The 72,089-nt window shown below is 39.3% G+C and overlaps 3 protein-coding genes across 4 annotated transcripts; all 3 read right to left on the reverse strand.

Annotated features, from left to right (window-relative positions):
• Positions 1 to 29,699: 29,699 nt before the first annotated feature.
• LOC122322507 (kinase and exchange factor for Rac A-like) lies at positions 29,700 to 30,338 on the reverse strand. The gene has a single exon (XM_043215006.1). The coding sequence runs from the start codon at positions 30,336 to 30,338 to the stop codon at positions 29,700 to 29,702; it is 639 nt and encodes a 212-aa protein (XP_043070941.1).
• A 195-nt stretch (positions 30,339 to 30,533) lies between these two features.
• On the reverse strand, positions 30,534 to 57,833 carry LOC6568460 (steroid receptor seven-up, isoforms B/C). Of its 2 annotated transcripts, XM_001994538.3 has the most exons (5): positions 56,600 to 57,833; positions 45,215 to 45,364; positions 38,997 to 39,548; positions 30,871 to 31,028; positions 30,534 to 30,650 (listed from the first exon to the last, which is right to left on the reverse strand). In XM_001994538.3, exons 1-5 carry the CDS (start codon positions 57,249 to 57,251, stop codon positions 30,534 to 30,536), a joined length of 1,629 nt encoding a protein of 542 aa, XP_001994574.1. In that variant the 5' UTR covers positions 57,252 to 57,833. The 2 variants fall into 2 exon arrangements, with proteins under 2 accessions (XP_001994574.1, XP_032596463.1); XM_032740572.2 differs by lacking the exons at positions 30,534 to 30,650; positions 30,871 to 31,028 and having other exon boundaries at positions 38,073 to 39,548; positions 56,600 to 57,418.
• Positions 57,834 to 70,271: 12,438 nt separating this feature from the next.
• Positions 70,272 to 70,577, reverse strand: LOC122322478 (keratin-associated protein 19-2). Its single transcript, XM_043214774.1, has one exon. It carries the CDS (start codon positions 70,575 to 70,577, stop codon positions 70,272 to 70,274), a length of 306 nt encoding a protein of 101 aa, XP_043070709.1.
• Positions 70,578 to 72,089: the final 1,512 nt, after the last annotated feature.

Below are 72,089 nucleotides of genomic sequence, written 5' to 3' on the forward strand. Positions count from 1 at the left end.
GATTTTTGTCTCAATCGGTTGTTTTCTAACAATTTTATTAAGTGATTCTTTTTAGCTTTCATTACAAATTTAAGCACAGTTAAAGTATTAAACATGTTATTTATTTAATCTTCTTTTCTCCTTTTACTTTTAATGTATTCCCCCAATTTTTAGATAGTTACTTTAGAAAATTTCTAGTATTCTACATAAATATTACTAATTTAATATTATAGTTATTTTTTTGTGTATTTTGCAATTTAATATAAATGTAGTATTTTGTAGAATTACATGGTGAAAGTACGCGAACCTCTGCTTATCAGATGACATCAAAAGTCAGCGAGCGAAATTTATCTCCCAGATCACAACCCATACCCGATGTCAAACCGCGTTCAAGTCCCAAGAGTCAATGGACAAACAGAGAGAAAAATCAAAATCAAATGCCATGGCAAAGTGGATTTTCCACCCTTTTTATTAGCAATTGCTCAACGCCCCTGTCCCAGCCAGCCACAGTCAACGTCAATGTTAACGCCAACGTCGCAGTGACAGTGCCCACAACCACAGTTGGTGGTTGATCAGTGGTTGTGGGACGGTAATCCCACAATGAGCTGCCATAATAGATGGCAAGCAAATTGAAGAGCTTTGTCGACGGAATCGAGTGGGTCGACAGCGAAGTAGAGCATTTGTGGTTGCCGGTGGGTTTGTTTTGGATGGTTGTGGTGGTGGTGGCATTGACTTCTGTGTTGCGCTTAACATTTGCGGTTTCGCACTTTTGCAACAATTCGACGACGGCTGTCGTGTGCCAGCGGGTGTCCTCCGTCCAACACTCTTTCCACCTCTCAATTGTACGCAACAGGGTGGAAAGTTGAAGTGCATCCGGATGGTCAGTGAAATGTGGTCGGGTGGTTGTTGGATGGCGCTCCGTTTACTGTTTTGTTGATGCCCACTGCATAAATTACCAAATGAGACTTTTTGTCATTATGCGAATTATGAGGCTGGATAAAAGGTATTAAATATTTTGGTCACCAGCTTTCAGCCTTTTTAGCTGGTTTTAGGCTAATTGAAAATCCCGCCCACCTTTTGCCATGTGCCGGCCCCAGCTGGCCAACAATTTTCGGCAATTTGCAAATGGTCCACTCTCTGCGTCACCAGGAGGTCCATTAGTACTCATTAGCCAGTGCTATAAAGCTACTACTCAAAAGGATGCTCAATTTTTAATAACAACCGTTTATTATTTTTGAGCACTAGTAGATTTTAGTGGCTTATTAGGAATGCTGTGGTTTTGTTGAGTAAAATTTAGTAATATATTTCATCATCACTTCTATCATCACTTTATCAAATTGTTAATGTATGAATTGAAATATTCAATAATTAAAGACTAGTTCTCCAGCAAAAAGAAAAATGTTCAGCTGGAATATATTTGGTGTTATTTCAATATATATTAAATATAACTTTAAGGGATTATTTGTTTGTTGCGTTCCCACAATATATTTTTGCGTTTACAGTGAACTCTTTGTCAATATTTTGTTATCAGTTATTCATGCATGACATCATTCACATATAAATCGCATCTGGATTGTAAATGTGGGTACGTGTCAACTTTTTTGACATTTTTAAATTTAAACTTTGACAGTTTGTTGATGAGTATGTGCTCAAAATGGGTCGGTGAGTGCATTTGAATGAGGCTATGTGAATTGGCTTGTCATACAAAAATATTTTAATACGCACTCAGGTTAGAGAGCTAATTAAAGTTCAGGCAAACAAATTGGGAGCTGTTAGATTTTCTGATCCTTAATAATATATATACTTAATAAAAACTTCGCATAGCGACAGCAAAGCTATTGAAATATTGGAATTAATCAGATGAAGCCGAGTCCTGTCTTCATTTGCATGTGCCTGTTTTCCGTAATTAAATTTAAGAACTGTGACAATTCATTTTACCCTTGTTGATGGATTTTGCACGCATGTGCAACCCTTTAACTGTATGCAACCCAGCCCTCCTAGAGTCAGTGTTGTCTACCCGCACCCTTGGTTATGGCTGGGGAGGAGGTTGAGTGTTGTTACATTATCATCGACATCAAGGAGCATGGCGTGGTCGGACGGTCACAGGCTAGCGTGCTCCTGCCCTCCTCTGCCAGGACATTCACAGACTACTCAGCACATCATCGCAGCGACAACTGTTTGTAGTCATATTATGTGTCATTGAAGTGAAGTGAAGTGCTCTCAAATTCTCAAATGTGTTCACTCGCTTTTTAGCATTTTAATGCAGTCACAGCCGAGATTTGTGCATTTTAAGTGATTTAATGGATTTTGCATGCATTAAAATTGAACGAGAAGCCAAGTTGTTAATTGCAATGCGAATTTATTATTATTGTTATTATTCAAATCGCACCGCAACATACAATGATAAGGGAAACGCGACAAATTTGAAGAGTGCCGCCGGACGATAAGCAACTCATATATGGATAACAACTGTTCAATTACTCATTGAAATGGCATAAAGTTAATGTAAGGATCAGACATGTCTCATTTGGAAGCTTCTAAGCATCCAATTTTTAAATTATTTCTTTATTCATTCCTGTAGAGCTTATGATTTATTTTGTTTTCAGTTTAAACTTCAACTCAGACAATTGCTCAATATTCTTGTTTCTCTTTTCACTTTTGCTTTCTTTGTGGCTCAACGAATAATTAAAGAATAACAAAAGGCAAACCGTATCGGGATAACAACAACAACGAGAACAAAATCAGCAACTGTCAACGAGCCAACATTCTATCAAACTGTCAATAAGCAATTCATTTGCAAATGCAATTCTCAATGGGAGCAATAAAAAAAAACTCCCAAAAAAAGAAGAAGAAAACCCGAAACAAATGCGATCCAAATGGTAGGTGAGTTCGTGTCATTGTTTGTCAAAAAGCCATTTCGGTTCGTATCGAATTTCAAGTGGCAAAAAGCATGGCCAAAAAAAAATGGTTTACTACATATATCCCATATCTATTTTATGAGAAAGTTGTGCTGGTCAAACTCGGCTTGAGCTCTTTGGCTCTTTGGCTCAGAGGTGTGGGTGGTAGGGTGTTTAAGCAGTCGGAATTGTCATGCTGAAAAGTGCGATGGAAAATACTCCCCTGGGTGGCTTTTGCCACTCGCATGTGACAGAGTCGACGCGCTTTGGCACTCAGACTCCCCACATGGATAAGCATAGCTGGAGGAGGCGTGGTGGGGGGTAAGGCGGGCAACCTATCAGGCTGCTGCCATCTAACCGAACGTTGACATTTGTGCATGTGCGCTTCATGCACAATCAACGGTTCGATTTAATGGAAAAAATGAATTTCACTCCACGCTGCTGCGGCTTCGGAGCCGCCTTTTATGTGGCCAACGAATTTCCATGAATGCGAAAATTGGTTGGCAGCTTCGAAAAGCGTTAAATGAACCTTTTTTTCTCTTCTCTCCCCATTGGCTGTGTCGCACAACAAATCGAAACTCGAAATTGTAATTGAAGCTACTCGAACTCACTGTAGAACTTATACAACAAAAAATTGTATGGGAACAAAAAAAAAAAAAAAATTATATTTGGAAACTGTCTATGAATTTTTGCATTTGGTTTTCGACATTGTTGTCAAGAGCTTGGGCTTAATTAATTGTGGTGTGAGGTTCTCTGTGTACAATTACAGCATATCGCAAAAAAAAAAAAGTTTTAGATATCCGTTAAATGCTTTCCATTCAACGCTATTTTACGCCACACTTGATTTAAATTTAAAAAAAAAAAATCGTTAGCAAAAAAATTGACAATTTTTGACACAATGCTGCTGCGATAAGCACACTCTGAAGCGTATAGGAAATTACATTTTTCCAATCAAAAACATTTCAATAGCTGTTCATGCACACAAGAGGGATAGAGAGAGAGAGAGAGATAGATAGAGATATAGTGAGAGAGATACAACATCAGCATGTACAGTACTAGAACGATTCAGCGGTATCGGATATATTCCATTTCATGTCAATAAAGTTGCACAAAATATTACATTTGATGCATTAGTCAGATAAAGAAGACTACATTTTTAATTTAATGTTGCATATTCTTTACATATAATTTATATTAATACATACGTAGTTAGATAACGAATTTGTGATACATATAGAATTTTAAGATTACTTTCTTTTTTCATGGTTGATTGTCTTGAATTATTAAAGAATACACTACTGAAGTTATTAAGCATGGCAAATGCATTTACTTTCGCTTCTGCATTTAAAAATTGTGACTTTTTGTAAAAATATATTTTTTACTTATTCGATTATTTTTTTTAATACATTTTATAAGAGATGTAATATTTCATTTTGCTAAAAAATCTGTTTAAAAGTAATGTTAAGCTTGAAAATATGGCAAATTGTGCGCTTTAAGAGCGAAACATTTCAATTAAACATTACGCATTAATATTCATTAAATTATTTGCACTTGTGGTGGATCTGGTGTACATTGTAGAGAGTATGTGGTACTTATATAGTCGTATAGCCGTAGATCTGTTCGAAAACAATAACATTAAATCACTTAAAGTGTCAACGCTGTTTGCTGCCGAAGCGCCCTTGGCTGCCTGCTCAGTGTCCAGTGCAGTCCAGATGGCATTCATTATCATAATCTGCAACATCATAAAGCAATTTGGTGTTCAGAGGCTGGGGCGGACGCAGGGCGTTACATGTTGAGTTGTTTGCGTTGCATAGAGCGTCTTTATGGATATGTGACTGGTGTCGCGGGTGCTTGTTGCTCATTTGTGTTTTTGTTGCTGTTGCAATTGTTTTTGTTGCCGCTGCTGCTGCTGCTGGTGGTTTCGCTGTTGGTGTTGTGTTGTGTGGGGCAGCAAGCAGAAATCTTAATTACTTGCCCAAGCGAGCGCTTGACCTCGAGCAGCGCCTGAACTCACACGCCCAGGACGAGTGTTTGGAGTTGGAGTTGGAGTTGCCTGTTGAAATGTTGTTCGAGTCGTCACCCACAAACTCAGTCGCCCATAATGGGGGTTAATTGGGCTGTGTGCGCGACACGCATACATCTTGGTAATTAACCAAAGAAGCGATTCCAAGCCTCCACAGCCTCATAGGCTTGCTAGCCTCTGTCATGTCCAGCAGCAAGCAAATGTCCATTTGCTTTCTACATCTGTGGGGTGGGGCAGTAATTAAGCCTGTATCCAGTATTTCACTATCATGTGAACTGTTCACTTTCACCGAGAGCCGCTCTCTGGTTGCAATTGTTAGAGATAAGCATCGGGGCGAACTTGGACACCATATGCACATTTCATATTAATTTATGGGGCGTTACATTTTACGCTTTCTCTAGAATTTATTGTGCTGCCCAATGATAATATTTTTTCTGCTTTCCTTTCCTTTCGCATTGTTTGTGTCATTGGACTTTCTTCTGGGGTGGACGTTTTGCAATTTATGGTTCCATTATGTTAATTATTGACAATTGTTGGATGGTCAAGCGCTAATTATTTCTATTTGCAGGAATGTGCAACAATGGTTCAAGTAAATAACCCCAATGCACTGTGCAATTTATAGAAAGTTAAAGTGACATGTTCTGGTCGAGTTCTTCAAACTAACAACTGATTATTGCGTACCAAGAATGAGCCATATAAATGTATCCCTTATGCAAATAAATAAATAAATAAATATTATACAATAAGTTAAGAGTTCGTTAAAAAGAAAATAAATCTATTTTGAAAATATTTTACCATAAATATTTATAAAGCTAATTATAGTTAGAGAAATAATTCTGTCTTCAATTTTTTTGTGACAAATATTAAGAGACATAATTAAGCTTATTAGGTTTAAGATATTCGATCCATTCCATCTTATATATTTAAGGTAAAAACATTATTTAAATATAATAGAAACACTTTATTAGTTTTTTTTTTATTAATATGTTGACGTTCATTTTAAATACCTGTATAAGCCAACACAATAGCTCCATTAGGAGCTGCAAATGCACAATATCAACCAACAAGCCATCTCTTCTATTTCTAAAAGTCATTGTTGTCCAAAATTGTGATGTACAATGCAATGCTGTACAGAGAAATGCATGAAATAATGGACTTTAATGGATGCAGCCAGGACAAAGAGCGACAGCTACACACAATGCATATTAAAAGAGCAGTGAAATTAAATAGAAATTTAAAAAAAAAGCAGGAATACCAAAATAAAAAATAAAACTACACAAATCAAAGATAAATATTTGTTAAGGCCATTAATCAAAGGGAAATTTATCTACAATTGCGTTACTTTCACTTCACTGTGGAAAGAACAGATTTCATTAGCCAACTGTCAGAGGCTGTGTGGGGGGGCTGTGTGTGAGTTTCAATGTGGTGGGTGTGTGTGAGGGTGCGAGCTTGTGGTTGGTAGCCTTAATTGTTATTTGGACAAATTGTTTTTGGTTAACAGGCGCAGGATTAATGATCTGGCCAGTCAATAACTGGCCCCGCAGAGGTGGTTGAAATCCCTTTGGTCCCAACCATTTCAGCTCTGACTCAAGCACCATAAAGCGCAACCGCTGCCACAGTTTGTGGCATATAAATTTTTAACGGTATGGCAATTAAAGCAACACTAATTGCCAACAATAAGACACTTAAGAAAACATGACTTCTGTATGGCAAATTATGCTATAAGAAAAATCTGAAAGAAAAAAAAAATCAACAAAAGGGTTAAGAAACCCTCTTAAAGACAGAATTTATTTCCAGACAAATGAAAACGGAATTCCCCCAAAAATTCAATTTGCAATATATTTAACTGCTGACAATGATGTCATAGTCATGACAGGATATCATTACGACATCGTTATCCCATCCGAAATTAGTCATTACGCCAGAATTACGCCTGATTTTCTTGGCGTCCACAAACAAATTAGCCGTATACGCAAAAAATTGTAGATTTTTTTGTTCTTTTGATGTCTGTGAAAATCGGCTTATAGCCAAAATTTTATTGCAACGCCCGCAAAGCGTTAAGAACGGTACACCTTTTAAAGCTTTAGAGGGGCTTAACTAACGAAAATTGTATTTTTTTGAATCTACCCCCGAGGCTGTGTGTGTTTTTGTATGTGTGTGTGTGTGTGTGTGTGTTTGGACCCCAGTGGAGGCCTTTGGCTCTTTTGCTATAGATAACGGACGCAGTCGTGTTCGAAAAATGTCGCGGCCGGAAAAAAAAAGTTTTGCGTCATAATAAATAATTTCAACGCATTCGTCTGGAAGGATTAAACAGCCAACATGTTCGCACTGCGTTCCTTTTACTGGCTATTCTAGCTTGGAACAGGTAAGTTGATTATTTACTCCTTTTTTGGTGCAAAATAAAAACGCTTCACTGAATCGGAAAGACCATTTAAAAAAGGTTATCATTATGAAAATGCTTTTAATGGTAATCTGACTTTATATTATATTGACTAAGAATTTGTGGACTATTTGTATCTGAATTATTTTTGTTCTTATATATATTTTTATTTAGTCTTATTAGTTTATATACCTCTTATAAACTTATAACAATTGATATTTAATCATTTTTCAATACTTTTCTACAATTTATTTCTTAAAATGTGTGCCAAGCTGATTTTTGTCTTAATCTAACATTTCCAAGCTACAAATTGCACTAAGGTAATTAAAAACAACAAATGGTTGTGTGCGAACTATATCATATCCTTTTGAGCTGTAGATACTCTCGTAGTGTACTTGTTGATAATACTGGTCTTAAATCTAGACGTTGCTTCTTGGAATTATTTCATAATTTCACCTTGGTATCTAGCATATATTCTTTGATTACTTCGAAGCTTATATGGAATTGAAGATTGATTAACATTTGTCCAGTTAAAATAGTCATGAATGCTTGTGTGTCCTTGAGCATCCTTGCCCGAGTTCAAATGCAAACTGAAAAGGAAAATGTCAAGACTGAGTAAAGAATATCCAATTTAGATATTGTAGTCCTTTGACAAGCGCAAATGTTTTACATTTTTAATTAGAAAGTCACACAAGGACACGAGAGGGCAGCCATGTGTGACATTATCGCTGACAGGATATCAACGGCACGAGCCATGCGACGCCAGAGGGCGCCCCTTGACACCCCATCCAAGAGCAGCGGCAACGTTTGCGGTTTGCATTAAAAGGCTTGGCTGGATAGAATTAGAGAAAGAGGGGCGTGGGGCGGATGGGTGGTGTGTCGTATTCAAGGACATGTTAAGGATACTTGGGCTATTAGTTGATGGCGTCGTCGTCGTCATCGCCATCACATTTGTTATTTGTCAAATATTTGCACAAATGTTTGTACCAACTGCGACCCGCACCGTGAGTTCAAAACGTTGACAACTTTTTTGTGCTTTATATTTTGTATTTGACTTGTTGTTCGCTTTTAATTATGTTGTTTATTTTATCTATGGCCTAATATCTGCTTCTATTTGTTTATAATTAAAGTCACGCTTCAGCATTTCTTTTTCCAAGGTTTATCATCGGCATAAATCCCATTTAATTTGTTGCCCATTCAGTGCCTTAATTAAAAACCAACAATTCAGCCGCAAGCACTTTGTTATTAATTAATTTGGCCTTGCCCCGAGCATGAAATGCGCATTAGCCAATAAATCAGTGTGACTCGCATGCGCCAGCAACGACATTATTCTTATTATAGCTTCAATGTTCCAACAACTCCATTGTTGCGCCACTATGCACAAATTCATTGTATTGAAATTGGCTTAAAAATTGCATTTATGTAATCTGAACGTGCTTCAAACCGTTTTAAGTGAACTACTAAAGCTGTGTTTTTAAGCTGTAAGGAAATATATATATATATTTTTTATAAATTATAAGATAACTTGATTCCTATATGATTCTATAGTCCGACAAAGCTTGATGTATTTAATTTTTCCCATGATAATTATCATGGAATGGAATTTGCTTACAATTGTTGCCGATTAGCTGATAATTGTTATCAAACAATTTCCTTGTAAATTCTTAGAAAAGTCAGCCAGCTAATAAGCGTTTAATTACCAATAATGTAAACAATTGTATTACATTTACAAAACTGTGCCCCCTGCAACACAACCAACAAAAAGTTCAATCACATCACAATCAAATTGACTGCTCGCTGCCAATTGGATTGTAAAATCGTCGCCCCAAAGTATGCAACGCTTTTTTGCTTTTGCTGACTAGCAGAAAAACCAGAGAGGCTAAGGCGAAAAATTGGGTAGTGGGGTGCGACAATTTATCATTTTGTAAAGTTTGTCGAGTTTGTTGCAACTTGTTAAGCGGCTGGCAGCGTTGACGGATGGGGACATGGCTCTGGGAGGTGGGCGCTGGGCTGGTGTTTACCATGAGGTCCGTTAGAGGGCGCCACTTGGCTGGCTTATTGCCCTGGCGCCGGGCCCCCTTTTAACTTTTGAGCTTGCCAACTTCCGCCATGCCACCGAAAACTGTGGCCTGCACTGTGTGCGTCTTTTGTAATTAATTTTGATGGACGACACGTTGCGCTTAGTTGGCTAACAGCTGCGTACCCAGGTAACATCACAACTTTTCACCGATCCAACGGAAACTTTTACCAACAACCGCTTAATCTGGGCTTGTGGTTGGTGTGGGTGGTGTGGGTGGCGCACTGGCAGCTGTGACTACCAAAAAATGTTTGGTGTTTTAATTTTTGGTTTTGTTTGGCGTTTTTGTGGCTGGTCCATCAATGTCGGGGCACAGAGACAAAAAGCTATTAAGGGAATTAAAAATGCATGAAGCCAAAAATGGGATCTGCGACCGCTCCGCAACGAACCCTGATTGCTGATTGCCACTCGCTGCTTGCTCGCCTCGCACTTAGTTAATTAGAGCAGAGACTTGGCATTTTGCTTGATACACACAACATTTTCATAATTCATAGCGCAAATTGTTAACGTCTTCAGATCTGCTTGTCAGCAGCTGTCTCAAAATTGCATGTTGCCCGCAATTACAAGTGGCTGGCAGTAGCAACTGTTGCAACTGCAACTGCAACTGTAACTGCATCTACAAATGCTGTTGCCGTTTAACTATTTGTGCACTTTGCAACTCGGGTAACGCCTTCGCTGGCAACGCTATAAGCTTGCCTCATTTATGTAGAAATTCTATTTCATCCCAAAGCGCCCATTTGTCCAATTTGTGTGTGCGCTTCTTGGGAATTAGAGTTAAGAAATTATATGCCCTCTCACTCCCACACACTCATTCATTCATTCATTCATTCATGCGTTTATTTATTCATCTTGTTTAATTGCCAAAGTCGGCGACTACAAAATTCTCATCACTCATCACAGTTCCGCATGCGGCGCACATGTTTTGTTTCTATCTACATTCATTTGGCATCGCACTCTCTCTCTTTAGCCGTCTCTCGCTGGGTGCATTTCTTTAATTGTTCTATTAGTTTTAATTGATGTACTTTCATCTATTCACACATATGTACTTAAACGAACTGCCCCTCCACTTGCAAATGCACAATGTTTGATTAAGCAATTCACAATAATAACTTTACTTACATATTGTAATTGACTGCAAGACAAAGAAATTTCTCAATTCATCTATATACCGGGGAATGAGAGTCGTATTCTTTGATGACTTCAAATATATTTCATTTTTATGACTATCTATTTATTCCTTTCCTTTTCATTGCTTCCTTGTTGTAATAAATGTATTATATTTTGATATCCATTTGGAAAAGGTATCTTGAACCACTCTCAAATATTTGATTTGTTTCTTCTCTTTGAAATTATATATGTTGATCACATTCATAGGTATCAATTTCTCTCTTATCTTTCATCAATTAGTTCAATTCGTATTCCTTTGCTGTTTGTAGCATAAAATATATATGTATATTCATTTGATAAAATCAACTTTCAACATTGTCATATATTGTTTCTCATTTTTGCATCTCATGCGATAATAAAACGCCAAAAAATCTGAATTCCACACATTCTACATGCAATGTCTCAGCAGTTATTTTGGCAGATTTCTTGAAAACATCTTGAAGATATTCTTGGTTTTGTCTTTTTGGGTAAGCAACTGAACGTTGTTTGCCTTATCGATATTGTTGTTGGGCTACCACAGCTTATTGGTCAGCCATAGGCCAAACTTATTGATGCCTGCGATCAGATAAAGCCTCATACAGAGACCGAATGCCGGCTGGTCCAGAACACAACAACAAATATCGTGTTGTGGTTGCTGAGATGCATCTTGTTTTCTTTTCTTTTCTTTTTTTTTTGTTTTTTTTTTTTTTTGACTGTGGCTCGCGACAACGATGACGTTGCATGTGTGACACTTTTGGCACTGTGAATGCTTCCTCATCCTTGGCATAACTCAACGGCTGCCGCCAAAAAATTGTGCCATATTGTGCTTGTTGTTGCTGTGGTTCTTGAATGTGGTGAGTGGAATTATGGCGATAAGCGATCAGCTGCTGCCTCTGCCTCTTCTTCGTACCCCCCGCTTGCTATCTATTTACGAGGTTGGTGAGGTGCTAAACTTTGACTCCACATCTTGTGGCATCATTTTCGAGGCATTTTTGCATAAGTTGGCGGCATCTTCTGCTTCTGTAATCAGCAGCTGGCTAAAAATCCAGCAATTATCTTGGCTAAACAATCCGATTACCTGCACAGCTAGCAGCCTTTTGTCCATTTATTTTGGGCACCCGCACCGCTGCAACTGAAACTGACAGCAGACCAGAAAGCAAACCACCCTCGAAACTGGTATCTTAAGTAGCCCACAATGTGTGTAAACGTCACACGCCTCTCCAGTCGCCTTGTTTCGCCTTTGTTTTCCCGCTAAACATTTCTGGCTACTCTCCTAACAAATTGATTCAGCATCAACTGGACAAGGGCCAGCCACGATCCTTCCGGGAAGCATATGGCGCATCTTTTACTGTGATTTGCCTCATAGATTAGCCCGTAGGCAGCAGCCTCCGATTCTGCCTTCAGTTTCTTTGCCTTTGTCATTGCGGCATTGTCATGGAAATGCGTATTGGCTGCAACTGCAACTGCAATTGGGTTGCATGCGTCTGGTCTTCGGATCTGATGTTGGTCATTGTCTGAAATGGTATTCTTGGGTGAAATTTGTATCGCCTTTTCCAAATCTACTTAGCACACAATGGCGTTGAAATAGTCTTATTGCTTTTTGAGTGCTATTTGCTCAAAGATTTATGGTTTTATTTGTCTCTCTTGCTGACCATAAAAAAAATCTTACAGCATAAAGAACCTACAACATTTTTAAATCAAATATTCTATTGACTAACTGTATTTTGAAAACACTTGCCATTTTAAATTTGTTGATAAAGTGGTACAATATTGAATTGATAGATTCCCAATTCAACAACCCAGTTATTGTTTATGGTGACAGAGCAAAACTTTCTCGTCTGATTGTCGACAAGCCTTTCATGATCCTCGTAGAGGGAACATGAAAAAGACACCTTAACATCCCACTTAAAGGCATTTCGTATAACTCGGGTCAATTACAAACGGCAGACAGATGGGTTCAACTTCGTGATTGTGCAGATTTATTCTTTCACCAACTCAATTTTCGCGTGGTACTGCAAGCAAACTCCGCAACGCAAGTGACTACCAAACGATATTCAAATGTTGTCAAAGTCGTCGATTATTCAAAGCGAGCCACTAACTACCGTTCCAAGAATACACAATAGCTTCCCTATCCACCATCCACCATCCGCCATACCCAAGACCCACACCCACACCTAACCAATCACTTGGCCGATAAATTTCACAAATCTTGGCATCGCAACGTATCAAAGCGGCTTCCACACCAGCAACAGCAACAGCAACAACACCAGCACCAGTAATGGCAACAACTACAATGTACGATTCTGGTGAAAAACAGTTTTTCCTTTGCTGCGTCACTTTGTGTCTTTTGGACTAGAGTTTTCGGTTCGGGTCTGGTTCGGTCTTACTCGTATTTATGGCATTTGCATATATTTTGCATAACGCAATCGATGGCATCGACATGGAAAATATGTTTACCTAGCGAGTAGCTCCAAACTACAGCTACCGCTTGCCAGCTATGTATCTCTATACTTCTCTCTCACTCTCTCTCTCTCTCTCTCACTCTCTCTCTTGTTTTGTGCATTCTTGTGCTGCTTTGCGCTTAATTCGGTGGATACAAAATACATTTGCATAGCATCGAGTGGGAGATGCGCATAGATTTGCTGGGAAATGATTATGCAGTGGCTCTGGCGAAATTTCGCCATAGAAAGTTGGCCAAAATGAAACAGTCGACAACTGAGAGCCGCCCTCAAAGTTATCCCAATGCATTATGTATGTATAAATGTATGTATGTATGTGTATGCCGACATTGGCAGACAAAAATAAAAAATGATAATTAAGTCTACTTCTCGTCTATCTACAAATTAAAATCTAAACAAGATATTTTTCATGTTCAAGTCAAATTTTTCCAGCTACAACTAAAACGTGCGCCCCAACAAACTTAATAAAAGCCACAGCCAAAACAAAAATATCAACAACAACAGCAGCTGGCGCTGAAGGGGTTGCTGAGGAGCGGACGGTGTGGAGTGGGGGATGGGTTGCTAATGGGGCTGGTGGGGCGGGCAATGACAAACTCGAGATTATAAATATTTAAAATGCAGTAGCAAACTTTTGGCACGTTATTGTTTGAATAAAAAATGTTGCTGCTGTTGCTGCTGCTGCTGTTGCTGCTTAGCGATTTTTATCAAAATCAATTTTGAATGCTCAACTTGAGATACCAAAAACTAGGAGGGGAAAAAAAAATGTGATTTTTGTAGCGCCCTCGCCGAAATTCAGTAGCCGGCAGTTGCTTGACCCGCAGCTGAACTCAAATTTTAAGCAAATTGCAATGCTTTTGCCTCAACGGAGCCACTGAGTGGTTGTTCAGCGGTTCAGCAGCTCAGCACTCGATGATTGTCTTTCAAATGCGAGCAACAACCGCAACAATCAACAACAACAACAACAACAACAGCAGCAGCAACAGCAGCAAAAATAGCAGCAACAAGCAGCATCAGCCGCAACTGCAACTACAAAATGAAGTCATGTTGCTGCAATTGAACTGCAATTGCAAAGTTTTGTTCAATTTGTTAGTTAAACAAAATAAAGCAGACATTAATTGAACCCGGAATTTATGGCAATGATAAATAAATGAATTAAGAGTTCAAACTATTTACAACTAATTAATAAAACGTGATTTGTAAGGAATTTTTTTAAATATTATATAAATATTCCAAATATATGAACACTCATGAAGTTTAGTTGTATTTTGTATTTGAATGTTGGCTTGTTAATGTAATGCTTATAATTGAAAAACAAATATTTTTATTAATCATATCATATTACTAGGGAGGAAAATTATGTTCTGCTTCTGATTTGTTTGATTTTACTATTTACTGAAGTCTGGTTTTCATTTCCGAGAACAATTTGAATATAGAAGAATATTTATTCAATTTATTTATTTTATTCAATTTATTTCTTACCTATCATACAAATGTGCATTACATTTCCTTATGTTTTCGGAAAATGCAATATGTATTTCTTGTTGCATTTGATCAATCTGCTCACCCAACTCAATTCGACTTGAATTTGCGTGTGGCTGTTGTCGTCGCTTGAGTCACGTACAAGTGGCAATAATTTGCAACACGTTCGCCCGGCAAGTGTATGCACATCGGCAACAACAATAGCAATAAAAACAACAGCAACAACAAGCAGCAGCAGCCGCAGCGGCAGCGGCAAGAACATCGTGTTGCAGCAAGTTCGAGGCTGCAAGCGTATTCTAATCGAATCGACAGTTGCGGCTGCGGGCAATAAATTGGCAACCAGAGCCTGACCAGAGCAATCAACACCTGTCCAATGAGCCACAACAAAAGCAACAGCAACAACAACGGCAACAACATGAAATGCAAGCGGAGCCCTTTCAACGCATAATTTAACGCTTCGATATGGAGAGCAGTGGGTCTATTACAAGTTGATAATCCGTGACGATCGATTTCGTAGTGATATCCTTGGTAATGCAATTAAGTAATGTTGCCGGCAACAGCATGCACAGCAGCAACAGTTGCAGTTGTGTACCGGTTTGTGTGTGTGTGTGTGTGTGTGAAAATCAAATTACATTTATTACCAGCAATTTAAGCAGCTGATTTAGTGCACTTATTGATATCTGATTATTCTTAGTCCCAAACAGATTCTGGCCTTAATGTTGTTATTAGGTATATTAATGCTTGCGGTTCTTATCGTTTGATGCGCCAGCAATGACAACCTAGTCACAGAGATTCTGGTTTAGTTTCACGCCCAAACTGGTGTCCAAGTCTTAGCCATATCTGTGCGCATTTCCAAAGAAAAACGCGGTCAGATTTCAGAGCAGTGTGCGATCAAAGTTTTTTTTTGCCGTTTGCCTCTTGCAGTTTCCACAAATTTTTTCTTTAGCTTTACCAATTTTTTTCTTCTTCCTTTTTTTGCTCGCCTGGTCTCACACAGCGCGCAATTGACGCGTGTTGGTGATTGCCTTAGCTATAGCCTTTCCCATTTAATGGTGTCCATATGATTCACGGCACAGCGCACCTTTTGGCCAGTTACCAGCTAAGAGCAACTAGGCAAGCAGGCAACCAGCCACCAGGCACCGCTGCGCATCGCCATCGTCATCGTCATCACCATCGTATCCACAGATGCTTTTCGGGTTACTCAAAATTCGTTAAATACAATTGGATTTCTTTCGGGGCTGCGCTCGCTGTCGAAGTTGATGATGTGCCGAGTGTGCCAGTGCCAGTGCCAGTGCCAGTGCCAGTGCCAGTTGCCCAGACCTCGTTGTGGAGTCGTGCCTGGGACTAAGACTGCGACTGCGACTGCGACTGGGCCTGGATCTGGGCTTGGGTCTAGGTACTCCCCCGCGGTGCGCACTGCACTTATCCACAGTTAGCTAGCTAAAAAAACAAAAAAAAGGGTGCCTTAGTCGCCAATGACCAACCAGGAGTTACTCTGTAACTAAAACTTTCATACATTAAAAAACCAACTTTGTAAAGCAGAAATATCCCTGAATATAGAAGCCATATATTAATCTTCATTTGAATATTCAGCTTATATTCTATTCTATCTGGATAGGCATCGCCTCGTCTGTTAATTTTGATCAAGAATAAAAGTTGTATGCCACTCAGCTTGCCTGTTAAATACTCTGGCACAACTTCAGAATGCCCAGCTTATCAATTTTGAATAGGTACAGGGTACGAAAAAAGAAAAACAATTGCAATTTTCAACTAATGCTTATTGCTGGAAATCAGTTTAGAAAAGCCAAAGGAGCGAGCACTATGCTGTCTGGTGTATAAGTGTATGTGGAGTTCGAACCACAGCCAGAGCCCGAGTCACAGTCAGAGTCGCCACAGAGTCAACGTCACAGTCACCCGGACTGAACTCTGCGCTGTTGTTGCACTGCTAAAGGTGAGTCCAGTCCACTAAAAGTCGCCTCTTTGATGAAAACTGTAAATTTACGAACTTTACTTTAATCACCAAACATGAATCGCGCACAGCATGTAGCAGCAGCAGCAGCAGCAGCATCATTGGGCCATGCAGCATGTTGCCTGCCCCATCCATATAGACAGAGTGAGCGAGAGAGAGAGAGAGAGAGTGAAAGAGTGTGTATGTGTGAGTGAGATAGTCTTTAATAGGCTCCTATCACTTGTTGTTGTTGTTATTATTTTCAGCTTGAATCAAATTTAGTTGGAATTATAAAGGTGCTAAAATCTTTACTTATTTACTACCTATCCACGTTGCCTATTATTTCACTAGTGTAATCTCATCTTTTCTTGACAATTAATTGCAGCTTGTTAAAAACACTTGTATTATTGAATACATTCGTATAATTAAACATATATATTATTTATTTGAAAGCACTTTTTCATTTTTCAACTAAGCAGCATAAAAACTTTTATCATTTTTATTCAGTTGCGAGAATGATCGGAAATGCCTCAGGCAGCACTTTATACCTATATTGATTATTGTATATATTCATTAACATTAGATTTCCATATATTGTCGGCATTCCATTAATTGAAATGTTGAAACAGCATATTTATATTTTTACAGTGAATTGTTAAATATATACAAATAATTGGCTTAGACAATTATGTTTGCAAACTGATTGAGGCATAAATTAGTTTCAACGTTTGCAGCATACTACCAATTATAAAATTTGTTGTCATTATTTATTTATTAATGATTTATTTTATTTATTTTGTTAACATACGTACAATGTAATATTTTATAATAAATGATTGTATAATTAAGAGTTAGATGCATTTTGAGTGATTGTTGGCAATATATTTAACTCCATCGCAACTTTGATGATAATCTTTTAATCTGAACATAACTGAATTTTGTATACCCTAACGGTTGATATATGTCAACATGTATATATCTGTATCATCATATAACTTAAGCGATTCAAGCAATTTCTTTGTACTAAGTGTAAGTATTAATTTATTTTATAAGAACATTTAAGTACTATAAGTATTAATTAATCATAGACTGAACTTTCACTAAATTGCCTTAAATGGGTAATTGGTAAGGGTATTCAATCTTTTGTTATATAATATTATCTGCTCTTTCTTGGGTATTTTATTTTATTTCATTGCTGTGCTGCATTTTGAGTCTTTGCATGTTTCGAGCAGTATTTCTTAGCATTTCAACATATCAACGCATGTTGAGAGTTTTGTTAGCTGTCGTTGTATTCATGTTTTGATATGGAACGCGCCGGGATCCTTTTGTCTCTCTGGCATTGGTAGCATCAGCAGCAGCAGCAGCAGCAGCAGACGGAGTAGGAGACGACAACTGGGAGCAGGAAGGCGCTCATTGACTTTGCCCTCAAAGTTGTCATTTGGACTGCTGTGCGACTGCTTCCGACTGACTTCTGGCCCGATAAGCGAACAGCGGAGAGCAGAGAGCTGGACTGAGATTTGGGTTCAGGCTACAGGCTACATACAGGCTTCGGGGTCGCAGCATGCTGTCCAGTGTTTATGTGGCTGCATTTTGTCTTGTTTGTCGTATACGCTTTTCGGCCATACTTCTGGTCATTCTGGTCATTCTGTGCTCGAGACTGAGTTTTGTGTTTTGGCCTCTTTGTTTTGGTCTTTTATGTTGTCAATTGGTTGTGTGCGTGGTCTCTCCCCATCTCTCTCTCTCGTTCGCTATCTCTCTCCCACTCACTCTCTTTATCTTAGTAGCTCCTTGACTCCTTGTGCATCTGATAATTTATTGCATCGCTTGTGCCAAAAACGGTCGTGTGCCTGAAAAACTCTCGAATCCGTAAAACAACAACTGGATAGCCCTGTCGATATATGTTTGTATGCTGGGCTCGATGGCATTGGCAACACCTTCGCATAGCATCTGTTTGGCCAACAAAAAGAACAACAACAATAACAACAACTATTATTGCTGCTGCTGCTGCTGCTGCTGTTGCTGTTGCTGCTGCTGCTTTGGTAGCCGGAGCATTGCCCAGTGATTTAGTCACTTTGTTGATACAACTTTGTTCGGGTCGCTCTCCCCCAACCCCTCGCCCGCTCTTTATAAATGGCCAACAATGAAAACAAATGAAAAATTCGATTTGTTTTGCTTTTTGTCCTTTTGTATTTGTAGTATGTCGCCTGTCGCTTGGAATTAGTAACTACAAGTATGTTAAAAGGTTCATTCATGTTGTGCTTGTTCCTTCGACTTTTGTCTACTTGCCACCTACCATATATAGTTCCCCCTTCGTCTTACAATCTACAGTTCGACTCAATACTATTCGCCTGGTATCAGTTTCATTTGGCTGTTTCACGCTTTGCTCTTGTCTGTAAATTGATAGCCACCAAATAGTTGGCATATTTGACTTTAACTTCAACTTGGACTTGAACTCAGACTCGGACCCGGACTCGGACAATTTGTAGTCCATTGGACTTATATTTATTTCGACTGTATGTTGCTGAAATCTTTTCTGGTTTAGTACTTCTTAAATTAAAAACTTGCCTGGGATTGCATTTAAAATTATGTTCAAGTTGAGAAACTCGAATATTATTGGATAAGAAAAGTAGCTCTAGGATATTATATTATATATCGTTTCTATATATTATATTCTGTACGAATTGATTGATAAAAACAGCTACTTAGTTTTCTCAGCTGCACCATTAAGAAGTATATCATTATTTTTTTTATTAATAAATATATATATGAACAAAATGCCTATTACTTTAATCTGCAGGTTGAATGACCACTCTTGCCCCAGATTGAATGAGACTTAATTGAATGGATACATATCAAAATTATTCGAAAGCTATTCAAAATACAATTCTTGTCCAGAAAATTTAGCATCCTCCCCAACTGCTGCAAAGCTAAGAGAGCTTTACTTCTTTAAGTATTCCCATCGAATTTATTATTATTATTTATTTTTCCGTTTTCAAAGAAAATAATGTTTTCTTGTTCTACCATCAGTGAGACGAACGTTCAAGAGATATTTACTCACATTAGCCACATAGAAGTCAACAGCAACAACATGAGGGTCACACTCAAAGTCAAATTTTAATGAAAAAGTGATTCATCATTTAAGCATCGAGCGACATTGTTAGAGCAATTAAAAACGGGGTAAACGGGGTAAACGGGCGGCGGCCCCTCATATCTTCCAAGCACATATTCCAATTCGGAACGAGAAGCGACCCCAATGTGAGAATGCTAGTCGAGTGGCAAATAAGCGGGTCAAATTAGAATAAATAGTTACACAAACAACACGAGACCCCTTTAATATAACCCCCTTTATAAGAGACCAAGGCACAGATACAAAGCGAGAGAGAAAGAGAGAGATACAGAGAGAGAGAGAGAAAAGGAGAGAGAGAGAGATCGAAATATTGCAACAAATCAAAAAATTAAGAATAAATAAAAACGAATTGAATAATTTAGGTCAGCTATGTGGATAACCATTGATGAAGCGCCCGCTGCTTGCTTTACTTTATTGAATGAGTTTCCCAAGCGGCTTGGGTGCCTTAAGAAATTATTCACTAATTACTGAATGGGTATAGAGAAAACTTATAAATGTTCGGGAAATGTTCTCTATTAAAGTATATGAAAATATTTTGAAAATAGAATTGCTTGAGCTGCAGTTGGCTCATGCGTCCAGGTTCACTTATGCTGGTTGACATTAAAGCCCATTAGATGGCAACACGTAACCGCAAATTGCAGGCACTGTTGAGGGGGCGGGCAGGGGGGTGTGTGCTGCACAGGGCGTTGTGTTGCACTGGGGTCGCTTGTGGCGTGGTCTGTGCCTCATGTCGAGGCATGCAATTATGCATTCATCAAGATTATGACACGACATGCAAGTTCCGATCGTTCTAGCGTCTTTAGCAGCAAATGAATTTGTACTTCAGCTGCCACAGCTCCAATTGTTATTGCCTTTTGTTGCTGTTGTTGTTGTTGTTGTTGCTGGTTGTTTTGATAGCACACATTTTGCTGAAGCTGAAGCTGAAGCTGGCTGAGGCTGCCTGACTGGCGTCAGCACGCGATTAAGAAGCGACGTGTAATTAATCGTCAAATAAGTTTAATTGGTAATGTCTTTTATGTGAGACTAGGTTCATACAATGTCGCGTTGGCTGCCCAGATCCCAGATAAATTTATACATACATTTTACCGCTGCGAGGCACGTATGTATGCAGATATCCAAATGGGACCACACAGCCACTTGATGCCTTTGCAGTTATGATTGGGATGTAGTTGATATCTATTATATCATCTAACATCAATTTGGAGAATAGCCTATATTTCAAATCTATTGAATATTCGTTTAATTGCGCACAGATGCATTCAGCCGTGCTATTTTTCGTTAAACTGTCATCGTCATCAAAAATATAAATCGTTAAATAATTCTAGTTCGAATTTGAATAAAAAAAACTTGAGCCAGACAAAGATTCATAATAAATGCGTGCTAGTTCAAAACAATGCCAATTATGTATTATTTTAAAATGTATATTTCCCAGTTCATAAGGCTGGCTAATTAAAAAAAATAAATAACAATCAGCCGGTCCAATTACGAGCTGGAAATTAAAAACATAGCCGTAGGTTATGCAACACTACAGACCACATCTTGAGTTTTGAAAGTTGGTGGGGGTGGGGTGGGAGGGTGGGCGAAACATACGCCGAGGTTATTCATCATCAGCCAAGTGCAACCGCTAGACAGGATGTGCTCTGTCCTGGTAAAATGGATGAGCTTTGGGTGGTTTTTCTTTTTCTTAGGGGGAGATTCGGGTGCGGGCATCGCTCTGCCCTGTTTGGCCACTGATTATGAGAAAAACAACAAAATTATCCAAAAAATTTGCATTTTAATACAAAAATGCGGCAAAACGCGACACAAATATTTTTGTGGGGGGTCGTTGGGTGAAACAAAGAAAAGCTAATAATTTTATCAGTGGCAAACAGTTGACAAAATCAGCATTTTCTACGGGGAATCGGGTGAGGGGATAGGGGATAGGGAATCGGATGGGTGGCAGTGTCAGGAGCTGCATCCGCTTTGGCGCTGCCAACTTAAATTAACTGTGAAAGCGACCACGCAGCAAGAACATTTGTCTTGCGACAGGTCCAAAGGGAAAGTGCAGATTTCCTCGCTCTTTTCTTTCTATTTACCGCTGAGTTGGAAAGCAGTAGACTGTGTGTGTATGTGTGTGTGCCTTTGAGCTTATTAATCATCTTTTGTGCGTATCTTTCACTTTTCGTATGCCTCATTGCTGGCAGCCCTAATGCCATTTTTGAACTTCTTTTCGCACAAATTTCACCCCGCCTCTTTTGCATACTCTGCGCAAGTTTCACGGCAAGCGGCAGGAAATCCTCTTCTAAGGAAATTATTTTGATTTAACTTAGCTGTTCTTTTATTCTTGGTCCTCAGATGCCAACTTGACGCTAATGTATTTCAGTATGCAATGAACTTCATAAATTTTCAAGCTAATTAAGTTTTCAGATTCAGCAAACAGATAATAAAGGTCCACTCTAATTCACTGGACAAGCAAGTACATATTTACTGCATCTTAATTAAAGCTATAAAAATTCAGTTAATAAGATTTTGGTATAAATTTTAATAAAAAATAGTTTTAAATTCGATAAATATATAAATATTATTAATTATTGGGTAACATCTGACTCACATTAGTTAACTGACAGACCAATGAGTCAAACCAATAGAAAACTGTCCAAACGGACTTTCCTATGGCAGTTCCACAGTTTGCGGAGCTAGGATGAAGGTGATATATAAGGCCGACACATGCGCACCTACCAAATTGATCGAAAAAATGCCACACAATGAGACAATGTTGTTGTTATTGTGGTTGTTGTTGCTTGGCCACCCGTGACCCACTGGGCCCCAGGGCCAAGACAGTGCCACTACCCCTCGTCGCTTGCACTCGCCATGAAGCACTCAACTGGTTGGCGTTGAGCTTAAAGCGTTAATTCGTAATTTATGTGTCACACAAATCGAAATTGAATGCCAAGCGAAATTATGGAATATTTATCATTTCGCACAAGCTGCACGAAAGGATTGCAAGGAACCGTTGCAACTGCATGAGTTGTTGGGGCGCAAAAGAGTTGCGGGAATGGGCAAAGCTCCCAACCGATGCAACGTTTGTCAATGCGAATTACGAATAACGACAAAGTGCGCTTAACTTATGTGCGTTTTTCGGCATTGGGGGGCTTGGTGTAAAAACGTAAAAAAGGTTTGCCGCCATAAACTTGATTTCCCACTAGAATGGTAAAGTTGGTGGAGCAGTTGCATGGTGGGTGCTGGGTACACTTAGTCGCAGCTTGTTGTGGCACTGTTAACCGAAAAATCGTAAAATATTTATAAGGTTTGCATACCTCGAGCGAACTGCACGCTTTGATGCAGTGGCAAGTGTTAATTGGAATCAATTTGATAATCTCCCAGGGCACACACAGGCACACACACACACATACACACACACAGAGAGATGTTTTGTTGTGCTGAGTTCATGATAATTTCTCGGATGTGCGATTTTGATTGAAAATTAACACTGTGGGGGGCTGCGCCACGATTTTGCCTTTGGCCTCCATTGGTGGCTACAGCGCCCAGGCCACATAATTCAACTTGTATTAATTTAAATGCCAATTTATTGCCAAAAAACAAAAACAAAAAAAAAAAACACTCCTCACCCACCCCTCACCGTATCCGCCAGCGTTTATTGTGTGCGAGTCCGTTAATAAAGGGAGCAGAGAACGTCTGATAAATTATGAGCATGCAAAAATGCATTCGTGTAACTGTAACTGGACAGATTGCGTATAAATATTTTCGAATTATTATTTTACGGCAATTGCATAGGTAATATGTTAAGATTGGAAATAATTCTTAGCATAAGTTATTTAATTTATATACCGTATAATAGGAACTCGATAAGCTCAACTTACTTTATTATACCTCATTTGTTACCGATTATGATAGCCATATCACTCATAAGTTGCAAGCGCTTGGAAGAGTATCTCAAAATAAAGTATTCTGTGTATTTTTTGAAACTTATCTAATTTAAATTTGATTTTACTGAAGTAATTACAATAATCAAGCAACTTTAAATGCAAACGTAAATAAATAAATATTATGAAAATTGCAGACTTCTTTCAAACCCAATCTCCAAACTGTGTAAGTCGGCCATAAATAACACATGAGTAATCATGCTTAAATCAGAAATACTGGAATGCCACCCATATTGTATTTTGTTGTTTGTTCGCAAAATTGCAAAACCGCCCGCAATTTATATGCTACTCCGAGGCTGGCAAATGTTGCTTTGACATGTCAGGGAGCGCTGATTAACATATTATGCGACAAACTGCCACTGGACACTGCGGCGCGACCCAGTCCAAGTTGCAACCATAAAGAGAGAGAGAACGAACTGTGGCAATTCAACGCCTGTCACTGGCTGTTTGCACAGATAATTCACGCCAACGCCAGCAGAGATAGATAGAGAGAGAGAGAGAGAGAGAGAGGGATATACATATATATATAGATAGATGAGGTTAGGGGATTAGAGGCAGAGTCAGACACATGCCCACATACAAAAGTACATATATCGAAGGCAGCTCCAGTTAGCGGTTGTGTAATTGAAAAAGTTGTGTCTGCGGCCCCGGGAGTTGGAGTTGGTATCTGAAATCAGTCGCTGGCTCTGCTCACTGGCGATGGCTATCAATGTCAGCGATAGGTGAGCCAGAGAATGTCGCCCCGGGGCCGTATGGGCCAATTAAGGGTTAAACATTTTGCATATGCAGTCGATTCAGACTCCGATTCTGTCTGTGATTTGCATAATTTTCGGGTTGCTATATCTATATCTCTTTCTGTCTCACTCACCCCCCCACCTTACTCTACCTCTGCCTCTCTATCATTTGCTCCTTTTCGACATGCGCACGATACATTAATTTATTTGGCTCAAATGAGTATGGCAAAAGACAAACGCAGATTGGAGGAGGGGACGGCACTCAAAGGGGGGAGGGGGAAGTGGACAACGCTGGTGTCCAATTTCATTAGGCACGTCAGCGCCTTTTGTGTATGCCGCCCCTTGCCCCTCTCCACATTAACCCACTCTCAGCAATGCGTATGTTTTGTCTAACTGTCATTGAAATGTGTTTCCCTTTTTTGTCACATTACGAGAGAATTTACATAAAATCTATTGTAAGCGCATGAAATTGAATACCCGAATGATTCGGACATGTGGTCCTTTTTGTGTCTCAGTGAGGGGGTATGCTGATTAAGGAGGGGGATGGGGGTTATGTGGTACATATTTCTGTCACGATGTTTGCCTTTTGGTCCCAGACGAATTTCCTAATTTAATTAGCACAGCGAACAGGCCCAAGCCCAGAAGTGAAAGGGTGGCAGTGTGGTGGGGTCATAATAAATAACTTGCAATTTTCATAAGTCATAAATTAGGCAATGGGAATTTGTTTTCCAATTACACATATTTCACACCGCATGCCAGAAAATCAAATTGAATGCTATTTTCTATTTGATAATTTATAACGCGCTGCAACAAGTACAAATTGTCAAAAGCATTTTGCATCTTGCCCAGCCGAGGAGCGTGTGGCCCACCCATGGTGTTGGTAGACCTGGCTGAAGCAAAGGCAACACATCACTATGGGCAAAAATGACACTATTTCCGACAAAAAATGTACTAAGGCTACTTAAATTAATAATAAATGTAAATCAAATGTATTAAAGCATTTTAAATTAATTATTGAGGTATTTACTTAAAAACAGATCTATTGAGATAATCAGATAACATATATTATTTTAAAATCAGTTGATTGGTTTATATTAGGAACATTATTTTTACTCCTTACACAAAGACCTTCACTTTATTTTTTAACTTATTAATTTCTGGCAGAAAAGTTTCATTTTCCACCACAGTGCACAGTGCTGGCCCCTATCCTTGCCCCCGAGCATTGCCACGCGCTCTTAACGAGTCACAAATTCACGTCGCAATTGCCAGAGCCGGCAAGCAACGCACAGCTCCGCATCATAACTTCTCAGCCAAACAACACCTCAGCGGGGTTAGGGGCCAGGGGGTTGGGATACCAGTTCATGGGTGCCCACCCGCCTAGCCGCAACAGCCACCCAACCAGTCGCTTATTTTTGCGTATTAACGCGCGAAATAATATTTTATTTTGACCATCGTCAAAGGATTGAAAAATGCCCACTAATATCTTTGGGTCTTTGTGACGGCTTTGTGCGAGTCACTCTCTCTGTGTGTGAGTTTGCATTGAACAATGTGGCATGGTGTTCCAAGTGCCACACAGTAGTTATGCTTAGGCTTAGCATATATCTTCTTACTGTTGTATTGCAGCTTTTTTGTTTCTATTTTTGCACGTATTTAATTTGATAAAGATTTCAGGAGAATTTTGCAAATATACAAATGGCTTGCAAACTGTACAAATAAATAAAGAGAAATTAATGAAGATGATAAAATATTTTGACAAGAAAAAAATATAATCAATTATAATAAATGTTAAAAGTTCGAAATTTTTCCTTATATGATGCACTTCCTGATCCTATTATTTTTTGTTTAATTTAAATTATATTTCATTATTTAATTTGTAAGGAAAATGCAATAAAAATTAAATTAAATATTGTAATAATTTCCACTTACCTTAATAACCATAATGAAATTTAATATTTAAGTAATTTGCAAAGTTTCGTAACATTTAATCTTGTTAAGTCCAACATAAACTAAATTAGTTGCGGCAAGTTAACACCACAAAGTGAATAGTTTTTTTTTTTTACAGATAATGTGCCCCATATATATTATTTGCACATTATTGCATCAGTCGTGGTCAACTCTAGTCTATACACGTAATTCGACTAATTTTCCATAACATATTTACAGCTCGTAAAGATGATAATTTGCTGTACAAAAAGTAGTGTGCGGACACACCTTCGATTCTTCAAGCCAAATTCCCACGTTTCCCAACCGCAGAGCGAATCAATCGTTTGCCTAGTCAGACTCCAGTTTTATGTCGAAGAGAGGGGATCGCGTGGAATGCAAAATAGTTGAGCAGTTGCAGCCGTTAACTTCAGCCTGATCTGATGGAAGGTGGCAACGCTGTGGATTATCCGGCCAATTGGTCACAAAATCTTAACACCTAGAGGGGTAAGGCAGCGGGTCCAAGGCTTCGCTGATCATCATCAGATGATGAGATGATCAGAGATGATCACTCAGTGGCGGCCATTAAAGTCAAATCATTTTTCACATTTAGATATTGGCCGCGGGGCATGCACAGAGAATGCCTCTCCCCTTTGTGCCCACAGTGAGTAAGTCGGCACAATTGAAGACAACTGCAACTCGAAATCGATCCATCCAAAATTGGCCCGATCACGATTTGGAAAAAATATGTTCAACTGCAGCCAGATCTGTTGTGGGCTCTAGCGCTGACTCGGGTTGCTCGCTTACATAAAAGTAATCAAATCAACACCTTCATCAACTCCTTTGGATACGCTTGCCCCAACCGCAGAAAATGCCTTCCTTATTTTCGCTGGCAATTTCGACTCACGGTTCGAACCGAACAGCAATCTTTATTTTGGATACCCTTGCAATAGGTATTGTAATTTTTTCATAAAATTTGTATCGCTCTTGAGGACAACTCTTTGCTCATCCCACAAGGCAAAGATTTTCTTGGTCAGTGTCCGGCTAACTTTAACTATATCCGTCGGCCGCATTCAATGTATATATCATGTTGTAATCTAGGACATCCCGGCGAAAATCATGAAGTTTGCAAGTTGGAATTTTAATTTAGTTGCGGACAGTTTGGCAAGGGCATGGTTTTTTCGGTGTGCTCAATTTAGCTGTTCTTTCTTGTTTTGCTGTACTTTTCGGCTCGTTTCAGTGGCGATCGCCTGTCGATCAAATTGTTGTTTTCGATATCTAATTTGTCATTCGGTATCCGCAACGGCAACGGCAACAGCAACAGCAACAGCAACATCAACGGAAACTGCAACGGCAGCGACGGCCCACAAGACAACCGTAATTTGTTCATTGGCTGGCAACACGCTGTCTGCGTTGCACGATCCTTTGACTGGGGCATGGTCTTGGTGCTTGAAGCAAACTAGGGAATCCCGGCATTATGTGCGACGATTATCTTGTCGGCGCGTGAAATTTCGTGGCGTTGAGGAATTGACCTGCAATTGATACCAATCCATGGCAATCCATTACAGAGGCTAAGCGCGCGAGCTGCATGTCTCATTATTGGCAATTTTGGAGCAGTTCGGGGTAATTGCCCATGCCGGCCCATGCCGTGGGTCATTTGTATAGAGGTCGCACACCTTAACTGCAGCATGACTTGGGCATTCATTTTTCAGCACATATCCAAATTATAATGTTGTGGGGGAGAGAATTGCCATGAAATATGGTCAATTGAAAATTGGAAAAATGTTTCATGCTTAGATATTTTTTGTATTTATTAAATAAAATTAATTTAACTGACACTTGATTTCCATATCGAAATTATCAAAAACAAACATTTTTTCTTTTATCTTCTTGTATACTAATTAATACTTAAATATATATATTTTGATTACAGCAATCAACGTTTTTGTATAATGCGGAGAATTATTGTTTTGCTGATTCTTTTTTTTTCTTGTTTTTTATGAAGTCAATATTTTTCGCACACACATACATACATAGTATATACACTCTCTCTCTCTCTCTCTCTCTCTCTCTCTTTATAGCGACTATCAACTGTGATAAGGTTAACATATATATGTACTTGATCTATACTATAGATGCGCTTGCCCAGCTCGACGTTTTTTCTTTATTTTAATTTATTTACCATTCGGTTGACATTTATTATCAATTATTTTACAAATTTCCCACCTCGAAAATGTATTTACACGCGATCACGCGATTTTTTTTTCAATAAGTAACTGTATTTATTTAATTACTGTGTAGTTTAATCATATTTATACAATGATTTCTTATCAGGAACGCGCGAATACTTGACACTGCTTGAAAGTCACGAAAATATTATTTCGGCTATTAAATGGTGATTTGTTATATTTTTAAAAAGTGTTTAACACAATTTTCTATACAAATTTTGGCAGCAATTAAAAGATAATTATTAATAATAATAAGACCAGAAATCATAAATTGAAAAAATCTTGACGTAGACAGCTATGATATATTTATGATGGAGTTATACGAATGGACTGCCTTCAATCCCGTTTGGGAGTAAAAAATATATGTATTAAAAAAAAAATAATATAATTTATTCGAAAAGGATGAATAAAAAAAACAATGAAAAGGTTCTTTAAAAACGCAATTTTTATTATTATAAAATATATAAAACGTTTATATTTATACATATAAATAAAATAATGCTTAGTCTAAAAGATCGTTTAAAAACTGAAAACTTGCACTGAATTGGTTTTGCCCGCTTTATTAATATTTGTATAAAAAATAATAAATTTGCTAAATTTTGCATTACAAAATTATTTAAATAAAATATATGTATTTTGTTAAATTGACCACATCTTTGAGATATGGTTTGGAGCAGTTGAGAATTTGATTTTCTTAATTTCTTTTGATGTTAATTTTTTTTTTACATTTTACTTAAAGTAAAATAAAGTAAAAAATGTATAAAGCACACACAAAATATAATTGCCACACATAAAGTAAAAATATATTTTTGGTATAATTCTGCAAACCACTGGGAAATTAGAGTAAAGTACACTATAGATCGCATAGAACTATATAGTAGTTGGCTGTCTAGTATCTATATATGTATATGCTACAAGAAATACATAAATATTTTGCCTAACATAGATTTACATTGTCTTTTTATGGATTTTCTTTTCATTATTTTGTGAAGGGATATATCAGAATTTTAACTTTAGTTTTTGCTTTAAAAATTAAGTAGAACTCAGTGCCTTTAAATATTATACAGACATATAGTAGAAATGATTGACGCCCAAAAACGTTGAACGTTGAACGCTTCAAAGTTTTTCCAGATATACGGTCAACTTGCAACCAGGGAGCAGCTTGCTATCTACAAGATACAAAACCGCATTTGGTTGTCAGTTGTGGGCGCCTTGGGAGAAAGTTGAAATTTGTTTATGTACAAGTTACAACAACTAAAGGAGATTTTAAAACAATTAAGCTACACGATTCGGTTTTTTTTTTGTTGTTTTTACATTTTTCATTAGACTTTTTTTTTTTGTTTTCTTTGTTTGTTTTTCAATATGCATAAATAATTACACTACTTGACATCCACAATGAGAGGAACTTCACTGATATCGATTAAATTTGGCGGCGATGGCAGCGACTGTTGCTGCAGTGACAGTTGCTGCTGTTGCTGTTGCTGCTGGGTTGTCGTTGCTGTCGGCGTGGACGATGTCGATGACAGCGACCCCGCCGAAGACGAGGAGGCGGAGGCCATGTTCGCTGCCGTGGCCAGTTGCTCGTGGTTGCTGCTGCTGATGCTGCTGTTGTTGCTGCTGCTGTTGCTGCTGGCCAGCAGCAGACGTTGGTGGTGTTGTTGCAGGCACTGATTTGCATTGACAGCGGCAGCGGCCATCATCATAGTCGCTGCATCGCAGTAATTAGACAGCATTGTCGTTGTGTTCACTGCCGCTGGCATTGTTGTTGTTGTTGCCATTGCTGCTGCTGCTGTTGCTGGTGTCACATATGCAGCTGCCGTCGCATTGGCCATATAATCATTGCTGCTGCCGTTGCTGCTGCAGCCGGCGCCAAGGTAACCGTTGGCGTTCATGTTATTGTTGTTGCTGCTGCTGCAGCTGATGTTGCTGTAGTTACTGAATTGCTGCTGATTGCAAACGCTGTTGAGACTGTTGCCGCAGTTGTTGCTTCCACCACCGACGCCGTATGTTGCATGCATGGCAGCAACATTGCTGTGATCGTGGCTGTGATTGCCAGCAACAGCAATGCCCCCACCGCCGCCGACGTTGCTGTTGCTAGTGATGTTGTTGCAGGGATTGATGTTGAGCGTAGTGTTGCTATGATTGGCTGCCACAGCGGCCGCCACAGCTGCGGCTGATGATCAAGTTGTTGTCAATTGGCGCCACATTGTGTGTCACATCGAAGGCAGATAGGGCCAAGAGAAACTGTTGCCGCTCAGCAACATGTCGCGTATCAGCGTTTCGATGGGCGTTTTTCCGACTAGACGCACAAAAAACAATTGCTCAATGACCTGGCGATTAGAAAAAAGAATAGTTGATGGAAACAATTAACAAAAGAATTATTTAAAATGGATTATAAGTCAGGAATGTCAGGATGTTAAGAATATCTCGCTTGAAATTAAGAATTATTTTTCCAAATGGCAGCATGTGGTATAAATTTGGCAAATAAAGTCAGAAGCCAAATTTGAAAATCTAAAGAGTTGCTTCAGTTCTATAAAAGATTTAACTTACTTGTGAGGAAACGGTACGCAAGGATGGCAATCTCAGCAGCAGTTTGCCAAATCTCGTGGGCTGATTGGGATACTGTGTTCGACAATATTCTTCCAGGGCGCACTGGGACTTCTCTTGCAGGGTTTCAATGTGTTGCACATCTGACAGACCACAGGCATCTATAAATATTCCAAGCAAATACAATATTTAATGCAATGATCAAACTGAAAATCCGGATGCAAATGGGTTTCATGTAGTTTGCAGTTCACCTGACGCTGACATACATTTACTTGACGCTAGAGATACGTATCCAGCGAATGGGCTTCCAGCGCTCACGTCAAATGTAACTCAACATAAATAGCAGCCACGCCCACACACAACAGTAACAACAACAATATATAGAAAATGGCACATGATGAAATTGCTGCGGAATTGCGTCACTCGCATGATTTATGCCCAATTGTAGCTACAGACTCGGACTTATGAACAGACAGCGCTAAGACAAGAGGCCGTTTAATTAAATTTCCGAAAATTAAACTAAGCGGCAACGCCCTCGAACACAAAAGCTATAAGCCGAGGGTGGGAGCAGTGGGCTATTACACTCAGAAAAAATTTGCCTGGTTTTATTTCGCCACCAAATGCAGTTCATCGAACATATCAGAAAGTTCTTCTAAAAATTCGCTTTAGTCACTATGACAATTATCCTATTTAAATTACAAGGAAGATTTCTCAAAAACTTTTCAGAATATAAATATAAATAACAAATAATATATATATGTGATTATCGAGTAATGGCAAATGCATTTACCTATTTATGAAAATCAATTTTCATGTTTCGAAAGCATTTTTTTCGCCGAGTGTATGCCTTATGCTATTGACCAGTCGTTAAATTCGAAAACATTGCGCATCCGCAGCGTGTGCCGTCAAGTGTTAATTGCCAGCCACAAAAGTTAGCTTATCAATATTTTTCAAGTGTGTGTAAATGTTGTAAAACAGCAACAAATTGTGTATACACGACTTATGCATTTGCATATACATATATATTTATGCGTATATGTATATTCAAATATATATTTGCCGTGTGTACTGGTCATATTTGCTGGGGCTCGCCTATTTGAAATTCAAATTAGACATCAGTACTTGTAAATTTGCATGGCTTTAGCGCATTTTCAATAGCTGTCAAGAATGCCGTGCCGAAATGCCATATAATTTGAGAATTATTTTTGGTTTCTATTTACTTAATTACCCAGTACACGAGGCGAGCAAAAAGACGTTACGCTTTCAGTGCCAAAAGCGCAAAAAGTATCTTGCAAAAAAAAAAAATGTATCTTTTGCACATTACGCAAAATTTACAAGTGGCATTTATAACATTTTGCAGCTGCTTGACTGCCTAATGAATTGACCATTTTGGCGGCTTTGTGGCCAATCTGATGGCATCGTTGGGTGTCCAACTCCAAGACAGAATAGCAGTCCGAGTTCGCGTAGTCAACGTATCTGATTGCGGAGTGAACGCGAATTTGATTGCATTGCCAAATGCCAGCATTGGGACGTAATGTGTCGTTTTAATGTCTCGTATTTCAGTATTTTACGCTAAGCTCTTGAATTTCATTATGCCTTCGGACTGCAGCTCTATTGGCTTAGCTGTCTTTAGCTGCACGCAAGTGGCCAACTGTCAATTGTAAGCCAATTCACTGGAATATGATGCAAAATGAATTGCCAAAAGGTTCATTAGAGTTAACCCGCCTTTCAAAGCAACTTACAGCTAACGCACTCTGATTTGTATAAGCAGCTCATTAAGGCCATAAGTCAACGCAAAGCAAAAATTGTTCAATCCAAAAAATATCATATTTTCAAATATTGTTTTTTTTTTCCTTGTGAAACTTCTGTATATTTAAATATAGTATAAATATATCGTTCTGTTCGAGTAAAGACTGCATTTTATATGAACATTTTTAGGTGTTTTAATAACCATTTACTAACTAGAATTTCCGCTATAACTTATTTGATTTTCTTTTCACGATATAAATATATATGTACGTAACTTATTTCTAACTATTAATTAAAATCTAAACGATAACAAATGATGTACGCATAATATTTGATTGTGTATTCAAAACTACATAATTTAGATTTAGATTTAAAATTTAATTGAATTGCTTACAAGTTAAAGTTAAAGATAAATTATGTAAACAATTTATGAGTAAAGTGCACAAAAAACCCATGCAAAAATTCCCGTGATATATTTACATTATTTGTGCAAACTTGCCGTCAATTGCTAAGTGAATTGTCAATCTTAAATATGCCGAACAACTGAATAAATAAAAGTAAAGAATGAATATTGCTAAGTGAATTGTCAATCTTAAATATGCCGGAAAACTGAATAAATAAAAGTAAATATTGAATACAGTTTTAAAAGCGAATATATTAAATTGCAGTTAATCAGCTGATTTTCAAGTGAAAGCTTCGCCATATATAAATAAGAAAAAATGAATGGTTATCACTTGGTCAAGGAAACTATATTTATAAATCTCTCCACACCTCTTGATACCTTATGGCCAAATGCTGACACTTAGTTTATTTCATGCTACAAGTTCAGGTGGCCAACAAAATAAACAAACCATAAAAATAAAACGGCAATCACAAAACTCAACGTTTCCATCGAAGTTTGAAAGAGCCGCCCCCACACAATGCGCGTAAATCAAGATAAATGATTTGTCGCCAAAGGCAACAGAAATTCAATTAACCATTATTAACCATTTCATTTCATAAGCAACCAATAACAACAACAATCCGGCAATAATCGTGAAGCCCACAGAAAGATACAAATTAGATTTGGTCAGTTAAAATGAAAAGCTGAGCGAATCACTTCACTTGGCCATGGTCATAATTGTCAATTGACTTTGGCCAATAGCTTTGATGATCCTTAGCAACTTGGCCCGAGTCCCAACTTCCAGTGCCCATGGCCCATGTTCAGAAAACAAAATAAAACGAGTTGAGAGGACATGGGAAGAGGAAAAAGCAAGAAAAATTGTGCCACAATTCGAATCAATAAGCCAAGTAAAAATTTTATTTTCATTGAAATGCAGAAGACGTCGACGACGACCAAGTGAAAGAAATTCCAGTTTGTGGATTTGGCCAAAAGAAATGCAGCTTGGAGCCCCGAGCTGTGAGCTGCGAGTAGAGCACTGCAGCTTTCTCGGGCGTTTGCGACTGGCTATATAACTATGGCTTTAACTTGGCTTTGATTTTGTTTTTTTTTTGGTTTTTTTTTTGGGCTTCTTAACTGTTTCGGGCTGACTTCGATTTTGGTTTGCTGTTGTTGTTTTTGGATCTCTGGCTGGCTCCTTTTGCGCAGTTACTAACTCAGCGCAGAGATCGTGACCGCGTGTTTTAAATGCATAATGACCGTAAAGTAGTTGATGTAACTACGTAACCGAATTGTGCTGCCAATAACAACAAAAACATCAACTACAACAACATGCATATCGAAAAAGGAGCACATTTTTTTGGTCACACAGGAACGTGGCACAGGCTCCGCCCCCGCCCCCATATTCGCCACAACTAAGCTGACTCTGACCATAGTAAAGGTTAAGCTGTTTAACCAAAAATTATGAATTGCTGCATTATATTTTATTATATAGTTTTTATGGGCAGCAACTAGTACGTTGCTGTTGACGGCGACTGCTTCGTGGTCTGCCCTGGCAAACAGTTATAACTTTATTTAGTTTTAATAAGCATTAGTAAAAATGCCTGCAGATATTGTTCAGGCCTTCGGGTGGGGGTCATGTGAGGTCAACTATGAACTTATAATCGAGCGGCATTTTTAAGACTTGTTCCAGAAATTCAACACAAAAACTACAGGTATTTGCTGGGTGACAACGGACTGACTCAGTTAGGGGAAGGAAATGTATGGACCATGTAAATAGGTCAAAAGTAAAGTAGAAATATGTCTGAAAAATGTTTATACTATTTTATGTGGGGCTTTAATACATAACTTTGTTTCATCACAATGAAATATATATATTTTAATTTATATTAGGATAAGAAATAAATAGTTTGAAATCAAATAGATATTGACTAATTAAAATGGTCATATCGAAGTTGATTAAATATAATTATTTGTAATAGATAGATAGATTCAAATAGATATACATATTATTTAATTGCGTGTATTTGCAATTTATTTAATTTAATATTGAAGATAAGGTTTCCTTGCTTTTGCCGCACATATTTCATGCAATTGTGATTGGTTGAATCTTGTGTCAGAGTTTAAATGATTAAACATTTAAGAGTTGCCAGCATCATATCGTATTATATCATTGAGGGGGGTGAGGAAGAAAAGAAAACGCGCCCAGAAATGATTCTAATCAAAGAGGTCTGTTCGAAACTGTTAATTACAAGGCACAAAGGCACGTCTGTGGCAATTTTCCGAAAGTAGCGCAGGCGATCAATGAGCACCCACAAAACGATTTGGGCATCAGTAAAAACTAGACTCAACCAACAGCCAACACACAAAGGTTGACTGGGAGTCAGAGGCAAAGTAGAGGTAGCATCGATGCCAAAGCCAAAGCAAAAACCAACACAAAATGTTGGTCAAAAAGTGTGGCCAAGACATGAAAGCTACAACTCTTAACAACTGCAACAAACGACAGCAATCAGGCAGTAGTGGAGTGGAGTCCACGAGGGGAGACAGAGACGCAAACGCAGACGCAGACGCGGAGGCTAACTCAGACGAGGCCACAACCAGATTGGAAGATGCACCACAGCGGCATTGCAGACATGTCGTCAACGTGCCGCCGCCTGGGTTTCGAGGCAGCAGGCAGAAGATCTACTAAGTCTATACCCGGTATTTTACAACCGCGATCGTGTCTATCACAAGGGGGCGATGTGCAAGAGGGGCTAGCTAACTGAGAGACGCTATTGCGATTGATCGGCTGCAGTTTATGGACTCATGCAGCCAATTCAAATGCAATTGCGCTGCGCAAGAGTCGAGAGTCGAGAGTCGAGAGTCGCAGTCGAAGCACAGGCAACACGAACTCGCGACGCCCCCTCACAATAGACCTAAAAACCCCAGCCCAAAAGCCCAAACCCAAACCCAAACCCGAAACGTATCCGCCGCGCAGCTATCGACACACACAGCGTTTTGGAAATTGGAAAATTATTTTCATTGCTGCGGCTAAGGCTGAGGCTGGACTTGGGGCTGTGAGTTGGCCAGAGAGCAACCGTTGCGGCTTGCGACTTGTAAGTAAGCGACATAAACGAGTGTTGTATTAATGTTCATAATGTGGTATCTCGACGTCAATAAACGTCGCCAGCTCCTAAGGGGGGGTGCTGGATGTCCAGGGTGGAAGGGGAGGGATAGTCAGTGTCGCAAATCGAGGACAGCGGCGTCTTGCGCTTGGCACAGCTGCTTGACATGACCAGGCAACGGTTTGACAACCGAACGGACTAAGCAACACACATGGAAGGGGCGAGGGGGGGATATATAGACAGTTGAACGCTTCGCTGCATTTTTTGGCCACTGTAAATGGACAATGGGCAGATAAACGGCGTGTGCAGACAAAGCAATAGCTGTGAAATATTTGTTTGTTAAGTATCAAGAGCCTAAAACTACACACAGAGAAAAATATTTGAATTAAACATAAGATGCTCACTAAAAATCTGGTGAACTTCAATGAGCCTTTTTTATGTACTGCCAATGAAATTCCACTGATGACATTTATTATAGCATTTTTGTGATATATTTATGTACTGATCACTAAAAGTATCTTATTTATATGCTAATAAACCTTATTTTTTGTTGTGTTATTAAATGCAGTAAATTTAAATAATAAATAAAGTATTTTTAATTTTGTAAACAATATTATTTTGCATACAAATATCGGTTTTTTTTTTATTTCAGGCATGAAATTAAACATAAAATAAGTAAGAAATAAAGATTAAATAAAATAAACGAGCATTTAAAGCAAGCCATGTGCCATTTCAGTTTTTATAGTTGAATATTTATGAATTTGTCCAAATGATATTTATAAAATGTGTGTTAGATATGTGTTAGACGTGTCTTTGTTTGTGTGTGTGTGTGTGCGACCAAGTTGTTCCCAAGAATGTCCAGAATGTGTGCCAAAATGTTGTATGAAGCTGCTTTTGTTTAGGTGTATGTGTGTGTGTCTTTCTTTTTGCTTTGTTTTAAAAATAAAAATTAACAATTAGTAAAAAATAAATTAAGTGCAGTTGAGAAAGTTATGAATGTATTTGCCTCTTGAAAACAGATGCATTCATAACTTTCTACTAGGTTGCAACAAAAATGCATATGGATTGGACATTATATCTATTTTTATAATATCCCATTCATAGGCATTTTCCATATTGCTAGAGACCTCAATCAGTAAGTTGTTAAGGAGTCTCAATATTCATCATTTTAAGGTTTCAAGCAATCAAATATGTTTTTTGATTTTATTTTGATGCAAAATTCTGTAGAATTACAAAATTGTTGATCAGATCATTTTAAATTACTATGAATTTCATTTCTTTCAGTGAATTTAAAACAAGCTAATCATAAATAAATATACAAAAATATAATTAAAAAATAATAAAAACAATTTCAATGTTTTTAATTTTCTCAGATTACTTCGAAAATACAAAAACAGAGAAATTCTAAAAAATGTAGAAGATGTATTTTTTTTTAAATATCAAATCAATAATTTTTAGTTAATTAAAATATAATATTTTTTGCACTATTTTTCAACTCTGGAATACTAAAAACTATTAGTATCTTTTCCAACGTGGAATTTTAAATTCTCAACATTGATATATTTAGTAAACAAACAAAATTAGTAACCAAACATAAATAGTTGTTAGTAGTAAGCAAAATAAAAACAAAATTAATAAATAGAAAATAAAAACAATAACTTTTAAAAACAGTTGCTTAAAATTAGTCAACAAGCTTATAAAATTAGTAACAAATGGGATAAGTAAAAACACAAGTTAGGATTAATTTTTTGTTTAACAGCAACAACAGTGTATATTCTTAAGTCTTCTTCTTCTTCTCGAAGCCTCTCTTTGTCTCTTTCTCTCTTCGCTTCTCTCTTTCGATCTTTTTGGTCATATTTTTTGGAACAGTTTCTAAGCTAAATTACGACTTAAATAAATAAGACTTAGTGTAAGGCAATAAATACATAAGCAATAGGCACTAAAATTTAACTTTACAATAGATACATAATTAAGTACTTCATAGATACATAGTTGATGATACAGATACGGCTAACTAGACTAACTGACTAACTCGATTTAATGGGGGCGCTACAATTGCCATCTACTGCCCGCCAGGCTGTACGGCGAGTATCTATAGCTGGGACTACCGAAGCTACCGGCGCTACTAGCTGAGTGGGCAGCCGCTGCAGCCGCTGCCGCCGCATGACTGACACCAAACGGTGTGCTGTGATGGAACATATCAAAGGCCGCGCCGTAGGCGCTGCGAGGCGGCGTCTGATAGAACATGGCTGGCGTCTGATATGCTCCAGCCAGCTGAGAGCTGCCCGTTGCTGTCGCAGTTGTTGTTGTGCTCAACGTGGCGATGGCGGCGGTTGTTGCGGCCACCGTGCTCAGCGGTGACGCGGTGGAATTTATAGAGGACGAACCGCTTTGGGATTGTGTGGGCAGCGAGGCACCCAAGCCACTGCTATTATTGTGACTGCTGCTGCTCTCATTGCCATTGGAGCTGGCATAGAGTGCTGCAAGCAGATCGACCTCAACAGTGTTGGACTTGGCGCAGCTGCTGAAAGCGCTGCTGGCGGAGGGCACAACGGGCACAGTGGCAGCAACACCAGCAATTGGCTTAGACTCCAACTGCTGATGCTGTTGTTGCTGCTGTTGTTGTTGTTGCTCCGCCTGCTGCACTGCAGCCTCAACGCCCGCCACGCTCTTCATGAAGGTGGCCAAATGCAGTGGCGCCTGCTGCAGCTGTGACTCAAACTCATGGCGATTCAGCTCATCGAGATGATCACGCACCACAGCAAGCACATCATCGTTGCTGCAGTTAGCCGGCAAACCTGCAGACTCCGCGCCAGATGCCACACGCTTGCCGAGAAGCGCTGAAACTTTGGTTAGCAGTGCGGGCACATCCTTGTAGAGGATGTCCAGCAACTTACCGGTGGTAAACAGCACAATTGCCTTGAGGCAGGAGTACTCGGCAGAATCAACATGCAGCGCCTTCAGCTTCTCCACCTGCTCCTGGAAGATGCGTATGTGATCCATGAATGCCACCACACGGTCCGCTGCCATTGGGGAGGCATGCAGTCCAGCGGCCGCCAGCAGCGGCGCCACATGCAGTGGCATCGAACATTGACTGGCATTCAGCACAAAGAGCTCAGACCAGACGAGTCGCAACAGCGCCACCTGATCGGTCACTTGCAGCTCCGGAAAGAAGGGTATATTCTTGGCCCATTCGACGGCAGAGAAGAGGAGACGGGCGGCCAGCTCGCAGATGTTGTCAATGCCCATAATGTTATTTGGCTGCAGACACTGGCCGTAGCGGGATGTGGGATATGGTTCGGCGCGCAGCAGCAGCGAGATGTAGGAACTGAGGTACGAGTGGCCATTGAAGCCTGCCACGCCCATCGGATCGCCGTTGGCCAACTGATATTGGCCATGTATTCCAGACAGACCCGGTTGTGTGGGCGGCACGCGGCCTCGTTGAACAGCTGCAACGAGAGAGAGAGAAAGAGAGAGAGAGAGAGACAGAGTTAGTATATATTTTGAATTATTTTTATTTTGTTCTTTTTGCTTAAGTTTAAATATATTTATTGTTTCGATGAGCCGCATGAGATTAGTATTTGAATCTGTAGCTGCATCTGCATCTGTAGCTAGAGTAATTCAATATGTGTGCTCTTTTGTGCGCCTTATTTTGACCGCGACATCACACGCCGCACAATGTTGCCCCATTCAACGTTTGTTGGCAAAGCTGCCACAACGCACAATGCCTATCAGGCACCTCAAATCTGAACGCACTCTTCTCCATTCGCTCCTCTTTTGTTCGCAGCGAGTACGACAACGTCATAAGATACTTTTCTGCTTTCGACCTGGACCTGGGCTACCCCTAAACCCCTTTTTTCATTTCTGTACTTTTTTTTTGTCGTCCAGTTTCAATCTCGTGAGCACTGGCAACCCCTGTTGTTGCCACAACTGCTTATATATGCAAATTCAACTAAATACTTTCAACGCATCTTCAAGATACCAGATACAAGCACGTGTGTGCCATTGTGTGTGTGTGTGTGTGTGTGTATCTTTTGCGCACAGTCCGAGAATTAAATGAGAAATCTTCTACAGCTACAGCTGCTCAAACTACACAGCACCAATTTTGGATTTGCTAAATTAAACAAAGTGTATACAATTTATACTTATGCTTAAAAAACTGCATTTCATTTCAAATAAAATTATGCACTTAGAATTGATTGACAAGAAGTTAAATTGAAACGCAGAATACACTTGAAAGTTTAAGTTTTTTAAGCATAGTATTGAAGATAGCCGACAGCTGAATACTTTCAAATTGAATTCACAATTGATTCAAAGACATCAGCCTTGAAATGATTTAATAATACAAGTCTTGAAGAAGCATAAGAAAATACATTTGTTGCAAGTTTTAATCAGCAAACGAAGAGCGCACCAAATAGCTAAAGAACTAAATCCTTGTATGTGCTGAGTTGATATTTAGACTTACATAAAGGCTGCGCCCCAGCGAATCCTGTCAGCACAAAGAGAGACAGGTTATGAAAGAGAAAGAGAGATAGAGAGTGAGAGATTACTTATGGCTGAGTACAAACGAACACAAAAGCTGCGCTTTGGGTGTGCTCAAAGGCTCTCTCTGAATTCAAAGTGCATTCCTTGTCTTTGAACTTTGACTAGCAATTCCCTCAAATTAGTAATACTTTAGACATACACCTGCATAGTCTGCAAGTCTGCAAAAGGCTTGGCTCGGCTCGGCTCGGCCGTAAAACGCATTTGATACAAATATTTTTTTTTGTTTTGAGTACAATGGAGTACATGGCGCGTTGGGTACTTGAGCTGATATCAAATGTGGGTTAGCAAAGGTTTTTACACCTCAAATATGAGAGGTACACACCTAGACCGAGTCATATGCACCACACCTAACCCCACTCGAGAGTCAGAGTAACAGGCTGAATTCCAAATAATCGAAACAACAAAATCGTAAAACATTGCCAAAGGCACTAAAAAGCAAATAAAGCTAAACACGATTACTGATCAGACCAAGTGTTGGTCTCAGCCATTGTTTTAGACACAACACACACACACACACACACACACACACACACACATACAGTTGGACAGGCAAAAGTAACGTCTTTTGTTGAAGCGAAAAGCGAAAGCATTTTTGGTCTACTCGCACAATGCAGACAAAAATCCTAAGAGTTTTCGATAGGACGACAACAACAACAACAACAGCAACAAAACTGTGTTTGTTTATTGCTTTACCCAAGCAATTAAGTTGCCGGGGGTTGCAGAACCGGAACTCCCAGACTTGACCAATGTCCAGCGACGGGGCGACACAATTATTTATACAATACATTTGCGTAATTTGCGCAGGCAAACGCTTGATCCTCAACACAAAAATATTCCAAAACTGATCTATGCAGGCAACCGAAGACGCTGCAAACCGGTTAGCTCTCGCTCTCCTTCCCTCTTGCTTTCCCTCTCTCTCTCTCTTTCTGTCTCCCTTTCTCTCTCCCTGTCCCTCTCCTATTGCGCTTGTGTTTTGTCCAGTTTCTGAGCATGGGCTTATTTATGCGCCTGGGAAAATATATTCGACACTGACCACAGCTCAAAACTTGCCAGACTGACCACAAAAACTAACTCGCAACTGCAACGCAGATCAACTCCAACAACTTTAACCGATAACATCAGTCAACAACAACCACTACAACAACAACAACGACAAGATGATGTGAAAGAGGTAGAAGAAGCATAACTCTGCCACATTTGCTGATTGCTTAATGAATGAGAAGCTGTGGGCCAGCAGCACGTGCTCAAGCCTTGAATGTGCTTTTGTTTTTCTGGTGTTTCTGTCCCAAGTTTCGCACTTATGCAATCGATAAACGATATACAAAGTCATCGAGTCGCACATGTCAAGCCGCTCACTTGAGAGCGTGCCCAAGTGGCCCACAGCTAATTGTGGCCAAGTGGATTAACACACGCTTCAGTTCCGCCCAAAAGGGATTGGTGTTAACATATATATATATATATATATATATATGGAAATGCAATTTCCGGCCGAGCGTTCAAAGAGCCTTCAACTTGCCATGCCATTTGCACGATTAAATATTTGCCTTGCTTTTAATGTACTTGAGAAGTTGTTGTTGTGATTGTTGAGTTAAAATTTCCATTGTTAATTATAATGCATATGTGAGCTTATATAAGATGGTTGCTGAAGCTTCCATTGAAGCTTCTGAATTCAATTAAGTAAGTAAAAAAGTGTATTTTGCTTGAATTTGTATATGTATAGCTAGAATATATATCAGCTGATCGGCTGTAGCCCAATTTTATTTCCATACTTCATTTAAAGAGCCTTGCAATCTATGTTTATATGCAATTGAATTTTCTGAATTATTTGAAATGATCTTTATTTTTGTTTTATTTTTTAATTTTGATGATATTTCCATCTGCAGAGTATTACTAACAACCCCCTTCAACCAACTGATTTTATAGTTTTCTGACCCGTTTCAAGTTGAATTTTATAGCTAACATTTTTTCCTAACAAAATACCTTTATAATCTAAAGTAATTTTTGGTGGCTCATCCCTTAGCTGTGTTGTGAAAACGAGTTTCTGCAAAACAGTTGTCCAGTTCGCTGACCCAACCCACCTCACTCCATCCATCCATCCATCCATCTATCCATCCATCCATCCATCCCACCCCGTCCAATTGACATTGCAGTTTAATTAGAGCGACCTCCGTGCCTTGATTTTGTACGGATTTTCAGGTTTTTTCAGCGACCGAACCCGTAGAGTTTCTTGACCAGGTCTTGCGAGGCATAACCTCTGTGCCACTTTTATGCTAAGTATCGCCCAAAAAGCAAAAAAAAAAAAATGAAAACAAAAAATGACGCAGAAAAAGGGAATAAAATTCTATGCAGAAAAGACATTTTCTCACGATTTCTCAGCGCTGATATAGGTATTGTGGTATTGTGAACTAGTTTTACGCAGAACTTGTACATTAGGAAATGCGATGGGGAGGGGCGCTGGGGCAAAGGTGTTGAACTCTTTTGAGTTTTATGAAGTTGACAAGTTGTCAGCCACTGTGGCAGCTACAGGTAATCACATATTTAATGACCAAACAGGTAACCAAAAAAAAAAAAAAAACAATATATATAAAGATTCAAAGCTTGGGTTGACAGTGTGTCATTAGCTAAAAACAACATATTGTACTTGGCCTAGGCAAATTTGTATATATTTTCATATTTTTGCGCAATACTCTAGAGCTATGTCGCTTAAATCAATATTTAGATACATTTAATTACAATGCGGCTATAGCTGCATTTTAATTGCATCGTTCTTAACCTAAATCGCAGACACAACAAACATCTGCTGCGGCTGCTGCTGCTGTTCATGTTGTTGTTGTTGTTTGGGGTAGGGGGTTATTAGCATTTTGCGAAAAAACCTGTCAATATTAGTGCAAATAATAACAGCTTTGTCCGGCAGCTCGACGAGTACCTCTTTCTCGCTCTCTCTCTTGCACACTGTCGCTGTCTCGGTCCCTCTTTCATTCTGTTGATCAGACAGACGTTAATTGTTAATGCCAACAACTGCAACTAACCAACCAGTCAAGCAGTCACCCAACCAGTCATTCATTTAGTCAGTCAGTCAGTCAGTCAGTCAGTCAAGTCAAGTCAGTCATTGATCGATTCACAGTGGCGTCTGTCAATTTGTCGTTGTTTGCCAATTTGTGGACAAAACATTTGACCCAACTATGCCAAATATTTGCAAGCGAAACATGTTGCATGCTGACTTTGATTAAGTCTGTGCCTGCACTGTCCGACTACAATGCATGGTATAGTTTTCATGCAAGTCACTTCCTGCCCACCGAAACAAATATGGCATTTAGCTGTCTGGTTTCAGCGGTTAACCCATAATTTTCGGACAGTGTATGAAGCTTGATTAAATCGAATTACATTTAATAAATCATTGCTGGCAACGGCAACATGCTTCAAGCGCCACAATAATACAAGTGTTGATATACAAATTACAATATTGAGCTAATTCCTAATGCTCAACTAATCAAGTATTCAGTATTTTCAACTATACGAGCATTCGAGTACTCATACTTGTACAATATTAATTTTTTTTCTTAATTAATAACCAACGAGCGAACAAGTTTGCATTTGATCTTTAGGGTCAATATGCTGTACTCAATGCCTAATTGTTTTTGTATACCCTATAACTATAAAATGTGCATATGGGTATTATACGATTTTGCAAAAATTATATGAGATAACATACAATACCTGATTGTAAAGGGTATGTGCTAGTCGACCCCTTTAGATTTTTTACTCTAGCTCAGTGTCTGGTTAAGTAGCTTTATGGGCTCGTTTTTCGCGTTGCTTAGTAACTTGGCTAAATGTCATGCGTAGAGCTTAATTTTTAATGGTTTGCGTCAAGGAATGGGTATCTTATTAGCTGCCTATTAAATTTTATAATGCCTACTTATTAAGTTATTTGGGGGACTGACAGCGAGTATTGCGAGTTGTGTTCTAAAAGTTTCAGTTGTTAATTGTGTTATGCAAAGGGTTTGCACTATTAGCAATTGTATATCTTTTTTTGTAAGTATTAACTTATTAAGAAGCGACCTTTTAAGATAGACAAAAGCATCAGTTTATCATCATCAAGTAGCACTTGCTTGGTGGTGCCACATTCTTTTCATTGCCGGCCACTTGGCACCGTCCAAATAGCTGAACCAGTAGCCAAGTAGAGCCGTAGAGCAGCTAAAGAGCAGCCCACACTTGTCAATTGTGTTGTGTGCACATTCCTAGCGTGTGACATTTAGTTGTCCCATTTATTGGACCAAATGTAACCCAAATTCGCTAGAAAAATCACATGTTATTTCTCTATAGACTTATATTTGTTGTGGTTGTTGCAATTGTCGTGTGCTACTTCCGTTTTGTCATTGTTTTTGCTTTACTTTCTTGTTTCGTTTTCTTTTCGCCTTGGTCTCTGCGCATTTAATTTATTTATGTATTTGCCTCACTGTTTGACTTTTAATTGACCCACACCCAGTGCGAAAAATTTCGAATTTCATTGTATTTGATATATGCTAACAGTTCGTGGCAACGGGGAAATCGGTGGGGACAAGAGACTTACCTTCGCGTCGCATGCCCATCTTGAGGCACTTTTTCAAACGGCAATATTGGCATTGATTGCGATGATGTTGATCTATGGGACAGTTTCTGCTGCCCCGACACGAATATGTCAGGTTGCGTCGCACGGAGCGCTTGAAGAACGATTTGCAGCCTGAAAAGCAAACGCCAAAAATTTTATGGTTAATAAATGGAAGAAATAAATATTTGAATATATGTAAAGAGTCAATTTTAAAAGGGCAACTTAAGAGAGTGAAATACCTATTTATTAAATATTGTTTTTAATACCTAACAAAACAGTAGTAAGTAAATATAAAGCTGAGTGTTTATAATAACATTAATCGCCGCAAATGATGCACATCTATTTGTAGCTGCACATAAGTACAAATATATGTATCGTCAACTTAAACCTTAAAAAAAAAAAAAAAAAAAAAAACTCGAGACTTAGTTGCACCTTCAAATGCTTTGCAGCAAGTAAAACAAATTCCATGGCACTTGGATCAAACAAAAACCAAAAAAAAAAAAAAAAACAAAAAACAAATCGAAAAAAAGGGAACAAAAAATTGTTACCACTTGTAAAGCAAAGTACCAAAGCGCAGAACATGCCACCAAATGCGGCAAGTTGCGCTTCACTTCATGACACTCGCAGTTGTTTGTCCTAGTCCTAGTTGTTATTCCTGAGATACTACATACATCCAAAAATCCCCCATCCCCTATGGCTCTATGCCCCTGTGCCCCCACTCCTGCCTGGCTGTTGTTCCCTATGTCAATGGTCATGTTACACGTTTCATGGCTTAACGCCTTCCATAAAATTACCTTTAATGGCTTTCAATTAACAAAGTGTATCTCTGGGCACGATGATACGACGGACTTGAACGCCAGCAAGCTCTTTAAGTTTTAGTAACAGAGCGACTGCTGTTGAATACAACTTCTTTCTTCTTTTTTTCTTCTTGGTTTTGGCTCCACGAATTTACTGTTAAGTCTGTAGACAAGCCAAGTTACTGACTGGTTGTTGTTGTTGTGGACAGCCATTAAGCACTCACTGATAGAGTTGGCCAGGCGAGCCTGGCGCGTTGCTTACAAGCTCCAAATGCAATTTGATGTCGCCATGCAGCAGAACATGTGTATCAATTGCGTTGCACCCAGCCCTCCCCACCCCTACCGTCCCCTCTCCATCCTATCCCTACCATCGCATTCATCTGTCTATCTGCATGAGTCCAGTGGCTGTTGTTGTTGTGCCATTTTATTTTTATTTTTTTTGGTTTTGGTTTTGGTTTTAGCGGGGGCCACGCTTTGGGCCATGCCACACAAAATTTCTCACAATAACTCAAAAAACAATGGCATATGCTCATAAAATTCGTTTTAAGCTGTAAAATCATCATCAAACAAAATATGTAAGCATACACAGCACCAGGCTACAGTCGCCATAGTCGCTGTCTCCTCTGCAGCTAGCTATGCCGATCAGTGCTATAAAAGATTTTCAATGCGCACTCCTGCCCAGCCAGTCAGTGTGTGGAGCATGGGGGGGCAAGCTGACAGGGGACTGACTGCGTTGCGATCGTGTGCACCAAAACGTGGCCGGGCTCTGTGAATTTCAAGCGGTGAGTTTAAGTCGATCAACTAATGCGCTACATCCTTAAACTAGGCAGAGAGTGACAGAAGCTAAGCATTAAGTGAAATGTTGAGGAAAACTGGATTCAGATCACTGCGATTTATATGCAATAACAAAAATCTCAGACTGCTTTAGATTAGACGGTTTATCGTCTTATGCACTTAGAAAATGAAAATACAAATAGATAGATTAAAAACAATAAATTTCAAAATTAAAAAACCTATCGTTTTCATCAATTGATGTGTGCCTGGTAAATATTATTTAATGAGCAGAAGCTTTCCTAGTGGTGAAGATCAAATTATACGTAATTAAAATTGCAAGTAAGACATATCTTTAAATTCAATAAAAGATGAGAAAGTGGTAAAATCTTTAACATACACAACTGAAGCTAAAACCGAATATTGAATTAAAACTCACAATAATCAGATCTAATTAAAATTTAGTATATATCGAAATCCTTAAAGGGCTAGACGAACTGCCCAAAAGCCGCTTTCAAGCTATGAATCAGCTACTTTGCGGACTTGTGGACTTTTCTAATATGAAAGCTAAGAATTGGGAGAAGCAGGGCATGCTACAATGTCGAAACTGCCAAGTCGACTGCCAAAAGTTGGCCTCACACGCCGCGCTAGACAAGCCCAAGAGATGCAACTAAAAGGCATCTAGGAAATATACACATACAGCACACACTTAAGCTTTTACACCATATGATCTACGAATAACGATATTGTACCAAGTCACGATTTCTGCACAAGACGTACCGTTGCCTGTGCCTCTATTCCACTCAGGGTTTGCTGCTCCTGCTGTTGTTATTGTTGCTGTTGTGCACTGAGGGACAGTTGGGACAGCTGGACAGCTGCAAAGGCCTGGTCGTGGTACCTACGGCTTTTCAAAACTGAAAAAGAAAAGGAGCGCTGCAAAGCGGCAGGGGAAATCGCTGCCCATATGCGCCTATCGCAGCTTTATCTGGAGCTCCGACGACGGCGATGCGAACTGCGCTGCTCCGTGTCGTTATTGATGAAGATACGAGGCAGAAGCATTCAACTATGAGCCAGCAGAGAGAGGGGAACTGCTTCGAGAGGGTGGGGCATTTTAGTGAGTTCAGCATTGGCATTGGCATATCATGTTATATCAATAACCGAAAAAGGGTGGAGCGAAAGATGCCCAAACGCAGATACAGATGCAGCTTCAGATGAAGATATAGATGGATGCAGCTACAATATAGCTAGTGCAGGCACAAGGTGCGAGCACCACAAAGTCAAAGTCAAACCCACCCCACCACACTAAACCACCACTACTCCACCCAAGAAGCCCTAAAGTAGTCGTGTTGTCATGGCCTTGCTATGGCTTCAAAATGTATCTGGTAAGTACGAGACAGTTTAGCCATAAGCACACTTTTGCGGTAGTTTCAATTACGCTTGCGCTCAATTGCAAGCCAATAGGGGAAATGTTAACAGGGGGGAGGGAGGGGAAGTGTTGGGGCTTGGAGCTTGCGTGTGCTACGCGCCATAAAGCGTTCAATACAGTTAGAAGTTCCAAGAACTACAGCTAAGCTCAAGCGTTCGTTCTATTAATTGAACTTCCTGAAATGTGTGCACGATATCAACGCACACACACACACACACACACACACACACACACACACATATATATATATACAAATTACCCAGAAGCACCCGCCCCACTTACCCCGCTGCCCTAGCATAACCATGGCCATGAGCTCCACAAACGAAAGTGCAGCACAGCGCAAGAGACTTTTGCCGCTTGGCCGCATCAATTTGAAGCGTGAAATTAGTTTGGGCCAAAGCGAATGAGTGCATTCATAGCAGTATCTATGAGTTACTCATTGAGCACTCTATAAACTCTTTCTTTAAAATTAACCAATACTCTCTCGGCCAATATGCCAATTTGGCTCGTTTTTCATTTTTTTTATATTTTTTTTGTGTTTGATTTTTCGGCCAATTGCGATTTCTTGCAGTTCGGTCAATGCACCGTTGCACAAGATGTGTAACACAAAGTCAATAGCAGAGACCAGACTACGCCCCATTGTCGGCTCATTTTCTAATTATTAATACACACACACACACACACACTCACACACACACCCTAAATACACAGGCAGAGAGCCGTCATTAAGTCGCAATAATTAAATGTTAAGCGCACATGTGCAGGCAGCTAGTTCAAGTAATTAGCACAGCGCCTCAAGACACCAAAACCAGAGATGAGCGCGTGTCGTGACACGAGCAATCAAAATAATTATCTCAAATTATTTATGTGCACTTGAGTGATTTTTCTATATATGTATTTTAATATTTGATTTTGTATATCTAATATGTAACTTATCAAGTTGCCACAAATATGTTAAATTTAATAATTATTTCAAATAACAATATTTGAATGCTAACGCGAGAGAGTTGTAGTGCAAACGTCGACACGCGCCCATCTCTGCAAAAGATAGAAGACTTGGCAACTGAGATTGAGGCGGCGGCAAAGCCAAAAGCGCAGCAAAAGCTAGACAAAGTATCTGGAGTAAAACCAAAACATAATTGCAGGCCCAGACACGAACCGCAAAATGTTTTAACTTGCATGCACTTCGAGTATCTACAAAATGCGCTGATTATGAACGCGCTTGAACTTCAGTGCGCTGCATGAGGCGGAAGCCCAACTGCAATTGCCGATTGCAATTGTTGCTGGTTGCTGGTTGCTGTTTGCTGTTGCTGGTGCAGTTGCAGTTGCAGGTGCCCCAGCTGATTACTGGGTAACTGGCATAACAGCAGGCAACGCCATTTGGAGTTGACATTGCTATAAAGCAGCAGGGTTTACAACTCGATATAGGTCAATGGTATAGATACTTGTGAGAAGCATCGTGTATCAGATGCAACTGTGCAAGAAAGCTTCTCAGCTGTGGCAAATTTAAGAACTTTCCAGTTAATGAAATTGTTGCCAGTCTGAGCGAATCGTTAATTGGCTGTGTTGAATTGAACCACGCTGCTGTTCGAGCTGTTTGGCTGGCATTGTGAAGATACTTTTTCAGATTTTTGATTTGAAATTGTTTGAATTTTGCTGTTGCTTGGAACACTAAAAACGTACTTAGGGAAACTGCAAAAGGCCTTCAACTAGTTGTTCACTCTATGCGCTTACTCATTTCATTGAAACTCGTTTTTGGTTAAACCCGCAATCCCTTCAATAACTGCATCCCACACAGCCTGGCCCATATGCCACCGTATGCAGAGCAATCTACAGAGTAATTCGCACGTTGCACAGACACAACAAACTCAACAAAAAAAAAGCAACAAAAAAAAAACAAGAAAACGAAAAACAAAACAACATTAACAACAACAAGAGCAACTTCAACAACAATATGCCGACTGGAGCTCGGCGAAAATAAAGATAAGCGATTTAGCTTTGATTTAACTGATGCTATGTGAAGTTATGCAGCCGAAACTCTATGCGAAGTTTCCAGTTGCTCAGTTGCTCAGTTGCCCTGTTGCCCAGTTGCTCAGTTGCCCAGTTGCTCAGTTGCCCAGTTGCTCAGTTGGCCAGAGCTAAGCCCAAACCAAACCCAAACCCAAACCCAAACCCAGTTCAAGTCCAAGCTGCGGTCATGTACTTGGGGTCTGTTTGCTGCTTGTTGCCCAGCGACACATGGCGATAAGAAAGGTTATTGCTGCGGTGCTGTTGCACTATTAAAGAGACCACTCCGCAGCGCTGCGGGGCATGTCGTCATGAGACTCAAGCTCAAGCTCAGGCTGTGCTCTCTCTCGCGAATGTTGCAAGTGCAACAGCCAGGCACCGCAGCATGAGAAAGAGAGATGCCATACAAAAAACGTGCAGCAGGCAAAAGTTGTACACTAAATAGAAGAAAAATCAAACAAGTTGCAAATGAATATTATCGACTAAACCATACACTAATCCCAAGTAGATGGAGTATTTTAATACATTTCTTTAAGGTAGACTATAAAATATATATTTCTTAATTTGTTATTAATTAAGAAGATTGCATAAATTTAAAAGAGTGATATTTGTAAGGGTCTCATTAATATATTTATAATGTATACCAAATTGCAGCTTTCCCTTCAAACTGAAAACTATTACACTCGTTGTACCCTTCGTGATCAGGGTATAATAAATTTTTGGGCAGCGAGTCAAAGGGATTGCGGGGACTCTGCTGCAGCTGATCGATTAGCCAAGTTAGCTGAAAACGAAAATTGCGCATGAAGTGGCAACAACTGTGTCTGAGCCCTTGTGTGTTGCACGTTGCACGTTGCTGCGGTTGCGGCTGCAGCTTAACATAATTAATTAAACCGTTACATTATAAAGCGGATCAAGTCGCTCAGTAGTTCACGATTTTTGCCCGCTTGTCGATGATGCCGTCGGGGAGGGGGTAATGGAGAATTGGGGGATTTTTACGAAATCGCATCGTGTCAGGATGCATTTTTTGCGCCTCATTTGGCATAGACGAGGCACAGTTCAAGCTGAAGCTCCAAGTTGCAAGCTGGAATCGCAACTGCAACTTTGGCAACAGCAGCATTATTGGCTTTAACTGTGGCTTCTAAGTACAACGATTTGTACTACAAGTCAGCGCTTAATGATTACAATGTCTTTCCTCATTCCTCTTGTTGTTTTATATTGTTGCTGTTTATTTTGTCTGGGCCAAAATCTGTACAATTAAGTTTCGTATTCAGCGGCATTGCATTCTTTTTTTCTTCGTTTTTGTTGTTGTATTTTAATGAAGGGCTTGCGATGGCGCTGGCGCTTGTGCCAAATAATTTATATCCCAGACCAGCTCATTAATGTTGACAAGGCAAGCAGTGAGGCAATCCATAGTTGCCACAACTCGATCAGGCAAAAAAGTAAACATAAATATTATTCTTTTCTCCCCCTTTTTTTTTTCATTTTTTTGGTAGCTACCTCACAATTTTATTGCCACAATTTGCCAAAATGAATATTGCTGCTATAAGTTAACCGAAATTCGTTTTGGTATTCCTCATGCATATGTGCCCGAGAGAGGGGTGATTGTAAATCATGTGTTTGTGCATGTGCCAAATCGTACGGAAGTTATAAATGTTAATCATAAAGCGATTTATGCTCAAATAATAAATGATATTGAGTTTTAAGTCGAAAACAATGTTAAATGCAAATTTAATACAAGCCAGAAATTTATTAAGCTTTTCGTTACTAATTAATAAGTAAAATACGTTTTGCAGCGGGCGTCGCAGCCACGCCTTAACGCCCCACAAAAAAAAAAAAAACCAAAAAAAACTGCATAAGGCTGCAACGTCATAAATTGCACCACGAAAAACAGATCTGAAAAATGCGCAGTGGGCGTTTGTAATTTTTTTTTTTTTTTTGCAATCGTATTTACTTTGTTGTTGTTACTTATTTATTTTTTTTATTTGGTGTGTGTTTTATTAAAATTTTTTTTTTATTTTTTGGGCCTCGAGTAGACAGCTAATTGATTTATGTGCGCCTTTTGTTAAAGCTCAGCGAATCTGTCTACCCATTGGAATTTTCAAATAATTTATTAAAGAGTCTCCGATCTGTAAAAGTGCAATGGCAAAAGCAAACGGAAAATATTTATATTGGAAAGCTCAAAGTGAAAAGCAAACAGATTCTATAAATAATATATAGAATTTCGTAGCTTTGCAAGATCGGAGTGGATTATTAAACCTCAAATATTCATGCTTGCTGAGTTTGAGTGCAATTTACGATTATTTTGTGCACTGAAGATCGCTATATTTGAATACATCATAATGAAGTGAATTAAAAAGCCACACATGTTGCTCAGCAAATGTCTTCAAAAGGAAATCCAAAAGCAAAAAAAAAAAAAAAAAAGAAGAGATACAAGACAATGATGAGTATGGACAAGCTTGAAGCAACTTGTGACATTGTCAACATCAAAAAATTGTTTTTTTTTTTTTGTTTGGATTTAGTTTTTTTTCATCGGTTTTTTTTTTGTTTTTGGGCTTGCTGCTGTTGCTTGACCATTGTGTGGTTCCGCATATGAATTCTTGGTTTTTGGGTTGCGCTTTAATTGCGGGAACGTGGGAAATAATTTAAATGAGCTTACATGAAACTTCCTTTTGCTTTTGCTCGTATGCTCGTATGCACTGTGCAAAATGTTAATGCGTTTGCGACGGCCTACTACATCAAGTTGACAAAGTATCTTCGAGATACATTCGCACAGCGAATGCGTGCTGCTTGCACTTAATAATTAGACTTGATATGTTTCTTCTTTTGTTGTTGTTGTTGTTCTTGTTGTATCAAGCGCCAGGCGAGGCATGCATTAGTTATTATTTTACTTAGTTTTCTGCATTTTTTATAAAACTTTTCTTTTGCTCTTGCAGTTAATGTTTATGTGGCACTAAATTAATTGCATGGCTGCTACTTATATTTGTGTTGCAATTTTTCATGAAATTTATTTGTCGTACTCATGTGGGGCAGCAGATAAATCAAGTTAATTATATTTTGACATGGGCGCTAAGATACATTTTCTTGCCATAAATAATCGCAACACAAATTTGCAATTCAAAGGTGTTTAAGGAATATCCAACAAGTTCCAAGAACAACTGCACAACACAATCGAAATTATGTACGTGAAAAAAAATGAAAAAAATATATGATGAGCGTTAATACTGAGTAAAAACCTCAAGTATTGCCTACTAATAGCTATGACAAATGGCTAAATTAATAGGCGAGTTATCTGGTTGGCTGTGGCCTGTTCCTGTTGCTTTTGTTGGCTAGGCTTGGCACATTACAGGCATGCACTCATCATTAATATTATCAGTGCGCTTTATCGGCGAACATTTTTCAGGCAGCAGCAGCCGCTTGAACCGTGACTTTTGGCAAAGGTTATGTGGCAAGACTCGCGAGTATTTTCCTGGTTGTGTAAACTTGCAAAATTATAAGTGGTACCTGATATCTGTCAGTACCTAATTTCACCTACAAGTGTGGCCCAAAAAAAAATAAAACCAAAAAAAAAAAAGGAACAGCTGTGTACGGAATCAAACAAGTTGCTACTACAAAGAACTGCTGAACTGGCAAGGGGCGAGGAGTAAGATGCTCGGACTCAGGAACAGGCAACACGCATAAGCTACAATTAATCTTACAGCTACGAATGCGAGAGGACGCTTGGCGGAGTGGGGTGTCTTTTTGGAATAAATTTCACATACTGCGCCCTGGACAGACAGCGCCGACAGCGCAGACAGCACAGAGGGACTGAGAGACAGACAGAGAGACAGACAGACAGAGAGACAGTCAGGCGGACAGACAGACAAGTGAGACAGCAACGGCGCAAAACGAGTTGTGGCAACTATATGCAAGTACGTGGTAACTCAGCTTGGAAGTGAATCAGCTGAAAGGACGCACATTATGGCATATTGGTGGAAAGCGATCATCAAAAAAACAAAAAAAAATGAAAAGAAAAAAAACTGGCAATGATATGCTCCTAAGCGTTGAGCGTTTTCTATTCGCTTTACTATTTAGTTTGAAATACATTTTCTGCATTTATTTTTTTTTGTTGCTTTTTTTTTGTTGTGTTCGTCCATGCTTCAACTTGAGACTTGCGACTCAAGATGCAAGAGCCGCGACTCGAGACTGAGTACATAGAACAAAATAGATTGCAATCGTGGCAACATCATCAGCCGCCGCTGCCCCCAAAAGATACACAACTGCAACAGTCACAGGTACACGTGTATCTGTGTGCATCACATGCATGGGCAAGCGGGTGGCGAGTTGCAGAAAACACCTTCAGAATGCAGCGAGGCGGTCACCGAGCCACATATTTTGATTGTGGTTCTTATTCGTCTGGCAGTCTGTTGTTGTTATTGTTGCTGCGCATGCGTACAAAATGCTGGGTGATTAATAATGATAAAAGCGCCCACAATGTTGCAATGCGAACAGTGACTCAAGATACTTAAATATATCTGCCAAGGATTGCTTTCTACTATTCAAAAGAAAAACACTAGAGAGACTTTAGCCTGAAGAGTGCCTAAGATATAAATTGGATTTTTTTCACATATAATGAGTTTATCCCTAAATATATTCAAGTCTTAAGGTAATCAAAGAAGTTTACAGTTTAATATAATAAAATTCTAATTTTCCTTTATCCAAAAAATAAAGTGATTCAATTCATTCAAAATTATTAAGTTTTTGAGTTATAAGGAAATTAGAAAAATAAAACAATTTAGATGTATAATTTCCCAGCAAAAAAATCAGAAACAAATGAACAATAAATCGAATTGAATATTGAATTAAATGATCAACTTTGCAAACAGTTTTTATTGCAACTCACACCACTGTTCAACATATCTACGCGTTGCAGCTGTAATTTCTCTCTGACTAAGAGTTGCACATTTGAAGAGATACGAATATGACAAGTTAAACTTTGCGTTCTACTAAATGCCAGCGCTGCGTGCAGCGTTAATCTAAGCTCATGAATGCAGATTTCTCCAACATAGCCCTGCCCGCCCTCCCCTGCTGTCTGCTCTCTTGGCCAGGTCTAAGACAATAAAAAGGCGGGCGATTCATTTAGCGGCCGTAGCCGCACAATTTGCATGTTTGCACAACAATTGTTTGGCTTAGTACAAAAGCACATCGTATTTCATATAGATAATAATAATTTTTTTTCTTCATATTTCTACTCTTTTATCTGGCGATAAGCGAGTTAAGACGTTGCGGGTGCGTGCGACGGGATCGCTTGGAGCAATTGCGGGAGTTGTAACAGCATTTTGACCAGAACTGGCTGGCAAAAGTATCTCTGAGGCGAACTTTTTAAGATTTTTCGAGAAATTCTGTTGTATTTCTTGCAAAATTAACTAAGATATAAAAGTGCGCGAAAGATGCGAAGATATAAAAGTATTTGATGCAGATTTGAAATGGTGAAATCGCGAATTTTGTTCTGCCAGAGTGCAAGTACAGTAGTAATTGCCTAATGCTGAGGTTGGTGTTGCTGTTGATACTTGAGAATCGTATATGAAATGTCATTTGAAAATCTCAATCAAATACAAGAATATCTGCACTTGATTTCGACTTGCGAGTGTGCAACTATTGCAACAGAAAAGATGAAGTATCTGTAAAATATATAAATAGCTGAACAAATAAATCCGAGTGCTGCAAATAAAGTCGAAGACATGTTATATATCGTGTGTGATCTGTCTAATAGAGGATATTTGATATTGATTGATCTATGAACAACTAAAAGACTATCTAAAGTTTGACTATAAAAGCAGCAATTGTATTTTTAGCTACAGTAGATATTGGCTATGCAACTCATTTGGATCACAGAGATAAAAATGTGGTAGTTGAAAAGATAATCACGTTCAAGATCTAATTTAAAATCCTTTTAGAAAACATACTGATGATCCATTCCTTCGCCCAAATAGACTGATGCACAGTTGCACTCTTGTTGTATCCACTGTGTGTTGTGGGAAATAGTTAGCAATGTAGCTGAAGTTGCTGTCAGCATTTACACACCCTTCCCCTTCCCCTGCCTGCACCTATTTGCAACCATTCACACACACACACATATACACGCACACCCACTTTAGACAAGTTTTACGATACATCACCGAATTTTATTGCCAACTCATCAAACTGCCATAATTCAACGTATCTGTCAAGATCAGCACGCTTTTGAGTGCCAGTTTCTGAGTTGCAGGCAACAAAACTATTTTGAAGTTTAGATTTCTGTTTGGTCATCATTTGCAGATATCAAGCACAAAAAAAAAAAACAAAAAAGCACGCGAAGATTTGCTTACTCCCTTTTTGTGTGTTACTCACCTTCACAGGTAAATTGACCGTAGTGTTTGCCGGAGCTCTTGTCGCCGCAGACGACGCACTCGATGCTCTGTTTGGAATCGATCTGGGATCCACTGTTGCTGCTCTGCGAATGCGAACTGTTTGCCTGGGAGCTGGGCGTGGTGCTGCCACCACCACCACCACCACCACCGCCGCCGCCGCCGCCGCAGCTGGACGACTGTGAGCCCTTGATGATGGGCACCAGATCCGGGCCATGACCGGACTGAGCGGCGCTTGTGTGATGTGCGGAAGTGGAGCCGCCGTTGGCGCTGGGCAAACTGGACAGATCCTCCTTGATGACGTGATGTGCGCTTTGGTTGAGGTTTGCCGTCGAGGCGCTCAGGCCGGACAGATCCTGTTTGATGCCCACCGACTGTTGGCTGGCCACGCTGCTGGGTGTGGTGCCACCGCCACCACCGCCGCCGCCGCCACCGCTGCTGTTGGTGCCCGCGAGGGAGCCGGGTCCGGCTGAGGCATGCAGATGGCCGCCCAGATTGGGATCGTGCCAGGCGCTGTGCGGCGGCACGCCCAACGTCATGGAGCGCGAGAGGCCCAGATCGAAGGCGGACAGCTCGGCGCCGGACTGCGGCCGCGGATTGAAGAAGCCGGGAGCGGTGGACGGTGAGGCGCACATGACGCCGCCACCGTACACGCTCAGCGAATTGTGCGTAATAATTTTGGCGGCCGGATCGGAACACGTGGAATAACCGCTGGAATACACTTTGCACGGGAACGGAATAAGTCACCAAAGAACGGTTTCAACAATTTTTCTTTTCTTTTTTTATTCCCCAAAAATATGTATTTTTTCCGTTACACTTTTTTTGCCAAGTATTTTGAAATATTTTGATTATTTGGGATTTTTCTTTGCAATAATTATAATTAAATTGAATTTATAATTATTTTATTTTTATTCTGCACATTTTACACAGCACGTAAAACACTTTTGTAGTTTTTATATATTTTTGATTATTAAATATTTTTTTAAATTTCATTCGTTGCGTTTTTATTTTTCTTCTTGTAATTGCATTTTTTTTTTTTTATTTGCACTCACACGAATTAATTTTGAGACTTGTGGAAAATTTCTTAGCTCGCCTTTGCATGCACTTTGTTTGAAAATGTGATATAAAAATTCAGAAAAATTTTTCTATCTTGTGTGGAAAAAGCGCGTCATGCGAGCAGCGAAATCTCAGCTGTTCTCGTAAGGCCTTTTAGAGCCTGACTGGCAAAACATTCGTGGCAAAAGGTACACGACCCGACCCGACTCGACCGTTTCGACCTAACGACACATCACACAAATCTCTCTCATTCCACCACTGACAGAGCGCACAGCTCAGATACACAGTCAAAGATACAGATACAGCTGCACCCCGGGCCACAGCTCTATTGCTGCACCGCTCGCACCAGCTGCCACTTAATGGCAACAGCTCCATTTGAGTGGAAATCACCGGTCGCATTCGCACCCGTTGCTCTCTTTGGTGGCGGGGCAAGACCTCCAATGCGTTTGGCTGATTTGGGCTCACCACCACTACCACCACCAGCATAGCGAGCAATGCCAACACCACCACCACAACCACCACAATCGGCTCTCCCTCTCTCTCTCTCTCTCTCTCTGAGTGAAAACTCTCTTGCGCTCATTGGATTCCGCTGGGCGTCCAACAAGAACTCGTTTCTGTTACTGTTTCTGTTTCTGTTTGGGTTCCTCGGCTTGTCTGTTTTTTTTCTTCTCTTATTCGTTTTGTAGTTGGCGCATCTGTTAGATGCTTTACCGTTAAGTTTTTTCTTCTTTTTTTTATCTTTCTATACAGTTGCCCAAGTTGTGCGAACAACTTTAAAATGAGCTCCACGCCCCCTAACAAAAAAATATGTTGAACATTTTATTTTGTTGGCTCACAATGTTTTCTGGTTGGCTGCTTAAAGTTTGTTGTGCTCCACATTTTCCACATTTGACAAACTTTGCGTGCGGCCTTATCTTTGACCAGTTTCAAAGTAATGGCCGATCCGTGATATATACATGCGTATATATTAAAGCCCTCTGCCATTGGCTGCGTCCACAGATAAGCTCAGCTAACTGAATATGCTGCCTGGATAAATTATAGTATTGTATATAGCATATACTTGATTTACAGTTTGTACTTATTTATAAAGCTTAATAAACTGAATTTATGATTGATAATAAATAGAAATCCAAAGAAATTTCAGTTAATAATTCACGATAAATCGATATAGTTCCAAAATATGCAAGAAACTTTAAGCTGTACTCTACTTTAGAACTTTAAAATTCTTGACTACTCGCAACTTTTGGAATTTAAAATTAGAAAACAATATTTAAATAATAAAAATCATTTACTGAGCAAAGAAGGCTTAACAAAATGTATATTATAATATTTAAATAATACTTTACTTCAGTTCTGTGATTATAAATGGCAGAATTTTGAACCCTAAATTCTCATAAAGGTATCATTAAAAAATTATGTATTTGCATGATTTTACTACTAAAAATCTTGGCAATATTTTTATTTCTTACATTTCTTTGAGATTGGGCAAACATTGTGCTATTGTATAAATATTTAGATATTTATTATTATATATAGAATATTTATTATTTCCCTTCCAGTATTATTAGTGATAATTTCATTTAATTTCTGAGTTCGTCTTGCTGGTAATTGTTCCTTTTACTGCAAGTGAAGCCCATTGACTGTTTGTGTCTAATAAAATTAGAATAATATTTTTATGCTAATTGGATAAGGCACACATACACACACACACACACACCACACACACACATACGTGTTGCGACACGCAATAAATACACTTGAAAAGTGCCAAAACATGAAATCATAACTTAATTTGATTTTAACGAGAGGAAACCCGAGGTGGCCAAGAGGTGCAGTTAAGGCCGCAATTGAAAATGCCAGCCACGCCACTCAATTAAAACGCCAACATACAATTTTTGTTGTATTTGAGGCGATTTGCATTTTGAGGCAATTTGCACGCAAGAAGAGCGTAGAAATTGAAAAATTTAAATGCGACGCGGCCTAAACAATTGTTGGCCACGCGAACGTTGCAAGAGCCAACTTCAGCACTTGATTTGTCTTAAAAGGCAACCGTCGAAGATTGTCAAGTGTGAGGGGGTCTGAGCGGCAAGTGGGCAGGTGGGGGAGCTGCAATTGAGATGCAGAAATATTGGAAAAGTGTCGACCCAGTTGAGGGGCCAAATAGTGCCACAGCACTTTGCAACCCCCATGCCACCGTCCCAGCCCCGTACGCCCTGCGACGGCTTGGGGTAGGGCAAATGTGCATGTGCGGTGCAAACGTACAATTGGATGATCAATTGCTTGGGCCGAGAGACGGGTGAGGGGCGAGTGGCGAGTGGCGAGGCAGTTGCTAATAAGTAGAGTGCCAATTTGAAGTACTTGGTGGGTTTCCAATAAGCAATGCTCAACTCACTCACAAATGTTTCGTCAAGTTTCGTTGAGTCGCTTTGCGCTCTCGCTCACACTCACTCACACACACACACACGCACGCTCAGTCACTGCTCTCTCACTCAAAACTGTGGCTGGCAACGCCCTCTGCAGTGCGCTCGCTCTCGCTCTCGCTCTCGCCCATGTGCCAGCTATCTCGCTCACACACGCCACTAAAGCTGCGGATGGCTTATCATTAACTGTATCGGAATTCGCTTTTTGTTTGCTCTCTTCGAAAACAAGAGGACAAAAAAAAAAACAACAAAAAAAAGAAGCAAAAGCCAAGCAGAGAGCAGCGCCGAGTGGAAGAAGCGAAAAATGTTCAGTTTGCTTTTTATTAACACCGCTAGATGTCTCTCTCTGGCAACCATTAAAGTCTAATTCAATTGGATTTTTGGGATGCTGGCGCTGCCAAGAAGAAGAGTTATGCGACTTGGGGGCGACATCACATCCTGCATACTGTTTTTTTTCTTTTTTTCTGTTCTCCATTTCCATTTTCCATGTCCATTTTTTTTCATGCAGCGTCCTGTCTTTTTGCCTTTGAACCTAATCTCGTGGTTCTCGGCACCTCTTGTTAGTGCCTCGTATGTTAGTCGTATATGCAACGGCCCCCCTACCCACCGCTCATCCACCTATCATGCCTGCCTCCTTTCTGTGTGTGGCATCCTCCATTGTTGTGGTCGTGCTGCGTGCGCAGAGTTCGCGCAGCCAGGCAGCACCTCCACCCTTTTGGGTTAAATACTGACAACCCCATTTGAGCGCCTCTTTGCACTCGCTGCTGCTGCTTTGGCTCCTAACCCACAACTTTGCCACAACATCATGTTGGCAACTGGCCAGTTCTCAGTTCCCAGTTCCCAGTTCCCATTTTCCCATTTTTCCATTTAATATTTTCATTTCATTTTTTGTTCTCTTTTGTTTTTGCCCAGCTCGTTGGGGCAGTTTATTGAAAGTAGGTGCCTGGCTCTTAAAGCACAACTCGCCACTCACAGCGTACAAAAGTGATGTTTAAGCACAGTGATTTAAAATATATATTTGAAAAGTATTTGACAGTGTACGAAATTGCGTAACTTTTTATTTCATTTAAAAATATATTTAGGTTTCTATGTGTTAAGCGTATAATCAACAGATTCTGCAAATATATTAATACAACTGACTAGCGCCGAAATCATTTTAAATTACAAGTAATTTTATTTATAAAATGCTGGAAATTCATCACAGTTAAGTTTTCCCTTAAATAAAACATCTGTATCACATTATTTAGATTGCTTGTAAGATGTAATTTAATGTCATAAAGTCACAGCTTTAATTCACTAACTATATTATTATTAACTGACTATTTAATTTGAAGATAACTCAATTATGGTTAGTATAAAGCTGCTTCTGATCTGATCTGATCTGGTAAAATATTATTATAAAAATTATTGTTATTATTATTATTTAAATATGTGTATAATATATGTATTAAATAAGTGAATGAAAGAGTAATCATGTCAAAATAAATATACATATATCGATCTCTTCATGTACACTGTTATATATATATGTCTGATCTGCGGATATATATAGCACGGATTTGGAAATTTAAAAGTTGCAAGTGCTACCATAACTATTCATGTTTGCTCAACTGCAGGACGAACAGTTAGTTCTTTGTAAATTTGCAGTTATATATATATATATATATATAATATATATCTGTATACATTCACTGCTAGAGTTACACACACAGATGCAGCTGAACACACAGATACTTAGATACTCCGCACAAAGGAGACAGCGCTGCCTGAACCTGCCCCCTCTGCACCGCCCACCCATCACATGTAACAGCAGCCAACTGGCATATAATTTACATTGTTGCTTGTTTCCCCTCCCCCCTTGCTCCCTTCGTCCCTCCCACTCTGCCATCCCCTTCCCCCTTAAATATATGTACATCCGTCTGTTCCCGTTTGGTGAAAACTTTTACATTGATATATTTTTAGTAATTCTTCTTTTGGCGTCGCTTTTGCTTGTTTGTCTTTTTTTTTTCCTTGTTTTCCATTTTGGGGCAAGTTCTGGTTGCGCACTTTGTTGCGGCAAGGACTTTATGAATAAGTGCTAAAATGCCAGAGTCCAGGACCGCAATGGACCGGGCCATGTCATCCTGGTTAAACTGACGAGCAGAAGCATACCATCTGCACTAGCAGCACCCAACCCCTGCCCCCACCTTCCCCCTCCAACATGGTGTTGATTTTTACTTTTGTTTTGTGTGGCAGAGACAAAAAAAAAAAGATGGCTTTTGCCTGTTGTCGCTTTTAGCAGCCTGATGATTCATTGGGGAAAGTGGAGCCACCGCCGCAAAATGAACAAAATGTATTTGTTCGCGTACTTTTTCACTCGCACATACACAGATACAAACACTCACACACACACACACACACACACACACTCACACACACACACACACACACACACACACACATGCACATGCCATTCGAAAGGAGAGCTGAAGGTTCCTGAACTGATGGTGCTTGCTTTCCAAATGATGGATTCTTATTTGTACAGCGCTCGAATTTTCATTAGTCTCTTTTTCTAAGTTAGCCTTTTTCCTATGGCTAAGAGTAAATGCCTCAAATATATCTAGTGTACAATAGTTCAACTAAAACTCCATTTAAAATTGTATTTGTATTTCTTGTTTTAATTACAGTTTAAGCCAAGTTATTGCGAGTTCTGTATAAATAAATAAATCGAATAACTCTACTAAAATATTTAAAAACTTCTATTGTTTTCTGCAATTTCAAATTTGTTTAATTAAATCTAAAAATGAGTGCAACTTATTAAGCAATAACAAGGCCAATAAGAATTGGTTGTAATTTCTATTACAAAAGTGCTTTGCCCTTTAAAATGCATTAAGCCCAATCAAATGCAGCACCTTCAAGCGTTCACTGATTAATTTAAGGGTTTATATATGTATATATATATATATATATATATATATGTATATGTATGTGTGTATGTAAGCATGTATATATCCAATTTATAACCCTATAAGAACAAACAGACTATTTAACTACACACATGTGCTTTTGTGCTCCACTCGAAATGTATTTCGAGCGCGCATGTCAAAAGGTCACACATACATATGTGATTCAGTGTGTATGTGTGTGTGTGTGTGTGTGTGTGTATTGTGCTTGTCAGTAATTACATACGAGCCTCCCCATTTTAGTATGAGCAACTAAAACGCCCAATTTTATTTATGTGTCTCGACCAAGCCCAAGTCCAACCCTATATATATATATATATATATATATATAGACATATACAGCCAGGCACCTCCCCTCTCTGCAGCACTCTCTCTCTCTCTCTCTGTCTCTCTCTTTCACATATAGCGTGCATTGTCCAAGGCCCCCATGAATTAAACATTTGCGATAAAAGCAAACTGAAGAACATGTCACAAATCATTAGCACATATTCAAATCGGTTGCCCAGAGGTCAACCAAATGGGGCGGACACAACGACGCAACCCAGACCATCCAAATACTCCCAAGAAGTACTCGGCATCGCATCGGTTCGCTTTGTCGCTTTTGAGCCCCGAGTGGGGAATGAAATTTTAATGCAAAATATTCAAATGTATAATTTTGACCTTTAAAAACTGCAACCTAATTGCGGCTACAGGCAAAAGGTCAGAGTTGACGGCAGCAGACAATGGCAAAATATGCAAGATCTTAAAACTGAACTGAACTGTCGCGGATGCTGTCTCTGGCCGGGATTCAGGTAGCTGCTGCTGCTGCTCGATTCGAGTGTCCAGCGTTGACCCCGTGCTATAAGAAAATTAACCTTTGTGCCGAAGGATAAACGTCACATCGCTGCGTTGACAAGTTCAACCCCCTATGTAGGATGACCATGATGGTCAGCTCGAAATCAATTTCAATTTCTTTCGTTTTGCGTACATTTTCTGCTTGATTTTCTTGAAATTTTACACACACATTTTTTAAAGGGTTCCTCATTGCGGCATATACCTGGTGCCGCTTGGACCTAGGTTCTGGGACTTTGGGGTTGATTTTGATTTTCGGTCGATTTTATACGCATTTCAATCTGTAGTTCAGTTTTTGCATACGCCGAGATTTGTTGGAGTTTTTGGTGTCCTTTTTGGTCAGCGTGGGAATTGCGCCCAAAGATATTGGTCAGCGTCAGCTTGCAACAAGGACTTTAATCCGATTTTAATGAAGCGCAACGCTTTGCGGTCTGCTGCATTCATGCGCTTTATTCCCTTTTTGTTCGCTTTTCATTTTTGCCCATTTATTTTGTGGCCATTTATTCAAGGAATGTAGTTTTTCGACGTGTTTTCTTCGTCAACATTCGGTTGGATGAGGCATTATTATGACTGAAGCTGGGCAGATTTATATTCACTTGCAAGGAATCTAGTTGTTAATACTGTGAAAGTGAACATTTGCTTGGCTTACCTTAATGCAGATGTGCAGTTATATTAGGCTGCATAATCAATTAACATCAATCATAACTCTTTATGATACGCTCCAGTTGTGAAAATTAGTCTCGTGCACTCAGGAAAATAAAGAATATTCTCAACGGATTTCAATGTTAAGGTTAAAGTGAATATTTTATTTAGGTTAATACTTTGCATAATTAATTGAAACAAATCTATAGTCTGCATTTGAGCTATAAAAAAATTAGCTACCCGTCAAACAATGCAATAAATAAATAATTTTGTGTCAATATACATAAATGGACCGATCCAAGTCCAACAATCATAAACTGTATACTTTAGTTCGCTTTGTTGAAGTTCTGCATAATGCTCAACTAAAATATGATAAATAAATACCATTTGTATTATAAGTAGTCCACGATTATGTGGATCTCTTTTGAGTTGAAATTCGATGCCAACAATAATAAAGTTGCTGTTGCTGCTGTTGCTGCTGCTGCTGCTGCTGCCAACGTTGCTCGCTGCGATAATTAAGCAGTCAAAGTCAAACGTTGGGAGTCGTACAGTGAAAAATAAAAAGAGTCTCAAACTCGAAGCGAATGTTTTGTCTGGGGAGGCAGCTCAACAATGGCAACTCATTTCACCCGCTTGGAGTATGGAAGTTTGATGAATGATCTCATCAGCGAGGTGTCGGCCGCAACACAGTCGATGATTGGGCTTCAAGTTATGCCACAACAGACTCTAGCTGTTATTGTTGTTGTTGCTGCTGCTGCTTTTGGCCCCATGCGCTGATGAGCCTCATTTGCGGCAAAGTGTGTAAAATTTAAAATTTAATAATTAACAATTGTTTTTTAATTCCACGGCAGCAAATCTCGAACTCAACTCGAGCTCAAATTACTTTCGCCCGGCCACTTTGGTAGCTGTCAATCGGCGCATCAGTTGGCGTCGATTGTCCTCCTCTCCCCCCTGGCGGGTCCATCGCGGCAAGGAGATCTCTTTGTTAGGGATGATTAATGATGCGAAATTATGAACTCGCTTGTTCTAAGTGACGTGCTGCCAGGCATCGAGGAAGGAGTTGAAGCAGGGGCAATGCCTGGGAGCAAAGAGCGGAACAGGGTAGGGGCACGAGCAGGGGCAGGGGCGGACCGGTCGCTGTTGTAAGTAGTTTTGTTAATCGGTTAAAGAAAAATGACTTCATTAAATTCATTAGCGCCCATGTGTGAAATTCGTTCGATTCCAATTCAATGGTTAACCTCAAGTGTTCTACGATATTGTTTTGGTATTGTTTAGATAAGTTCATAATGATGCCAAATATGGGAAAAGTGTAATATAAGAACACATCTATTTATTTGTTTACTGTATTTCTTCAGCAAACGAAAGAAAAAATCATTCACATTATTTAACTTAAGTAATTTTGCCATCGATTTTTTGTAAGTCGCACACAGAACCTCGCACATGAAGCTCAATTCACTCTCAAAAGTTTCAATCAAGTCGGATTAAGTTAACCACACACTGGCCTCGTTTAGTGGCACCTTTCGTGTCCCGTTTACCCACTGATGAGCTAACCGCAAATCCATAGCAAAATATGCATACTAGAAATATAATCGCAATATGATTTCCTTGGCTTATGGCTATTTGCCAAGACTTCGAGCCATGGGAAAATCAATACGCAAAAGGCTAAGAGACGCGGCCAGGCTGCAGTTGGGCAAGCAAATGTGGCACATAGATGAATTTCCATGGACTGTTGCCTGCTGCCTGAGACTGAAACTGGACATGGACCATAAGTCATGCACATTGATAGCCATCAATCGCTGGCCGCTATCCGCTTAACGCTCGGCTCCAACTGGCGCGAAGTGTAACTACAATTAGTAGGGGGCTGAAGTTGGCAGGGCCTAAGATTGTTAGCTGGCTGCCTCTCGGCCAAACACTCGAGCATGAAAATCTTTTTGGGCTCGTTACTCCAACGCATTTTCAAAACTTGGTCATTTTTCTCAGACACTGCACATGCCGGCTGCGGCTTGGCAACCACACTCAGAAAAAAATATGTAAAAAAAAAAAAACAAAAGCAAAAATATTTCAAATATAAAAATACAATTTTTTATTTTTTTTTCCATAATAATTTAAATATTAATTTTAAAGAAACAAAAATACAATGTATATATATATGTATATATATATATATATAGAAGTGATAATAAATAGTGATTATTACAAAATAAAAATGCATTTAAGAAACGTGAAATTTGTTCTATTCCACGAAAATGCTTTCTAGTTCATCATTTTTTTTTCGAGTGCAGCTACAGCTCTGGGGTCTCTTGTCTAGAGTCTCAACAGCAACTGCAACTCCCCACCTTGTAAGTCACTTTGTCAGTTGCGTTTGGGGCCCCATTTGGTACCGTCTTGTCTGGTTGTCTTGACGCGCCTCAGAAGTCTGCGGCTCGTTGAACCTTTTTAACCGTTGCTTGGTCAAGAGTTGTTAACCATATTAAAGTGTTCAATGATTAATTACACGCGTCCAAGATTAATTGAAATCAATCAAAGCTGAAGTTAACTAATGGCCACACGTTTGTAATCTCCGCTAGCTCGCTTCTCCTTGAGTACAAACCACTCACATGTGTGCCCGCCTGGAATTTCATACACAACTCCTACTCCTGACCAAAACATTCGTTTTCATAGTCATTTTATTGGCTTTAGTTCTTTCTCTATCACTCTCCCTGTCTCTCTCTCTCTCCCTCTCCCTCTCAGTCTTTAACTTTGATTCCCATGCTTAATTACAATTAGAGGTTTGTGGGTTAGGCGTCTAATAGCAATGTGTTGAGTTAGGAGCTGAGCAATTTAAGCAAAAAGTAAAAGTAGTTCTCAGGCATCTGCTAAAGTATTGGAAATCATGTTTGAGTAATTCGAATTTTGTATAAACTAAATGTGTTTTATTAAAGGTTTAATATTTGTGAAATATGTACCAGACAATATATAATATATAGCCTACATATCGTATCTATCGTGCTTAACATTATTGCACATTCTCAGCTGATACCCGTCTAGAAAAAAAATAAACCGCAGGGAAACACGTGTTCCACGCAAAGTGTAAATTGTAAAATCCTGCACTAATTAAATTTAAAATTTGGGTTTAATCATCTGATGTAGACACACACACAGACACACACACCGCATAGATAGATACAATCGGATGAAGGCAAGGTAATATCAATTGGCTGGCAGTATGCTAAATTATGGATTATGCCCCTGGGGCGACAATCCGCATATCGGTTACCATGTGCCCGCACAACGCACGTGACACATGAGCAGCAAGTAATGTGTGTGTGTTTGTGTGTGTGTGTCTGTGTGTGTGGCAACCATAGCCATAACCGCCGCGCTTCTTCCTTCCGGCAACACACCTCGTGACAAAAGCGAGGCAGCAAATGATCGAAAGTCGAGGCGGAAGCAGTTGGAGGACACGTTAAACCCTTCGCCGCCTCAAACCCACATGTGGTTAATTATAATTACGCAATTTTAATATCAAAACATGCCCGGCACGAAAGTCAGGTTGGGGACTCGGGTTCGGGTTCGTGTTTGGGTTGAGGTTGAGGTCCTGGACAACCTAAGTTTAACTAACTCTGGCCTCGGGGGTTGTTGTGTTGGCGTTGAAAAGGCGAAAAATGATGAATGAAATACGACGATTTTCAATGACAACAAGCAACCCCCGGACAGATTCGAATCACCGAGTCAACCACCCACCCACCGACACACCGATCCACCTCTCCAGACAGGACCCTCGTCCTGCTCACACCTCACTCCAGCACGCACACTTTGAGCTTTGATTGAGCATATCCGGTGGGATTAATGCGGGGGGATGTTTTGCGGTTACTTATGCCCACAAGTCAGTTTGTCAGCACGCTGTTTCACTTCTGTGCCAGCTCCTGTTCCTGTTCCTGCTCCTCTTCCGACTCGTCCAGCCAACCGCAAAATATTAGCTTTTATGATATTGATAGAAGCCGATGTCTATTGACAATTAAACAATAGACCAAAACAGCAAAACAGCTAAACAGGGGGCGGTACCGTGGCAAGGACTTGTGAGTTGTTGCCACAATATGAATACGAATATCAACTCGAATACGACTACGAATATGAGTAGCCATTTGGCCCACAGGCCACTCCCGATAACCATCTATATGGTATTCGTTATTGGCACAAAATTAATATGCCCCGGCCTCGATTAGGGTTGCTCTTAGGTATTATTTGCGGGGAGTTTTATTTGCGTTGATTTTTATGTTTATTAGCGGGATTAATACGTCATTAATCTAATCAGCAGCTATATAGACCAATGTCAGTCCCAATTTGTGCCATGGATGGGTTTTATTGCGTTCTTAACGCATATGCTGCAAAACTTGATTGCCACTTTGTCTCTATATATGTGAGCTGGAGTGTCAGCTGTGAAACTAGGTTGATAAAAGTGGAAAAAAAAGTCCCCAATTCATTCTCTATTTGAATGATTTATTTATTTTTTATTTTATTTAGAAGCTTTCTCCTTAATTAAGTTGAATAAATTAAACTAACTCATTAACATTCCAATATCTCTAGGAAAAGATGGTAGAAGTAATATTGTAACATATATGGAAAAATATGAACGGAATTAAAAAAAAATTGATTGCGCACGTGCAAAGCAAATATAAAGCCCTGAACGTATGGAGTATATATATGTATTTGTATATTATAATAGCCACGAATTAAATAAACATAAAATAACATAACGTAAAGGTAATTTATGCGGAATTCGTTGTTTACTTGAAGAAACAAACAACATATTTTAAATACTGTTTTTTTTTTTTGGCTAGTAAGACGCAGTTGCTGGCAGGGCATCAGAAAAACAACAAACAATGGTGACAGACAGAAAGACGCGGCAACCTAAGGTCATCTAATAAAAATGAAAATGATAATTATGACAATCGTACGTGATAATTGCAGCAAAGACAAAGACACTCCTACACACACTTCCACACCCACACCCACAACACACACACACACACACCCACAGATGCAGAACCCAAAACACTCTGTGATGCGACTCTAGATGGTCTGACATGTCTGCAAACGCTCCAAGAACCAAAGAGAAGAAGATGCCGACTTGTGACAGCTCTGGAACATAAACAAACAGACGGCACACAAAAAAAAAAATCAACTAATTAGTAGGTAGACACACCAGTTCCAGCGAGGGGGGTGGGCAGGCGGCATATTGTCGGGGGACTGCAGGCATAGATTAATAAATAAATGGAGATTTGCTGTTATTTATTTTTAAACATATTCTCCGGCAGACATTGAGGCAACAGGCACGAACAACTTAGTGCGGGTCAACACATTGCAATAGACGAGGTCAAGTTCTGATCCATTTTTACTCAGCGATAAGTTTTTTAAGTGTGCGCACATGTTGAGGGAATTTCACTTTCCAGAAATTGAACGCTAACTAATCCAATTAGCAGTTCAATTTTGAAACGGAAAGTAACAAAAAAACATAATAGTAAAATGTTAGCAGCATAGCGAGCCTCGTAACTAGTGCCAAAAACAAACGTTGTTCATTCAAGAAGTCTTCTTTCCAGCGGTAGCTTCTATGACAGCTACATCTAATGGCCAAGGAAACGGTTACTGGCCAGGAATATTCGTACTTACTGTGCCCAAAGATTGCATCTCCAATGATTTGCACATATTTTAAGACCAACTTAAGAGGTATACAATATTTGAAATACTTTGTTTGGAATACTTTAAGTTTTATTTATTTATTAACATTTTAGCCGTAGAATCCACCATAGCGGGGAAATCCACCATAGCCTCCGTAGCCTCCGTAGCCACCACGTCTGAAGCCGCCATAGCCGCCATAGCCGCCATAACCACCATAACCTCCATAGCCTCCATATCTGTTACCTCCAAAGCCTCCAAAGCCGGGTCTACCGAATCCGCCAAAGCCGCCAAATGGGCTGCCAAAGCCAAACTGGCGCTTAGCACGCACCTGCTCCTGGTCTTCGGCCTCCTGCTGGGCATAGGCCAGAGACAAAAGCACTCCAAGGATCACGGCGAACAAGATTACTGCACGCATTTTCAATGTGTTTATTTTTTTTTAAGTAGATGTTCAGTTAGCAAATTTCCAAATCGAACTGTGATTTGACACTAGTCGAGATTCGCTTTTATATGCACAGTTTCTCGTGTTTATCGTGTCGATATTAATGAAATTCAAGAACAATCTCTATAGAATTCCCCAAACTGTTTACAAAAACAAATAAACAAGTTTCAAACCAAACCGAATAAACAGAAACTTAATTTGGGCGCCTCTGATTCTTTGCGGTTTTTATTTCTTCTTTGTTGTTTTAGATTTGACCAGCTGGATCTCGAACTAGATGTGTCAATAAGAAACGGGTTGTAATTTATATATTTTTTTTAAGGTTTGTCCAATGAGTCAATCAGCTTAAACTTTAAGTTGATTTCTTTTCAGCTTATGCAAAATACTTAAAATCTATTTTATGTATTGTACTTTTGTGGACTTTTGCGCATTTTAAATTAAATTAGTAACTATAATGTTAGTTAATTGTCGTGGAAAAGTACGAATGATACACTTATAAAAGTGGAAACATTCTCTAAGCTGATATCATTTTGCATCACTTGCGTCAATTCACAAACTGGTTAAATTAATTTGAGTATGGATTACATTGGTACAAATTTCGAACAAAACTATGCAAATTGGTTTGAAAATCTATTGAAAATATACATATTAAGCCGCGTCATCAAGTATTAAATTAGATAGGGCTATCAACAAAAGTTATCTGCACAAATTATTCAAATTTAAAGGGGGAATCATAAAGAAAAGATCACATGACCAAAAAAACATTCATATGGAAATTGCTATTTTGTTGGTATAGTTTTGAGTTGAGAGGAATATGTAAACCACCATAACCAAGTCATAGATTAATGATGTAATTAAAAATTCAGTTTTGGGAAAACAAAGTTTATTTACAATAATAAATGTTATGCAGAAAAGTCGATAGTTTTCTTATAGGCAATCATTTGCTACAATTTGAGACAAAATCATAGAATCGATATGTTGGAAAGAGTATTTATTTATTATATACTGTGAAATTGTTATTTAACAACATATTATGCCTATCGTTAACATGTTATTAAGTCATACAGTAAGTGTGAAATAATGTTGTTTTTGTAGTGACTTGAGTGGTATAGGAAGCAGAATAGAGCAAAAGTTACTTAGTAAGGCGGAAGCTGAATGACTCTCAAGTTTTGGCCAAAATAGCAAATAGTGTTCAGTTTAAATAAACATTAAATTTTATGGATGGGAAATGCCCAGAATGATCAATGATTCAACGCTAAACTCAAGCATATTGAATTACCATACGCAACGAAACGAGTGCCTATATAAAGATTGTGTCAATCCAATTTGAATTTGATGGACTTTGATCTTCATGCTGGTTTTTGTTTTAAGTTTTTGATTTTATTTTGATATTTAAGCGGGTAAATTAAACTCCAAGTTTGTAGTATGATCGAATTCGCGCCATAAATCAGCAATGCTGGGTCTGGACAGCGGAAGCATCGATCGATTGTG

This window comes from Drosophila grimshawi, unplaced genomic scaffold, assembly GCF_018153295.1.
Source record: "Drosophila grimshawi isolate 15287-2541.00 unplaced genomic scaffold, ASM1815329v1 contig_311, whole genome shotgun sequence".
Taxonomy (NCBI): domain Eukaryota; kingdom Metazoa; phylum Arthropoda; class Insecta; order Diptera; family Drosophilidae; genus Drosophila; species Drosophila grimshawi.

Excerpts from the sequence above, each read along its gene's own strand:
- LOC122322507 (XM_043215006.1), bottom strand. The coding sequence starts at position 30,338 with ATGCATGCAACATACGGCGTCGGTGGTGGAAGCAACAACTGCGGCAAC.
- LOC6568460 (XM_032740572.2), bottom strand. The coding sequence starts at position 57,251 with ATGTGCGCCTCACCGTCCACCGCTCCCGGCTTCTTCAATCCGCGGCCG. Across the intron at positions 45,365-56,599 it reads CGGTCAATTTACCTGTGAAG|GCTGCAAATCGTTCTTCAAG; the intron begins GTGAGTAACACA and ends TTTGCTTTTCAG. Across the intron at positions 39,549-45,214 it reads GATGGGCATGCGACGCGAAG|CTGTTCAACGAGGCCGCGTG; the intron begins GTAAGTCTCTTG and ends CTCTCGTTGCAG.
- LOC122322478 (XM_043214774.1), bottom strand. The coding sequence starts at position 70,577 with ATGCGTGCAGTAATCTTGTTCGCCGTGATCCTTGGAGTGCTTTTGTCT.